A 72,089-nucleotide genomic window follows, 5' to 3' on the forward strand; every position below is an offset into this window, starting at 1 on the left:
CAAACCGATCATTTACCCCTTCACTCAGAAAAACAAACCTAAACATAGAGTCTGCAGATTTCAACTCATTCTAATGAAATTTCCAAATTTACATATTATTTGGACAGAGGGAAAAACCTAGCTCTCCCCGATCTTCTGAGTAGAAAAATTGATGAAGAACATTTTACTAAAACAAGTGATATAACAGTGGAAATACCAGAAAACATAAAGTTTTTCTTCGCGAAAACACCTTTTGCAAATAACCTAGAATGCAAATACAGCAAATGTAACAACACAAATGACGAAACGTCAGAAAAAAACACACTACCCAGTATTAGCAAACATACATAACAACTAATTTGAGATGAACATTGATAAAAACGAATATCATCCATTTTCATTCGAAAAATATAATACCGAAACTAAAACCAATTTAATACCAAAATATAAACCAAAAATAAAAAACTGGCAATCTCCAATAGTAGAAAAAGACGATCTCATTATTGAGAAAACCAAAAAGGACCCTATACAACACATCACGATGATGACTACCTAAGGCTGATCAATAACATAAATATAAAAACAAAACAACAACCAAATTACGAAAACACGAAAATATCAGATATCTTCTGTGACGAAAAAACAAAAGTAACTGAAGATTTAATCGGAGAAACACAAATTTTAGATCCTGTACTTCACAAGGTAAAAGTGTGGAAAAAAGATAACAATTAGCCACACTCAGTAACAATGGAAATACGTGGAAACAAAGGACTATTCGCTTACTTTAGAAAGTTTAAATCAATAATCTTTGATGAACGATCTCGAATAATCAAAATAATCTTGATCATACACAAAAAATCGATACAGAGAATCTGTTTACCATTGACATTGTTACTCTGTACATTCTATGAGAACCATTGCATTGACCTAGTAGGTCACACAGGCCTTGAAAAAACAAAATGTAAAATAACGGACAAATAATATTTTCCATATCTCAATACTTGGCTAAAAATATTAATAGCTGATTGTATACAATGCCAAACAAACAAAGTGTTTGCCAATACGAGAACAAAATGCAAACAAGAACAATAAGCGACAACAAAAACATATTTCAACGAAATGATAACGATCGACACAAAGGGACCAATCCACCCAACTTCTGAAGGAAATAACTATATCTTCGTGATAATTGATGCATTTTCACATTACGTAACGATAATGTGTGCACCAAAAAACAATGCACATTACGCATTCACAGCAGTATTCGAACATTGGTTCATGAAATTTGGACTACCCGAAGAAATTAGATCGGATAACGGATCAGAATACATTAACACAGAACTAACACACCTTTGTAACTATTTTGAAATCAAATTCGAACCCAGTACAACCTATGCACCCTGGACCAACGGTCCAGTTGAAGGAACAAATAGAATAATTGGACAATTTATTCGACCATTATTACAGGAAAAATACAATAATTGGTCACGGAAAGCAAAATTTTCCCCCTACGCATATAATACATAATACCAAACAAGATTAGGTATGTCACCATATGAAGTTGTTTTTAACCAAAAACCACGAAAGCCAACAAAGATAAAACTTGGAACAACAAGAGATGAGATGGGAAACTGCAACCCAACTGAAACAATTGCATGTAACACACAAGCAACACACGCCCATTTAGAAAAACAATTTAGTCACCCGAAAATTGCAAAACTTCAGAAAGGAACATTTGCCAAATGGTTCCTTGACAAAGAAAAACACTACAATGAAAAATATAAAACGATTACCAAAATTCTACAAAACAGAAAAAATTAACGGATGAAATGAATCTTAGATTCAGAACAGCAAAACCACTCAAGAAAAATACTTTCGTATTAGTATCAAATCAACAACAAAAAACTGTTACCTTTAAAAACAGGAACTTATCTTATCATCGATAAGCCCACAGAAACAACATACATACTAAAAGATAACAATACACAAAATGATGATCCACCTGGAATAGATGAGTACGAGTACTCATCAGAATCATCTAATGAAGACCAAGAAATATTAGATAAATTTTACAACGCAAAGGAAGACACATGCAGTGCCGTAATAAATACACTAGAAAGCAACCATACCTGGATATTACCGATGTACCAATATAACAAACTAGAACAAGATTTTACAAAGCAGAAACCAATACTCGAAATTGATTTCCTATTAGATTCTGAGGCAACAATAAACCTCTTGAATGAAGATACATGGAACGAAATAAAATACAACAACCCAGAAATACAACTCGAAAAGCTAACAAAACACTTACAGCAGCAATTAATACCACCATAGAAACATTCGGGACAGTTACACTTAATTTAACACCAGAACGAACGTCGAACAGCAGAAATAAACTTCTACAAAACTTTAATATCTATTTCTATATAACACAATGCAATCATAACATTCTTGGAACCCCGTTCTTCAAAGAATATATAGAAACCATTAATGTGAACACAAATAAATTAAGAATAAATACTAACACATTTATAGATAACGATATTACGTTCTGTTTGAACAGCACAAAAGGATATCCCTACTATTCTAGATTATACCCATTCTTCAATAGAGAACCAATGTACTTTGAGGAAAACCAGCACAAATGCATTTCCTTTTCAATACTAATTTTCAAAGAAATGGAAACATCAAGTGGAAAAACAATTAAAAAATCATTCTACTTTTTTGAACCAATAAACAAATACCAAAACTTATCATTCACAGATATAAAAGATCTGTCACTAGAAAAAGAACACTTTATCAACATATTTCTACTCAGGAGAAACAAAGATCAACATAAAACAACCATCAACATTGGATTACTCTGCTTTAAATATCAAAACATCTTTTTTATAGTAAACACAACGAAGAAATGTACCAAACAAACTCAATAGACTTATTTGCTGCATTATACCATTTAACATACGAAAACGAAAACGATATCAATGAAATATTAAATATACAAGACAATGAAACAATTGAACAAGTCGCAACATTTGAAAGAAAACCTAATTTCAAATGCAAATTCAATATTAACAAATACACGGAAACAGAGAAAGAATTCATCCAAATGTTTGATTTCCAGCACTCATACTTAACACAAGAAGAATTTGAAAAAGTAGTATCGATCATATTAGAATACAAACAAGTTTACGCAACAACGAAAATTGACGTCGGAAGAACTAAAGTAAAACTGAACCTACCGATGAAAAAAGATGCAATCTTTAAAAAACAAAGAATCAGTAAAGTACCAATACACCTTCGAGAACGAATTCAAAAGATACTCGATGTATTTAAAAAATACGACATAATTACACCTGTCAATAAAGAACAACTATCAACGGGGAATACCTTTACAAACCCCGTAACAATACTACGAAAAGGAGAATCCTTAAAGATCGTATTGGACGCCCGATACTTGAATAGCATGATAGATGAATCCAAATGCAATTGGCCCATTGAACTTGTTGACGTGGCACTAACACGAATAAACGGAACAATATTCACAACAGTTGATCTCAATAGTGCGTACAACCAGATACCACTAGATGAACAATCAATGAGATACACTCATTTCACAATTGCAATGAACAATATTGCTTTTAACGATTATTTTATGGAATATCAATAGGACCCGCAGCCTTTGCATCAATACTAACACACTTTCTTTACCCCTTAATCAGAAAGGAACAGTAATCACCTATGTTGATGACATTTTTATCCAAACCAACTCGTACGAACAGATGTATGAAACACTGATAGAATATCACAAAATACTATTGAAACAAAAGCTTAAAGCAGCACCTGATAAAACAAATTTCATGCTAAAAAAGTCAAATTTCTAGGACACAATATAGAAGACAAGAAAGTAAAACCCCTAACTTCAAGAATTGATGGTTTCCAAAAACTGGAACCACAAACAAGTATGAAAGCACTCCAAAGATACCTCTGAACATTAAACTTTCTTGCAAAATATTTCCACGGCATGCAACCAATACTACAACCATTGTATAATCTTCTACACAAAGAAAGTGATTTCAAATGGACAAAAGAACAGCAAACAATTTTCGAACAAATGAAAAGAACAATAACACATAATTTAGAGTTAACAATGCCAGCTACTACGAAACCATTCTACATAGTAACAGATGTTTCGAATACAGGCATAGGAGCAGAATTACTACAACAACACCCAACTGAGAAGAAAATGAGATTAGTCTCAGCGAATTCAAGACTCTTCACACCTATTGAAATGCGACTATCCACACTAATTCCAGAATGTTAAGCAATAATTTTCGCTCTAACAGAACATGAATTCTTGCTACCAGGCTCAAACTATCCAATTGTTTTGTTTACTGATCACAAACCGATCATTTACCCCTTCACTCAGAAAAACAAACCTAAACATAGAGTCTGCAGATTTCAACTCACTCTAATGAAATTTCCAAATTTACACATTATTTGGACATAGGGAAAAACCTAGCTCTCCCCGATCTTCTGAGTAGAAAAATTGATGAAGAACATTTTATTAAAACACGTGATATAACAGTGGAAATACCAGAAAACATAAAGTTTTTCTTCGCGAAAACACCTTTTGCAAATAACCTAGAATGCAAATACAGCAAATGTAACAACACAAATGACGAAACGTCAGAAAAAAACACACTACCCAGTATTAGCAAACATACATAACAACTAATTTGAGATGAACATTGATAAAAACGAATATCATCCATTTTCATTCGAAAAATATAATACCGAAACTAAAACCAATTTAATACCAAAATATAAACCAAAAATAAAAAACTGGCAATCTCCAATAGTAGAAAAAGACGATCTCATTATTGAGAAAACCAAAAAGGACCCTATACAACACATCACGATGATGACTACCTAAGGCTGATCAATAACATAAATATAAAAACAAAACAACAACCAAATTACGAAAACACGAAAATATCAGATATCTTCTATGACGAAAAAACAAAAGTAACTGAAGATTTAATCGGAGAAACACAAATTTTAGATCCTGTACTTCACAAGGTAAAAGTGTGGAAAAAAGATAACAATTAGCCACACTCAGTAACAATGGAAATACGTGGAAACAAAGGACTATTCGCTTACTTTAGAAAGTTTAAATCAATAATCTTTGATGAACGATCTCGAATAATCAAAATAATCTTGATCATACACAAAAAATCGATACAGAGAATCTGTTTACCATTGACATTGTTACTCTGTACATTCTATGAGAACCATTGCATTGACCTAGTAGGTCACACAGGCCTTGAAAAAACAAAATGTAAAATAACGGACAAATAGTATTTTCCATATCTCAATACTTGGCTAAAAATATTAATAGCTGATTGTATACAATGCCAAACAAACAAAGTGTTTGCCAATACGAGAACAAAATGCAAACAAGAACAATTAGCAACAACAAAAACATATTTCAACGAAATGATAACGATCGACACAAAGGGACCAATCCACCCAACTTCTGAAGGAAATAACTATATCTTCGTGATAATTGATGCATTTTCACATTACGTAACGATAATGTGTGCACCAAAAAACAATGCACATTACGCATTCACAGCAGTATTCGAACATTGGTTCATGAAATTTGGACTACCCGAAGAAATTAGATCGGATAACGGATCAGAATACATTAACACAGAACTAACACACCTTTGTAACTATTTTGAAATCAAATTCGAACCCAGTACAACCTATGCACCCTGGACCAACGGTCCAGTTGAAGGAACAAATAGAATAATTGGACAATTTATTCGATCATTATTACAGGAAAAATACAATAATTGGTCACGGAAAGCAAAATTTTCCCCCTACGCATATAATACATAATACCAAACAAGATTAGGTATGTCACCATATGAAGTTGTTTTTAACCAAAAACCACGAAAGCCAACAAAGATAAAACTTGGAACAACAAGAGATGAGATGGGAAACTGCAACCCAACTGAAACAATTGCATGTAACACACAAGCAACACACGCCCATTTAGAAAAACAATTTAGTCACCCGAAAATTGCAAAACTTCAGAAAGGAACATTTGCCAAATGGTTCCTTGACAAAGAAAAACACTACAATGAAAAATATGAAACGATTACCAAAATTCTACAAAACAGAAAAAAATTAACGGATGAAATGAATCTTAGATTCAGAACAGCAAAACCACTCAAGAAAAATACTTTCGTATTAGTATCAAATCAACAACAAAAAACTGTTACCTTTAAAAACAGGACCTTATCTTATCATCGATAAGCCCACAGAAACAACATGCATACTAAAAGATAACAATAAAGAACAAATAACAATACACAGAAATCACATTTTACCATACTACCCTAAATAAAAACATATAATTTGGAACTACAAAATTATCTTCTCACATAAGAAAAACCAATATGGAAACAACCACACGATAAAGTTAAAGAAGAACGAGGAATACAACAATCAGATGATCCGAAATATCATCAATATAATCTTCGCAAAAAGAAAATAACATAATAATAATAATAATAATAATAATAATAATAATATAGATAATAATAATAATAATAATAATAATAATAATAATAATAATAATAATAATAATAATAATAATAATAATAATAATAATAATAATAATAATAATAATAATAATAATAATAATAATAATAATAGTAATAATAATAATAATAATAATAATTATAATAATAATAATAATAATAATAATAATAATAATAATAATAATAATAATAATAATGATAATAATAATAATACTAATAATAATAATAATAATAATAATAATAATAATAATAATAATAATAATAATAATAATAATAATAATAATAATAATAATAATAATAATAGTAATATTAATAATAATAATAATAAAAATAATAATAATAATAACAATAATAATAATAATAATAATAATAATAATAATATTAATAATGATAATAATAATAATAATAATAATAATAATAATATTAATAATAATAATAATAATAAAAATAATAATAATAATAATAATAATAATAATAATAATAATAATAATAATAATAATAATAATATTAATAACAATAATGATAATAATAATAATAATAATAATAATAATATAATAATAATAATAATAATAATAATAATAATAATAATAATAATAATAATAATAATAATAATAATAATAATAATAATAATAATAATAATAATAATAATAATAATAATAATAATAATAATAATAATAATAATAATAATAATAATAATAATAATAATAATAATAATAATAATAATAATAATAATAATAATGATAATAATAATAAAAATAAAAATAATAATAATAATAATAATAATAATAATAATAATATTAATAATAATAATAATAATAATAGTAATAATAATAATAATAATTGTTATGACTAATTCAAAACGCAAGTTTCAAGTCGTTAATTTCTTCTCTTCTTTACCGAGGGATTCGGTTGAATATCAATATCAAACTATGTCAGAATAAGTTCAGTTAACACAATGACGCGATTTACAGTTGACAGTCAGACGGTACCTGTTGGTACCAGTTAAAGTAGTTCAAGTAACAATAGCTAACAGAAATGATTACGTACTACAGCTGAACAGTTTAAGAAACACAATGAACTAGAATGAAAGTTGTACGAGAGTTTTATAGTTTTATCAGTTTAATCCCTAGGGAAGGTGCCATCCGCACCACACACCCCCGTGGACAAGAATTTTGGGGTACTCAAAATTCTTCTGGGTTGAAGAAGTCGCTTGCGTGTAGGCTCGAGATAGAGCTCTTGGCTGGAGACGTAGATGGAGACTTGTGCTCCTCGTCGTTAGCGGGCGTTGTGGTTGGGATATCGTTCGTATCGTTCGTGTCGTTTGAACTTTGTATCTGATGGTCGTTTGGATGATCGTTCACAGGTGCCTGTTCATCCAAAACGTTTTCAGAGTTGTCCTCACTAATTGTTATTATAGTGGTGTCCGCCGTGTTTGCTATTTCGGAAGTTGTCGAGTCCAGGTATACAACTTCTACTTTTTTGATAGGCGGTTGGATTGGGAAGTCCTCCGTGGAGCTCATTTCCAGGCCAGTACTCTCGTGGTTGGGTTGGCTCCATATTTTCTCGACGAGTTTGTCCCATTTTGGAGTGGACTTCATGATGCCCTGGGGAAGTTTTCTTGATGGGGGAGAATACGAACTGGAAGTTTGTTGTTGGTTGGTGAGGTCGTTTGACTCCAACATAAAGTCCTGTGGGTCGGATGATGTGAAGATTTCAAAGTTCTTTGTCCCTGGGGACTCGGACTGGATGTTATGAATTTTGACTGTTGGTGAGAACTTGAGTTTGTTTTTATTGACAGATATGAAGCTTTTGCTTTCTGACGAGCTCGAATACAGTAGTTTTCGTTCGGGCTTTGACTTCGCTTCTCGGGATTGCTGTAGCGCGGCGGCTTTTGATTTGAGTTCGAACGTGGAAGCCAGTGATGGTTTCGTCAATCTTGTTTTTGCATTTTTCAGCCATTGTGGCCTTTGGGGATTCCAGGGCGATTTGTTTCTTGGTGCTTGTTGGCGTTGCTGTTTCTGTGATGGCTTCGACGTGGCTTTCTTTGTGGCTCGTTGACGTTTTTGGGCCAGTTGATTTTTCTTGGCCATGGCAACTATGTCTTCGTGTCCCATTGGTTGGGTGTCTATTGTGCTGCGGCTGGGGCCCGGTTGGTTCTGTTGTGTCGCAGTTTGTTGCAATGGGGCTTTTCGCTGTTGTTTCGCGATGAGCTCTTGTTGTTTGGCGAGGGCTGTTTTTTCTTCTAAACAGAACTTTCTTATTTTTTCTTGATTGCGTTTATATTCGCCAACTGTCTTACATGCTACCATATGTATTAGTCTAGGTTTAGGCTCAGGTTCGGGTTCGCGGGGTTTTGTTTCGGTTACTATGGCTAAGTCGTTCCTCCTTATTACAGTATTTTTTCGATTATCAGTATCTAATGTTATTGTGTGAGGAGAGTAGTTAGTAATGGTACCGTCCGGGATGATATTCCATTGAGGTTTTAACGTTCCCCGGGGCTCCGGTACTTTTCGTGCCAGTGTTTTTCTTGCAATGTTTTTTCTATTGTAAATTACGGTGGATGTTTTATCGCCGAATGTAATTTCTAATCTGTCAGGTATGATCTTACCATGAACGCGCTTGTGGCTAAGCAGCGGCGCGTTCTCTGAGTCATCTCTGTCGCTGTTGGCCGGGAGTGGTTGTGAGCGCGTCCTGTATTGGATATCAAGTTCGGGCTCGCTATCATGGTCCCAGTCCCACATTATTTCCCTGGGGAGCGCTGGGTGTTGTAGCGTTGCTTGATCTGAAGCATATTTATTTATTTGTTTATATGACAGATTTTTGTTTGAGGGTTTTGTGATTAGGTTAGAAAGCTCTGTATTTGGCGGTCTGCCGAAGTGTGCTACAAAAGGTTTTATTTTTGTTGTTGCGTTCGGAATTAGTCTTATCGATTCTATGATTTTAGCTACAATTGTTGCTAAGTCGGCTGATGACCATAGAGGGTCATGTTCCATTACGGCGATGCGCCTTTTTATTGTTTGAATTAATCTTTCTACCATTCCCGTGGCCCTGTGATCTCCCGCGGGGGCTAGTATTAGCTTGATGTTTTTGTTTTTGCAGAAAATTTCAAATTCTCTTGCTTTAAATGCTTGGGCTTGGTCGCATCTGATGGAACGTGGTATGCCGTGGAATCGACAATATTCTTCTAAGTAATTTAATGCTGTTTGTGTGTCGCAATCTTTAAATACCTCTGCGTGGGGGTATCTGGTTAATCGATCTACTGAAACTAGTATATAGTAGTTTTGTTTGTGTTCTCTAAATGGAATTGGCCCCGCAAAATCTAATTGTACTTCTTCGTTTGGTTCACTTAGTTTTGGTAGTATCCCTAGGGAATTTTTTGGGGTTAAAGGTTTGAGATTTTTACCTTTTTTAATGCAGTCTCCACATGACTGGGCTTTTGCCGTTACTTCCCTATGTATCCGAGGGAACCATACTAGGTCTGCAAGTCGGAGCATCCCAGCTTGGCCCGGGTGGGTCTGGTGGAGCGAGTTTATCACGAGTTGTTTAAGTGATGACGGAATCATAAGTCTGTTGTCATGTAATACACAACCGGAGGGTGTAATCGATAAATCTCTCTTCAGGGAATAGAAATATGGGCTCACCCTTTTAAGAGTGTCCCAGTCCTTATCCTTAATAAGTTTAATTATTGGGGCCATTTGGCGGTCTTTTGCGGTTGCTTCCGCAACAAATTCTTCCCCAAATACTTGGTTGAGGTTTTTTCTGTATTGGGGCATATCCGTACAATTAGATAGGGGGTAAATTGGGTTTTGGGGGTCGGGAATAATGACTGATCGTCCAAGTCCTTTATTGTTTTCGTTATCAGTTTGGGTGGCAATAGTGATTTTGTTAGGGTTCATTTTGTTTTTGTTTGGCGCTCGTTTTCGTTTGATGATTGTTTGGTCAAATGTATTTACTTGGGGTTTGTTTCTAGTAGTTACGTTGACGGTCTGGTATCCCTGGGGAATTTCAACTGAATTTTTTGGATGTGATAAATGGATTGGAGGTAATTTGTGGATTAATCCCTGGGGATTTTTGGCTAAATTTGAATTGAATTTTTGATTATAATTGAGAGTATTGAAAGTATTTGAATTGTTTGAATTAGGAAGAGGCGAGATAAGCTGCTGAAAGTTTGAACGATTAAGGCAAAAAGCGTTATTGTATTTACGCGCGTGCTTACTATTAATCCTAGTAGCTTGTCTTGTCTGGTATTTGTCTGTGCAATTAGCCGAATTGTACTTCATTGAGTTTTGTGTGAGGACGAATTTAAAGTCATTTATTAAGTTAACTATATACTGTGTGTCGTCTGACGATGGGGGAGGTGGATTATTTTTTTGGATGTCTGCTCAAATAGTCGGCAAATCCCATGCTTTTCCCCGGGATATGTTCAAGATTAAAATTGAAGGGGAGTAGTCTATCCACCCAACGTGTTAATCTACTTTGATACGTTTTATTTCCGCGATTTTCATTGAGGGCTGTTAACAGCGCTCTATGGTCTGTTTGTAAAGTAAATTCGGTTCCGAACAGATAGTGTTTAAAATGTTCGAGAGACCATACTACAGCTAGTAACTCTAGTTCGTTTGTACTATATCGAGATTCATGTTTGTTTAGGAATCGGCTGGCGAATGCAATGGTATGCCATTCGTTATCGTGTTTTTGTTCGATGCATGCCCCTAGTCCTTTTGCGCTCGCGTCGCATTTAACTCGTGTTTGTTTGGTGGTATCGAAGTGTTTGTTTTCGATTATTTGATGTATTTTTGCTTTTATGTTATTAAATGCAATACTGTGTTCATCGTTCCACTCTAGTTTATTGTTTTTGGCGTCGGGATTTTTCTTTAATAATGGGCGCAAGGGTTCTGAGAGTTTAGCGAGATTCGGTATAAATTTTGTGAGGTGGTGGACACTCCCTAGGAACGACCGTAGTTGTTTTAGTGTCTTAGGGTTGTCGAGTTTTGTGATTGCCTCCGTTTTTGTAATTAGTGGTGTTATTCCACTTGGAGTTATTGTGAAACCTAGCCATTCTATTACATTTTTGGCAAATTCGCATTTTTGCAAATTTATGGCTAGTCCTTCGTTGTTTAGTCGGCTCAAGATTTTGTCTAATTCGAGTTCGTGTTCTCGGATTGATCCCTTGGTGATTACTAGTATGTCGTCAAGGAATGCAAATTTGGAGTTTATTCCATCTAATGTTTTATCTATTGTTTTCTGAAAAGTTGCTGGCATATCGGTTAGGCCATAGAAACCATTTAGGAATCTATATGTGCCAGTTGCTTGTCCCCCGAGGATGCTGAAATTGCAATGTTTGGCTATGGAGTTGTCTAATGGAATTTGGCTGTAGGCATATTTGAGATCTATTTTTGAGAACCAGAAATTCCCTGGGGATTTCCTTCTTTGAGAGATATAAAGTGCTACAGCGTCTACTAGATGGTCAATACTTTGCATTTGGTATTTGTTTTTGTGTATTGCTTTGTTTAATTTTTTCGAGTCAAGTGCTATTTTGACTGATTTGTCCTTTTTTACTGTTATTACTACAGGGCTAACGAACAGATCGTCGGGACATTTTTCTAATTTAGTGATTTGTTTATCTTGTATTAGTTTGTCTAATTCGCGTTCTACTTTTTCGAGTAAGTGGAGGGGAACTCGTCGTCCTTTCTGTTGTATTGGGCTGTGGTTTTGTTTGAATATTGATTTTGCTATGTGGTTTTTTGATTTTCCTAATCTGGTACATAAGTGTGGATATTTTTTGTATATCCATTTGATTATATTTTTCTCTGTTTGGATAGTAGATATTGAATAAATGTTGTTACCTGGGGAATTGTTGGGTTTTTGTTGGAGTGTAATTCCCAGTTTCTGAAGAACGTCTCTGCCCATTAAGTTGTTAGTCTTATGTCCTACTACTAAGATTCTGCAGTTCTTTGCTGTCCAGGAGCCGGATTGCAGAGTGATGTTGATTTCTCCATCGATCTTTATGTTGTTGTTGTTGAAACATTTATATTTTGTTGGGCTGGAATATTGTTGTAGCTTTACCGCGGGGTTATATTTCATGATTTTGGTTGCCTGTTCCGCCGTGATGAAGCTCCTTGGGGATCCTGTATCCGCCAACCATTGTACTTTTAGATTGTTTGTAGTTGTCTGCACCCAGACTTCTTTTGTCGAGTTTGCTTGGAGGTGAATGTTCTTTACTTCCGAGAATGATTCTGGTGCGATGTGGTTTATGTCCGCCCAGTCCTCGGATAATTCTTTGATGTATAGAGCGGACTCTGGGTCAACCGATTCTGTTTCTTCTTGTTCGGGTTCTTCCTCCTCGATTAACTGTTCCTGTATCTGTCTTACTCTGAGTTGATTGTTTTGTCCCTGGGGACGTTGTTGTTGAGATCTCTGATTGGGCTTTCTGGTTGGAAGTGGGGGTATCTTAGACCTGCACATCTTGGCGAAGTGTCCCGTTTTCTTGCATATGTTGCAGGTAGCTTGTTTGGCTGTGCACTGGTTCATGTGCCCTGCCATAAATATACCCCCGCATCTCCAACATTGCTCGTTTGGTTTGTTTTGTTGTTGGGGGCTTTGTTGTTGGGGACGTTGCATCGGGCGTGTGTTTTTGTTTGAGATTGCGTTTAATTGATTGGTCCAGTTTGGAGCTGATGATCTGAGGATTTCTTTTTGATTCTCTTGGCCTCTTTCTCTTGATAGGGCAAAGTTAAGTACTTGTGCAGCGGTGCGCACTTCGGAAAGAAGTTCCATTTGGATTGTCGTATTGTTCATCTTAGCGATAAAGAAATCCTTTATTAAGTCTTCCTCTACGTTCCCCAGGGCTGCCTTTGAGCCCAGTTCGCGTAGTCTGCTCCAAAAAGTTTCCAGTGTTTCGTTTGGATTCTGTTGCACTGTGATGAGCTGGAACCTATAGAAGGTTAGGTTTCTAGGCCGAGTAAAGGTTATACCTAACTCGTATACGAGTTCGTTTGTGGAGCAGCGGTCGATGACAGTGTGCGGGTTTCGCTGGTGGAATATTCTTGTGGCTTCGTTCCCCAGGGATAGATATGTTAAGCTTTTCACTTTCAGATCAGCTTCGTCCCACGTGTATTTATCAATCATCGGCCCTCTGCTCCGTATTTGTTTGCACTCGTTTTCCCAGTCTACCTTGCGGCGTTCATTTCTTATCTCTCTCTTTCGATTTTCTTCCTCGCTTGTGTTTTCGATTCTTTCTTCTAGGGTCGGCATTATTGGATAAAATAAGTCGTTTGCTGTGGGTTTGATTCGTAGAAGTAGGTCCACATGCATATTTTCCTTGGCCATTACGGCCATTTTAAACGTGGAAAACCACGTTGGCCATTCGTTTGACGGATTTGCCCCGCTCTCCCAAAAGAGGGGTACACCAATCGGTGATTTCATTGATGGCTGCGCCATGTTGTGACTAATTCAAAACGCAAGTTTCAAGTCGTTAATTTCTTCTCTTCTTTACCGAGGGATTCGGTTGAATATCAATATCAAACTATGTCAGAATAAGTTCAGTTAACACAATGACGCGATTTACAGTTGACAGTCAGACGGTACCTGTTGGTACCAGTTAAAGTAGTTCAAGTAACAATAGCTAACAGAAATGATTACGTACTACAGCTGAACAGTTTAAGAAACACAATGAACTAGAATGAAAGTTGTACGAGAGTTTTATAGTTTTATCAGTTTAATCCCTAGGGAAGGTGCCATCCGCACCACAATAATAATAATAATAATAATAATAATAATAATAATAACACTAATAATAATAACAATAACAATAGTCAGACTGACCTTAAATTGCTACATAATATAACACTATATAAATGCTTCATATTCTGATAATGTTCACACAGTATTATACTATAATACACCTATCCACAATTCGACTACTTTATTCGCTACGAAACTAATTTCGAATAAATCATCCTACTTTTAATCAATACGTTATCCTTTTGAAACATCCAGTACTCTACTACTTTGTTAACATCCAGTATTCTACTACACTTGCACACTTCCCTAACCCGAAACTTGTGTGCATACCTCCAGAATATTAGAAAAAAGTAAAAAGACACATTTCAATTACTGAATGAAAACATTAATATACATATTGGAATACAAATAAAAACAAAAGCACATCAAAACTAAAAGGTGTTAACAACCACCTAACCTCTAACTTCTATAACATATGTCGACTAGCAACTATGTGAATAGGTACCAATAAAACAAAATGTTACTAAACAATGTTACCAAACAATGTTCAATAAATAACAGTTTAAAACAAACAACATTTAATACATTAATGATAAGCATTAACACCTTCTAGTGAAACAAGATTTAAAAACGATATTAATATAAACAAATACTACTCCTTCAACAATCAAACGACAAACTGAACTAACACCATCTTCACCAACAGTGTCCACCATCATCTTCCTCTTCTACTTTCTTCTTTCACCACCTTCACCAACATTGTTCACCATCATCTTACTGTCTATTCACCATCACCATCCATATTGTAAAACAAATAAACAAATAACAACAAATTCAAATAACAAACCGAATATCAAAACAGGATATACTAATACTAATAGGTTTTGATAGTAGCCCTTGGAACCAACACTAATGAATGGAAAAAGGGTTTCATGTAAACAGTGAAATCAAAACACAAAATAATCAAAAAACAAATGGTATCTTGTTGGTCACAAGCTTGGAACTGGAATAGACATCATGGAATTTTCAACATTACAAACAATTAGCAATCAATCAAATAATAAAAACAATCAAATAACAAATAAAACCAAATAACAATATCCCCTCACGTTCGAGGATTCACAGAATGGAATAGATACTTTGTAGACGTTAAAGTTGAAAAAGAACAGTAAAGAATATACACACATGAGTAAAGTTGCAAAATAACAAGAGTTAATTCAATAACAGAGTAAACCCTGTTACAACAGCAATTAGTAAAGAAAAAGGAAACAAATAATAAAACGGAAGTTAACGCGTAAAATATAAGACGAATAACCGTTTACATGTAAATTCCTGTTGATAACTTCCTGTAGATAACAATTAAGTTAACAACGAAGTGTTATAACAGAATCAGTAACAAAGTGCTATAACAGCGAAAATTTATAACAAAGAAAGTGCTATAATTATTACACACACAATAAGTGCAATACACATAACTGTAACATTCTGTCGATTGTGTAACAACTGTAACATATTGTCGTTTGTGTAACGATCATAACGTTCTATGTAGACGTAACGGCATACATGTAACAATTCAAGATACATCGACATCGATCATCAATGTCAATATCCATATATATCCGTTTCTCGTTAACACATACAGCGTTGAACACAGATTCATTACCTATAAAACAACATAAACGTTACATACAGAAAGTAGATACCGATACATACTATATCAGATCAACTCCGCACAAAGATACCCAGTATGATACCTAGTAAACACATAAACACTTAGTATGCGAAACGAATGTAGATTCATCAACTGTAGAATGAACCTACGAACCCAATTCATTAACCCATACACACCTTGGACATTATTTTAAAGAACTGCCCATTTAAGAAGTAATTAGGAGACACATGTGTCTCAGCCAAATAACCTCAGGCTATAAGTATCCAGTATTAAACCAACTAGATTACCAGAATAATTTTGGACTTATATTATTTCGACCGACTAATTTTTGGCCATCTGAACACACTTACACAAATTGCATACCTCATAAAAGGAAAAACGGACGTTATATCCAAAGACGGACGTCATCATAAACCAACGTCATTACACTCATTAGCAAACTAAAATCTCATTAGTACCATCATTAGCATGATCAAAAGTAACAAGGACCCATTAAAAAAAGCAAAAGGAATTGACACCAACAAGAAAAAGACAACTTGACAATCACTTTATACCTTCATAGATGAAGAGATTCAAGAACAAATTATAGGGACTTAACATTTCCCTGCAAACGCAATTAGTAACAAACAGATAATGTCATACCAATTAACAATTTCCACACCATGAACGAGATGGTGAGTACCATGATAGATCTGACGAAGATCAATTAGATCTTGAAGTTACTACTTCGATTGCACAAAAATTAATTTGAAGTTGACAAAACTATCGAATAACCAATTAACATTAGCACCAAATAACTTGGTAAACAATTAACTTTTGCACCACACTACTTAGTAACAAATTACCTTCTCTATCAAGTTATTGGTAACAATCAAAGTTGATGCCACAAGGCACCTATTGATTAACGGACAACTTGAAACTAAATGTTAACGAGTAAATAGACAACATCATTAGACTAACTACCATAATCATACCATGACGAAAGCACGTCATTATACCATCAGACATACCAATTACAGGAGAAAAACAATAACAACAACAAAGTTAAGGAAACTTCAAACGAATCGTGTAATTCTAAAACTTCGACACTCCAGAAACTAATTAGATCCAGAAAATTGTGAAATTAACAACTTCAATAAACAAACAAGAAAAACGGAAAACATCTAAATGTCAGGAGAATTGTAGAAAGCAACAGAAAGTAAAACAAAAATCACAACTCCGATTTTGTCTCGTACAGATCTCTACCTCAGTAAAACTTGAATATTTTGAACATTTCAGCTAGGCTGAAAACACAAAACAAAAATTATAATACTCAACCAGAAAAATTTCATAACTTCAATTCTAAAATAACATTCTTTCTGACTTGCCTCAGATTTTAATAACTTTCTAAAATTTTGAACCTCAATCTCAGTTCCATTCCCAACCTGTATTGTCACACTACATTCAAACGAATTCAATACATTTTGAAATTTTACTTCAGTAAAAACTCAAGTCATTTCTATAAACCGATAAACCGATAAAATCCAATTTTTCAGACAGTTATAACAAATTTGTTTGTTTTATCATCAACCATTCTCCACAAAACATTTCAACAACAAAAGGTAAACTGAATTATTTCAATTTTATTTCTGAGAGACTAATTTACCATTATAACCTTCACTGTAATGAAATACCACCCATGCTTAGTTTATCAGTGTTTAAGCAATCACTCAAAAGAAATCAACTTTTTATAAAGATAACAGTCCAACGAGACGATTTTGTTAACCACGACTATCCTTTCGGAAGTCGTATACAATTTAACAACGATAGTGTTAGAGTAACCGATTTTAAAGTATCACCCAAAAATTTTTTCTTTATAATAGAAGGTAAAACTGAAACTGGACAAGAAATAAAACTTTTTTGGGGAGAACAACATTTTGAATTACTAAAGAACACAGCTCCTTGCACCGAAACAATTACAGAATTTGAAACGCTGAAACAACATGTTAACACAGATAGGTGTGTTGATATAAACAAACTACATACAATTTTTCTAGTAGTTTGCAAAAAAGAAGCTATAGATTTATTAGACGATAAACTAAAAGAATAGAACCATACATGATACCTATTATAGTCTTAGTTGTGTATCAATAGAAGCACAATAACTTGCTAGTGCGGCACCGTTAAGTGTCAGTTACATGAGTAAATAACTGTCAGTTTGCAGTGGAGCATTGTATTCAATCTCCAGCTATAGTATACAAAATAATTTCACCTTCAGCTAAAGTTACGATATAACATACTATCACACACACACACTTCCTACAAAACAATTAATAAAAAAAACACAGTAATTTCAGTTTCAAAAATTGATTTCCCAGACGCATTAATAGCAACATACATAATATTTTCTAAAATAATATTCTTCTTCACTATCTTTCTAGTAGCCAGCATATTTCTTATTTCTACGTACTTAGCAATAGTAACAATAAACGAAGTTATCAGAAACCGTAGAGTTATCTATGCAAGTCCACCAGTACAATAATACAGTAACAACTAATGAACAAAATTCACTCCGATATATACCATATATGTAAAACCAATACAGATATTATAGAACTAGAAATTTTTAAATTCATTAAAGTTGCACTCCTAATTTATTTCTTCCTACGCACGTGTTTAGGTTTAATAGAATATTTTATAAAACCATAAAAATTGATCCTATTCCAGATATAGAAGAATCAATATATTACACACTACACTCCCAAAAATTTTAAATACAAATAGGATTCCCTAAGAATTCACCATTACACGGCAACGTTATTATTTATCAATTAAATCTTCGCCTAGAAAATAACGAAATTTTGAAATCCAATTTAGGAGCACAAACAGAGCCACCACAACAAGAATTTATACCACTAATAATACTAGCACCACCATACATTCAACTTCCACCACACGGACCTAGTTCAGGTGCATAAATATCATCCGCAAAAGTTGCGTCATCAAACAATAACCATAGTAACAACAATAACAATCAAGAAAGACCACATCATAACGAAGTCACAGATTTAAGAAACATACCAACATCCCCGGAAATTGATGATAATTTAAACCCAGGAAACGAAAACCCATACAGCTCTTAGAGCTCTTAAGAAAACGACGTATATCTTCTTGATCATTTCCAACAGAAGATTCAACATTAGTTTCATATGGTTCAACAGATATTGATTCTAACGTAATTAGATCTATAGAAGCAGGACAGTTGGAGTCAATGTTGACTTCCAACAAAAGACTTGAAGACTTTATTTATTTAAATAAAATAAAGAATGAAATACTCAACCCTGATTGGTTGAAAAAGGGAAAATACCTTTCCTTAAATGTTTATCTGTTTTCCCTTTATCCATTTCTCTTAACCCGTTAGTCGGTACTAGTCACAGACCTGATATAATAATAAAGTATATTTGTCTCTCTCTCTCTACTCCGCTCGTGTTTAGTATTGAGATATACGTTAGACTTTAGCATTGGGGCCCGTGCACTGTCTACTGAAGCTCAGATAGAGGAGTAACAGACTAGAGATCTAGAACTTTAGTTAGTCAGGTAAGCCTTAAGAGTATCCTATATTCTTGAGACAACCATAAGACAATTCCAGAAGTAGCCTATAAAAAGGTAAGCTCAGAACACTTCTTATCTGGTGCGACCAGTTTCGAACTAGACCAAAGAAAATAACAAATCTCAAATCTCCATAACGGAATTAAATTAACAATATTATTTTGTAAACATTAAAATCAAAAGATGGATACCAACCACCAACCACAGTCAAAACAAACCATTTCTTAACACCATTTACAATTGCTAGCGATTGCCCGCAAGAAAACCGCGAAATTATTTACAGAATAATAATAAATTTGAAGAATAACCTCTTCAAAGAAACAAAACATATACAACAAATTAACATCCTTAGAAATCACTTGGCACACTATCTACCAGTAATACTGCTGGATAAAGATCAACTTAATAAACATTATACATTTATCTTAACAGACGAAAAAGGAAATAGAAAAATATTCTATAATTTCCAAAATGAAACAACACTAACTAATATGTTCAAAACATTCTTAAAACGACATAAAGATTCACAAGATAGAACAAAAGTAACAGCAATACCATCTACAACGTACGAAATACTACAAAATACTACCGTATACTTCAACGATCAAAAGAAACCAATACAATTAGTAAACGACAAACTAAGAAATGGCATACTGAATTATAACAATTGGTTAACAAAAATCATGGAACTAAAACAAGAATTAAAAACAGCAACATCAGACATAATAAAAATTATCTCAGAGTTCACATTCCTATTCTATTAGATAATTTTGAACATATTAATGACAAACGAATACAGTTTTGAGAAACATTTCATGAACAAATCGAAAACTTATGTGACGAACTTAAAAACGTTTGGAACAGTGAATACTATTCACAACACTTTGAGAGCACACTAAAAGTTTGCTCAGATAGCATCAACAGCATAGAAGGATTAGAAAACTATGTAAAAATTGAAGAACAAGGACAAGCAGGTTCTTCATCATTTAACTTGTCAAGAAGTCTAACATCAACATCAACTCCAAAAGATTCAAATAAATACAAATTTACAAACAAAACAAAAACAACAATAAAACCAGATAAACAGTTAACATCAAATTTATTTAGAAATCAGCAGAATATAGCAGACGAAATATATTTATCTGATTCAGAAGACAGAGATGGAAGAATCGGAAACTTGCTTCCACCATCAGTAAATCAAAAAATAGACAAAAATATCAGAACCCAACGCAATATAATTATAACAGAAATAACACATATATTAGTTCATTGAACGATAATCGTGAACAACTTGAACTATTCTGGGAACAACAAATATACAATTACCAAGATCTCAAAGAGGAAATAACAGAAAAAGTAACAAATCATACGAATAAGCTTATTGATAATATTGAAAACAAATTTAGACAAATTAACGAGAACATAGAAAGAAAACAAGAAGAAGCACTCGAAATGGTATTCGACAAACTTGAAAGAACATTAGATAACATTAATAGACAAAACAATCCAAGATCAGAGAACGAAAACTCAAACAATAACAGAAACTCAAATAATAATAACATACAAAACACTAATATTCAAAACGATAGACAACACGAAAATCATACAAGAAGATCAAATTCAATCACAACAGATGAAAGAGAAACAACAGTAACGGAACCTCGCTTACCATTTTATAAACAATTAACATCAATGAGTATACACGATGAGCCACAAATAGAACAAAACATTAGTAGTGGTTCAGTACCAACAACAATACGACCATTTGATGGTACAGATCCAGCATATACTGTTGAAGAATATTTAAAAAGTATAGTTGCAGCAGCGATATTTAGTAGCGGCATAGAGCCAGTAAACGAACCAGGACATCATCAATGAAAAGTAAAAAGAGCAGCTTTAATATTACATACACTACAAGGACCAGCTCAAAAGTGGTATTCGACTCTTCCAAGTGAAACCAAATTGGATTGGGAAACCTTCTGTAAAGAATTCTCAGACATGTTCGGTTCAGAGAAATCAAAACAACAAGCAAAAATAGTGTTACAACAACTACAGAAACACACAAATGAATCATTACGATCACTCGCACTAAGAATAGAAACACTTGTAAAAACAGCATGTTCACTACATACAGAAGATTATAGAAATAGCGTAAAGAATTAAACATTCATTAGATGTTTAGATAACGAATTAAAAACAGCAGCCTTGAAAAAACATGCCAATCATAAACAAACGCCAAGAGAACCAGAAATGCCATTCAAAACACTAGTTGACAAAATAGATCAAATGGATTTAACAAGAACAATAACAAACAATCACAAAAGACTATATGAAATCAATCAAACCACAACTAACATTAGTGAAGACCTCAAACAAATGAATGTAGAGTGTAACAACATCAACGATCTTAACCAAAATGATTTAGAACAATTTGAAGGAACAATCTGTAACGTTCCAAACGGAATTAATAACACATACGATAGAAAAAACTTTAAAGGAAGACCAAAGTTTGCACTCTTTTGCAGCTATTTCAGTTCACACGGTCACACAAAAGGAAGATGCTTTAAAAGACCACGAAGAAAAAGCATAGCACGACCAAAAGAAAGATAATTTTATAGCCATATGAGGAACAATCAAAATCTACCAAACAGAAGAATTGACTCGAATAACATCAACAGACGACAATTACCATCAATATCACCAGTATACCACAATTCCCGAAGCACAACACCATACAGATCACAATCAAGAAACAATTCTAACAATAACTCATATATCAGAGACAATCGAAACTATCAAGGACATCGCAATTCGAACAATAATTATAACAATGGAAGCGGAAGTTATAATAGAAACAATTATAACAGAAGTAGAACCAACAGTTACAATAGAAACAATAATCATAACAAATACAACAATAGCAGATCAAGCTCAAGATACACAAACCGCAGTCACTCAAGACAAAATTAATCGTACAACAGAAATAATAATAATTACAATAATAATAATAGACAAAGACAACAGATACAGACAACGATCAGGTAGTAACAATAGACATTATTCTAATAATAATAATAGGGATGACAGAAGAACCTCAACGCAAAGAGAACAAATTGATAGATATCATTCAAAAGATCGAAGAACAGACGGAAATAAGTACAACAATAACAATAAAAACAGAATAAATAACATAGAAATAGTAAGACAAAACGATGACCCAACTGGAATTGAAGATTATGAATACACATCAGAATCAACAAATGAAGACCAAGAAATATTAGATAAATTTTTTAATGCTAACGAAGACACGTGCAATACAGTAATAAATACACTAGAAAGTAACCCAACCTGGATACTACCAATATACCAGTGTAACGAAATTGAACACGACTTTACAAAGCAAAGACCAATATTAGAGATCGATTTTCTATTAAACTCTGGAGCAACATTAAACCTTTTGAACGAAGATACCTGGAACGAAATAAATGCAATCACAAAATACTTGGAACTCCATTCTTCAAAGAATACATAGAAACAATAAATGTAAATACGAACAAACTACCAATAAATACTAACACAATTACAGATAACGACATTACCTTCTTCATGAACAGAACATAGGGATATCCTTACTACTCTCGATTATACCCAATCTTCAACAAAGAACCAATATATTTGGAACGCGACCAATATAAATGCATAATTTTCCTATACCAATATTTAAACAGATGGAAAAATCAAATGGAGAAACAATTTACAAATCAATGTACTATTTTGAACCGATACACAAATACCAAAATTTATCATTTACAGACATAAAAGATCTGTCGATAGAAGAAGAACACTTCGTAGACATATTCTTAATAAATAAAAATCAACATAAAGTGACCATCAACGTAGGTCTAATTGGTTTTATGTATCAAAACATTACATTCAAGCAACATAAAGAAGAATTGTATCAAACGAATTCGATAGACTTATTTTCAGCATTAAATCACCTAACATATGGAAATGAAAACGACATTAACGAAATATTAAATATACAAGAAAACGAAACAATTGAACAAGTAGCAACATTTGAAAGAAAACGTAATTTTAAATGCAAATTTAATATTAACAAATACACAGAATCAGAAAAGGAATTCATTCAAATGTGTGATTTCCAACATTCACATTTAACACAAGAAGAATTCGAAAAAATAGTAACAATCATACTAGAATACAAACAAGTTTACGCAACAACAAAATTCGACGTTGGAAAAACAAAAGTAAAATTGAATGTACCTATGAAAAAAGATGCAATTTTCAAAAAACAGAGAATAAGCAAAGTACCAATACACCTCAGAGAAAGAATCCAAAAATTACTAGATATATTGAAGAAATACGACATAATTGCACCTGTTAATAAAGAACAATTATCTACAGGAAACACATTCACAAATCCAGTAATTATTCTACGAAAAGGAGAATCATTAAAAATAGTATTAGACGCACGATACTTGAATAGCATGATTGACGAATCTAAATGCAACTGGCCAATCGAACAAGTTGATGTAGCCCTAACACGGATAAACGGAACAATATTTACGGCAGCTGATCTCAATAGTGCATATAACCAAATACCTTTAGACGAACAATCAATGAAATACACTCATTCTACGATTGGAAACGAATAATATTGTTTCCAATATTATTCCCGCTATTTTACGGAATATCCATTGGACCCGCAGCGTTTGCATCGATATTAACACATTTTCTCTATCCCTTAATCAGGAAAGGGACGGTAATCACATATGTCGACGACATTTTCATTCAAAACCAATTCATACCCACAAATGTATGAAACATTAATAGATTATCATAAAATACTATTGAAAGAAAATCTCAAAGCAGCACCTGATAAAAGATACTTCATGTTGAAAAAAGTCAAATTTCTCGGACACATCATTGAAGACAAACAAGTAAATCCATTAACTTCAAGTATTGATGATTTCCAAAACTGGAACCACCAACAAGCATGAAAGCATTACAAAGATACCACGGAACCATAAGTTTCCGTGCGAAATACGTCTATGGTATGCAACCAATATTACAACCATTATATAATCTCTTACATAAAGAAAACGATTTCAAATGGACAAAAGAACATCAACAAGTTTCGGAACAAATGAAAAGAACAATAACACACAAATTAGAACTAACAATGCCAGATACTACAAAACCATTCTATATTATCGCAGACGCATCAAACACAGGCATCGGAGCAGCATTATTACAACAACATCCAACTGAAAGAAAAATGAAATTAGTATCAGCAAATTCCAGACTATTTACGCCTATCGAAATGCGATTATCAACATTAATCAGAAAATGCTCAGCGATACTTTTCGCTCTAACAGAGTATGAATTTTTGCTAACAGGTTCAAACCACCCAATAGTATTATTCACAGATCATAAACCTCTCATTTATCTATTTACTCCGAAGATCAAACCAAATCATAGCGTTTATAGATTCCAATACATGAAATTCCCAAATTTACACATAATTTGGACAGAGGGAAAAACCCTAGCCCTACCTGACCTTCAAAGCAGAACAATAGACGAAGAACATTTTACAAAAACACCAAGATATAACAGTAGAAATACCAGAAAATTTTCTCTCGCAAAAACACCATTTACAAACAACCTCGAAAGCAAATACAGCATATGTAACAAAACCAATGACGAAAATACAGAAAAAACACATTATCCAGTATTAGCTAACACACAATAACTACTTCGAAATAAATATCGATAAAAATGAATATCACCCAATCTCATACGAGAAGTACAACACAGAAACAAAAACAAATCTGATCCCAAAGTATAAAACCAAAACAAAAAATTGGCAATCACCGATTGGAGAAAAAGATGACCTCATCATTGAGAAAAATCAAAAAGGACCATACAAAACACACCATGATGATGATTATCTCAGACTGATAAATATCATACGAACAAATCAACACAACAAAAAAAAAATTATGAAAATGCAAAAATATCAGACATTTTTTATGACGAAAAAACCAAAAACAACCAAAAAAATACTTAATCAAAGAAACACAAATTTTAGATCCTGTACTTCAAAAAGTGAAGATAACAATGGAGATACGTGGAAACAAAGGATTATTTGCATACTTTTGCAAATTCAAATCTATTTTAGTTGATGAAACTCTGGTATCATAAACATCGTAATAAACATTCATAAAAAATCAACGAATCTGTCTACCACTAACACTATTACTATGCACCTTTTATAATAACCATTGCATCGACTTAGTAGGTCACACAGGCCTCGAAAAAACAAAAAGAAATATAATGGACAAATATTATTTTCCAAATCTTACAACTTGGATAAAAATACTGATAGCAGATTGCATACAATTTGAAACAAACAAAGTATTTGCAAATACAAAAACGAAAAGTAAACAAGAACAGCTTGCACCAACAAAAACACATTCTAACGAAATGATAATGATTGACACAAAAGGACCTATTCATACAACATCTGAAGGAAACAACTACATCTTTGTCATAGTGGACGCATTCTCACACTACGTAACAAAAATGTGTGCACCAAAAAATAATGCACATTATGCGTTTACAGCACTATTTGAACATTGGTTCGTGAAATTCGGACTACCAGAAGAAATTAGATTAGATAACGGATCGGAATACATCAACACTGTGTTAACACATTTATGTAACTACTTTGAAATCAAATTTAAACCCAGTACAACATATGCACCCTGGACGAACGGTCTAGTAGAAAGAACAAACAGAAGAATTGGACAATTCATTAGAACACTACTAGACGAAAAGTATCATAATTGGTCACGGAAAGCAAAATTCTTCCCATATGCATACAATACACAATACCAAACACGACTAGGCATGTCGCCATATGAAGTTGTTTTCAACCAAAAACCAAGAAAAACAACGAAAATAAAACTCGGATCAACTACAGATGAAATGGGAAATTGTAAGCCAACAGAGAAAAGTGCAAGTAACATACAGCCAGCACACACTTATGTGGAAAAACAATTTAGCCATCCAAAATTTGCAAAATTACAAAAAGGAACATTTGCCAAATGGTTCCTTGATAAAGCAAAACATTATAAGGACACATATCAATCCATAACAAAAATCCTACAGAATAGAAAAAAACTAACAGATGAAATGAATCTCAGATTCAGAACAGCAAAACCACTTGAGAAGAATACTTTTGTATTAGTAACAAATCAACAACAAGTTGACGGAGTATCCAAAAAACTGTTACCCCTGAAAACAGGACCTTATCTAATCATAGATAAACCTACTGAAACAACATACATATTAAAGGACAACAATAAAGAACAGATTACAGTCCACAGAAATCACATTGTACCATATTATCCAAAAGAAAAACATATCAAATTAGAATTACAAAACTACTTACTCACAAATGAGATTCCAACATTAAAACAACCAAATGTAGCAACTGGAACTAAATCAAGCATAAAACAATCAGATAAAGAACATACACATCAATACAATCTTGGCAAGAGGAAAATAACACTCTTAAAATAATAGTAAAAACAACAACAAAAATAATAATAATAGTAATAATAATAATAATAATAATAATAATAATAATAATAATAATAATAATAATAATAATAATAATAATAATAATAATAATAATACTATTATATCTCCAACTCATGTATGTTAACAGTATTCTACTATGTACTTTATTGCTACATGTCATAAAAACATCTACGAATTTTTACTATTATGATCTAGCAAACCAAATACTACTATAAATCTCCAATGAGATCACGGTTACACATTGCAAGTGTCGAACCCTATTACATAAAATATATATATATATATATATATATATATATATATATATATATATATTATACTATTACAAATTACACTTTTGAACTCTAATTACTCTTATACTATATTACAACTTCCTCTATTCTGATACGTATCTAGTTAAATATTCTATTACGTATTCTATTACTTTGATAATGTTAACTTCTTATTAAGTATTTCTACTACTTTTAGCATATTAGGTACTTGTACTACTTTCAGCATATGCAGTATTTCTACTACTTTCAGCATATTCAGTATTTCTAATACTTTGAATAAATATTCAGTATTCCTACTGCATAGAAATAGCACACTCTCCTAACCCGAACCTTGTCTGCATACCACCAGAACAGTAAAAACGCAGAATAAAAAGGCACAACTATATTAACAAATTAAAATACACCAATATTAAAATACAAATGAAAATAAAAATACATCGAAATAAAAAAGTGTTAATAACCAACACCTAACCACTAACCTTTATAATCCATAACCATATAATCCATTATTACTAACAATTATTCCAACCAATATTTAGCGTATGAACTAACCCAATCAGTGATACTGTAGAATATACCTGCAATTTACCTTACCTAAATATTAACACCTTCTAGTGAAATAAGCGATAAAACCAATACGAAAATAAAGGATTCTGACTATTTGAACAAAAAACAAATTAAACTAACATTATTATCAACAAATACTCATGAACAACTTCCTTCTGCACCATCTTCTTTAACTTCCTTCGACAACATCTTCTGCATCATCTTTATTCACCATATTCACAGCTGAAAACAACACTGTCAGATATCTCCACTGCCACTGTCAGCCACTGTCAAAACTCAATCTCACAGATGAAGTAAACAACAAATAACAAACACTCAAAATAACAAATAAAATATCCAAACAGTATATGCTAATACAAATAGGTATTGATAGTAGCCCTTGAACCAATCACCAATGAATGGACAGGATGATTTCATGTAAACAAATAACAAAAAAACAATAAAAACAAAACACAAACGGTTTTTGTTTTTTGATGTTCACAGGCTTGGAACTGGAATATGAAATAGACGTCTCGAGTTTGTTGACGATTAAACAATAAACAAATAAATCAAATAACAAAATAATCAAACCACAAACAGAATCAAATAACAATGTCTGCTATAACACGATAGAGGACTCGAGGAAGGGAATAGACATTCTGTAGATGCCAATAATATAGAATCTTAAAAGTAAAAACAATATAAAACAATTATAATAAAACATTTATAATACTCAAACATCTATAATACTAACACCTAAAAGGACAAATAATAACAACAGGTAATAAAAAGGACAAGTAATAACAACGCAACAAATGACAGATAAAAAATAATAAGGACAAAAATTAATACGGAACACACACAATAGTAACAATGCGGAAGCTAAAAATAACGAAGTACATATAAATATAAACGGTTACAAAAATAGTAACTTTCTTTTTTCAATAACTTCCTCAATTTAGGTAACTTCCTATTTCACGAACAGATAAACTAAACAGAACGAGTAGAAGACGTGTAACAATCCAATAAGCGTAACAATCTAATACGCGTAACACTCCAATACGTGTTACAATCCAGTAACGTGTAACAAACCAGTAAAAAATCCAGCGTACTCTAACCAGGGTATTTCCAATAAGTGAGAAACGGCAATTAAACCGCTCAATACCTAAAACACATGAAATTTAGTTCACAATGATTACTCATCGGTCATACGACCTCTGTCTCATAACACTGGCCACACAACCTCTAACTCGCCCTTCGGCTAAATAGACATTACAGCTAAATAGATATTTCCGCTAAATAGACATTTCGGCTAAATAGACATTTCACAGTGACATTTTACCTGAATAATACGTCACTATCCACCTACGTCATACGAATAAAACGGACGTTAACAACAAGCTATCATTAGCAGGAAAAGACGTCATTAGTATCCTCATTAGAAAAAGTACAAAGATTACCAAAGGTAACAAAGACCTCATTAACACAGAACAAAGAAAGAAAGGAACAAATTACTACTTTCATTTGCAGATAAAAGGAGTTTACAAACAAGCTACAGGGACTTACCGTTCCCTTGCAGACGCAATTAGTAACAAACAAAAAAATGTCAAACCAATTAACATATTCAACACGATGAACGAAATGGTGATTACCAGAATAGATCTACAAAGATCATTTCGCAGTTGAAGTAAACACTTCATCTGCACAACACTTCAGTCATACACACAACACGTTCGACATGACGTCGATACCAAACAACTAATTAACAGTTGCAGTTTGCGACCGACCATCCATTTGTCATATGCACTATTTGCACCAAATAACAACTTGGTAACTCATTAACGATATACACCAAAGGCTTTGGTAATGACAAAGACGTCACCATACACTTCAACCATCTACATCAATCCCACCATTGATTCAAAACCTATTTGAAACTAAAAGCTAACAAGTACCACAAGAACAATCAAGTACCTAATTACTACCTCTAACATACCATGACAAAAGTACGTCACACTACCATCAAACATACCAATTATTTACCAACATACCAATAACAAGGGAGAAACAATCATAACAACAAAGCTGAAGAAACTTCAGAAAGAATCTTATAATTCGCAGACTACCAATCCAAAAGTCTAATTAGACCCAGTAAATTAGTAAAATTGGCAACTTCAAGAACCAGGAAAAGAAAACGGAAGGTATGAAAATACCAAGAATATTATAGAGGCAACAAACAGTTGAGTTAAAAATCACAACTCCGATTTTGTCTCGTACAAATCACAACCTAACTACATTTGAAAAATTTGAAAATTTCAGCTAAGCTGATAAACAAAACAATAATTGAAATATTCAGTGAGAAAAAATTTCTAACTTCTAACCATTCCTTCTATTTCTGAATTTATAGTCTCAAAAACATCAAAATCACATTTCATTTCTAAAGCCAAAAAATAATTCTGAAAATCAAAAATTTCATATTCTCTCGATCAAGACAAATCACTTTGAGAAACCTCGGAATACTCATTGAGAAATTAAAACTAACAGAATATTGCTTCTTCAATCAACTATTTTATAAACAAAATTTCAGTCAGAAACAATCCAACAGTACCAGGTAATCTGAAATATTTTAATTTCATTTCTGACAGACCAATTCATCATTACAGTAAACATTGTAATGAACAACCACCTATGCTATCAGTTTCAGAGTTTATGAAATCATTGAATAGAAATCAACTTTGCATAAAGATAATTGTTCAAATAGACGATTATATTGAACTCGAATAACCACCAAACTGCCATATACATTTTGACAACGACAGTATTAAACTAACAAACTGTAGAATCTCACCTAAAAACTATCTTCTTATAATAGAAGGAGAAACAGAAACCGGACAAGAAGTAAAACTCTTTTGGGGAGAAAAACATTTTGAAATACTAAAGAACACGTCACCGTGTACTGAAACAATTACAGAACTCGAAAAACTAAAACAACAAATTAACACAGATAAATGTGTCAATATAAACGAATTACACACAGTTTTTCAAAATAGTTTGCAAAAAGACGATAAAACATTGTCAGACGACAAGTTGAAAAACTAAATAAGTAATGATACCTGTCATCGTTATCGTTGTATATCAATAAAATATAATACAGACACTTTTGGAACTACAGTACTTTCATAGTGCGACACCGTTAAGTGTCAGTTACACTAGTAAATAAATGTCACTCTTCAGTGAAGCATTATATCTCATTTCCACCGGACAAAGTTTAAAAACATAATATCTAACATTTATATACAAAAAACACTACTAAATTAAGAAAAACCAATAGACAACAAGAAAAATAGTTTCAACAATTGATTTCCCTAACGCACTAATAGCAACCTATTTAATATTGTCTGAAATTATATTTTTCTTAACTATCTTTCTCGTACCGTGTATAGTAGTTATTTCAACGTATCTAGCTATAGTAACAATATACGAAGTTATTAGAAGCCGTAGAGTCATCTACGCCAGTCCACCAGTACAATAATAAAACCAATGCATGAGGTACATTCCGATATATTTCATATATGCAAGTCTAATATAAATATAAAAGAACTGGAGATTTTTAAATTCATTAAAATTGCACTGATAATTTATTTCTTCCTACGCATGTGTTTAATGTTAATAGAATATTTTATAAATCCATAAAAATTGATCCTATACCAGATATAGAAGAATCAATATACTACACACTACACTCCCAAAAATTTTATCTACAAACAGGATTTCCTGAAAATTCTCCATTATACGGTAACATTATAATTTATCAACTACATCTCAGACTTGAAAATAACAAAATTTGGATATCAAATCTAGGAGCACAAACACAACAACCCGAACAAGAATTAACACCACTAGTAATTCTCTCACCACCATTCATCCAAGTTCCACCACACGGACCTGGCTCAGGAGTTTAAAGTATAACCTGCAAAAATTGCGTCGTCTAACAATAATCAAAGTAACAATAATCATCAAGAAAAGCCACATCATAACGAAGTTCCAGATTTAACAAATATACCAACTCCACCAGAAATTGCTGATAATCTCGGAAACGAAAATCCATATACCGTACGGCGAGACCGCCCAGAAAGAAGGGAACTTTTAAGAGCCTGACGTCGATCCTCGCTATCATTCCCAACACAAGATTCAACACTCATTTCATATGGTTCAACAGATATAGAATCTAACATAATAAGACCTATAGAAGGAGGAAACTCAGAACCAACAAGTAGAACGGGAACACCAACATTACACAGCTTTAGTTTAAGCTCACCAAGCGATCATGCAGGTAATAGTACAATCCAAACACCCAGACCATCTGAGTTGAGAGCAAACCCATTTCTACCACCTACAATCCAACAAAGACAAGATTTCAATTTTGCTCAAGAACATTTTAGAGCACAGCCATTACACTCACCTAATTGTTCCCTTTGGTCAGCTACATCACCACAATCCGCAAGTAGTAACACAACACAACAAAGATCAAATCAAACATCATCCTCGAATACTTCTGTAAGCGTACCACACGTTGAACTAACAAACTCCCTACAGCCACCAAGAAACACAGCTTTATCTCCATCATCCTTTATACCAGAAATAAGATTGCCATCAAGCCATCCTGGTAGAACCAGATCAACACCAATACTTAACCCAAATCCACCTACTAAAAGTAGGACTAATGAACATACATGTCTTTTCGCACTAGATCATAAAACTTGGAATCCTCCTCCACCATTATACCGACCCACTAATCGTGGTGATACACTTACTAATTGGTCAAGAAGTAGACTAACAAACACTTCAAATCTTACACACCGGCAACATAACGCAGCACTTAACGTTTTAGCAACACCATCTCTCGAACTTAAATTTAACACAACAATTAAATACGACACTGTCTTTAATCAGCCGTTCCACGCAACTACGCCATCAATAGTAACAACCACACCTCCAGTACCATTCATCTGCATTGATTTTATAAATAAATTTGACAGATATACAAAGCAGACACTAGGATTTGCAACATTCTATAATCCACACACTGGTCTGTCATACACATGTCGATTCAACTAAAAGCTTTTATTTTCATATTATTAATAATAATACTATACATATATATGAAAGCAAACACCAAAATACAATTAGAACAAAGACTAAAAAATGATGCTAGAGAACGCATTAAAGACCGTATAAGTGAAAAAATGGAATTACAAATATAACGTTTTCAAAATAAAAACAAAAAACGAAATGAAAAAAGTATAAATAATGTACACACAACTGATCAACAAAAGTATAACATTCAACACTATGTATTTAACAATAATACTAAAGTCAACACTAATCCACAATATTTCACTAACACCATAATCGAAGAAATCGATGACTTTAAAAACAGTTCAGACTACGAAGCAATGTGGGAAATGGCTATCGATAAATGGACACGAAATTGGAACTTCTACAGAGAACGACTAACAGATATTTGGCATGGAAATTTGGTATATTAGAGAAATTTGGCATGAACAATAAAAGACAAAAGCAACAAACAAAATAAGACTTTGTAGAACTAACAGGACAGAATGTTAATGGCTCCGCAACAGGACCACAAGACATTTTCATTGAACACTACGATTGTGACGCAGAAGAGAAAACTAATGTTAAATATTACGAATTAAACAAAATAAGCACATGTAAATTCAAACCACTAGATTTAGATATGATAAAGACTGAAGTACAACTATTATCGAAAGCACACGTGGTAGAAATAAAAGCATACGCTGTTGCAGGAACAATAAAAGAACTTGTAGAATGGTGCTCACAACACACCGACTATATCAGAGCTAATAGAACAAGTTATTGCGTCTCAGATGCACAAAGAACAAAAATACTAGACGCAGATGAAGTTCGTAACGAACTCGCCAGAATAAACCTTCTTAAAAATACAAGATACAAAACAACACGATATAACATTTCATTCAATTACATAGCTAACCCGCCAATTCAGAAAAAGATCGAAGACATGCAAGGCAGAATACAATTCGATCTTGATACTCCTATGGTACCACCATACGGACGAATAGTTTATGATTATACAAACCCAATGTGGATACCAAACGCAATTAAGAATGCACAATCAAATTGCATGAAGGGACCAAGAATACAAAACAGAATAGACATACTAGACTGGACATTAGAAATACGAGGAATATCACTCATATTAAACTTAGACACTGAAGAAATATCGTATATGGGAACAAAATTACCATGTGACCTCCTCAAAGGAGAATGTCTACCGACACCTTTCACAAAAGCAACAATAATTTGGGAACCCCAAACACATTGTCAATTATTTGAATTAATTAGATTTGACGCATTTATGGTAAAATACCAAGATAGATATTGGATAGAAACAAACGCGGAATGGACAACAGTCCAACAACCCGATATAACACAAAAAGCAAAATTCAATAAAACAGATAATATCGCAACAAGATTTGAAGTACACCCACTCGTAGAACGTGAGTGCGGATCACTACAACCCATACCATAAACAGAATACGATGATGTTTACATATTCTACGAATACGGATTCGATATGCATACAGGACAAAAAGTAACAAAAAGTAAAGACAAATTTGACGATGAAAAATTCATAAAAATTAAACCTAAACAAATAATATCAGAACAAACACGATATGAAGATGAAGATAACAAACAATACTACTATGGTTTCGTAAATGAGAACACACATTTAAAAATGAAAATGGACCTCTACGTGAGTAACCTATACTCAAGAATCAGCCTACAACCAATAGAGTTTTATTCACAAATTTGCGGACAAACTAGATATATTCGACAACTAACACTGACACAAGTACAAAAAAACACACCACTCTTAGGATACATCCTCACTGGAGATAGATCCATCTTTGTAAAACAAGAAGGAGTAAACGTTAAGAAAATGTATAAATGCGCGAAAAAATCATCACCTTTATATGTACCACAAACCCGAGAATGTTATGACAAAATACCAATACTGTATAAGAACAGAGTACAATATGTACATCAACTTACAAACAAACATGCTTATGGGCAAAGAAAGTCCCCTGTTCACACAGCAACTTCGACCAATTAATTTCAATAGACACTGAAGGAACAGCACGATATAGAGTAACACCCTACCCTGTAAAAGTAGAGACAATATTGAACACTATATCACCTGAAGAAATTGTACTTGATAACATGTTTAGTAAAGCAAGATTAATAGAAAGTGATATATACACTAAAGAACAACTAATTCAAGAACGAAAACGAAATTTATTACACGAATACATGAGAGATCGCGAAAAACCATTACAAGAAGCAACGTCAGCAAACGCACAAAAACTGCTGGAACTTGAACAACTAGGACTATTACAAACTTATAAAAACTACGAACAATCACTAAAATAGTTAAAAGACCTGAACATAAATGGATATAACTTCCAAATCGACCAACCCAGTGTTAACTGGAAAGAAATCTTTGACGGAGCATGGCTTAAAGAACAAATTTTAACAAGTTTTGGTTGGCCATGGTACGTCTTAGAAAAATTGGCAATAATCTACGCAATGATAAGCATGATACTATTTATCACAAACTTAATTATAAAATTTTACAACGCTTTTGCAATGCATAAAGCAATTGGCAAACAAGCCAGTATAACAGAAATACTCCTTACAGGAATATTTGGAATCTTTTCTCAAACACTAACACAACTAGTAGCTCAAATACAAGAAGAAGAGGAAAATAGCCACGACAGCGATGAAAATTATACACACTACGGAAATCACAAACCAAGAAAGAAGCATACGTTTTGCAGACATTCCACAGACATAACAAATACAACAGATTATACTCATAATGAAAAACCTGCAGAAATTTATCTAGATACAAACTATAAACATTATAACACAACAATTCGTACAACGGAAAAAGGATAACAGTTAAGAACAAATTCACCTCAAAAGAAACAAAAACCACCATTACCAGAAAGAAAATATAAACAAGAACCATTAAGAGTAGAACCATTGGAAACAATATCAGAAAACAAACTACAAACACTGCCACCACAACTTATTACTCCACCTCCTGCATATCAATGTTTAGGAAATAATATATAATTCCCTAATACGCCCCTAACTCACAACGCACCCCTTCCTAGTGCGCCTATCATACAACAACAACAACAACAACAACCTACATCATTTCAGACACACTCATACGAAAAACCACTCAACCACTCAATATGAACCACTCAACATCTTATGAAATACCATAACCATCTAATAAACCTGCAAATAAACAACATCTGATACCAACAGTAAAACTAATGGATATACAGATTCCACCACCAATAGATTTTGACCAGTTCAAATTAACGGCTAACAAAATGCATAACCGCAGCCATAGTTTAGACATATTAAGAAACGACGATCAACCACATACGAATGAAGTAACATATTTCAAAAATCATTTGGCAGATACATACGAAGTCTAAAAACAACCCTATAGTACACGAACAACTAACATTATACAATTTATCATGTACGACACATTTCTTAGATGTTAATAAAATTTTATGACACTTCTTTCCACTTTACAAATCTCTTTAGCCATTTTCTCTCACAGTTCTTATACCTCATTTTTCGCATTGCACTAATACATGTAGATTTCACATAGTTAATATAGCAGTGACAATATAAATACATGTTTCGTAACGATATGTAACAAAACACTAACCGTTCAATGATGTTCCGTCAATAACCATTCATAGTGATATAACAATACTTCCGTGGTAATGATAGTAACTGGAAAATTCCAATGGAAAATAGTCATAACGACACCAAATAACAATAGACTAATAACAAAATTAATAAAAAATAATAATCGTAACATATGTAGTAATCGAGAATATGTACTAAACACAGTAACAATTTTAGCAAATGGCTTCCAGAATGGACTACAATATTGAATCCCCCTACAAGACAGACTCTCCACTAAGCTATGATGTAGGCAAGCTCAGCCCTGGCTCTGGACGATCAAGCCCAGGGACAATCCGCGACAACGCATCCGATTGTAGTACACAAACGGATGACCATTTTGATCACCCACAGGACCGAGTAACAACCATGTGAATAGAAGTGGAAAATGCGACATCTGAACAACAGACACAGACCAACCAGCGTACACCACAAGAGATAGCGAATCACATATCAGAACAAATTGGTAAAAAGCGAGAGTTGGATACCCGACGAAATCTAGATTCGTTTCGTAACAGAACAAATGAACAAGGTACAAGCACTAATACACATAGCTACCAGAACAATAGCCCGAGTAACAAAACTCCGAATGAAACATATGCCTCTCCTCCCTTACCAAACTATACACCACCAGTACGACCACCCCCACCTGATGATTACACAACAGCAACTAATAGAGTACAGAACAGTGCTCACCAAAGTTGGATTGCTACTAATCCACATCACATTAGACCGAACAACCTCCGGTTTCCGTACGCAGTTACACCTAGAAGTAACAATAGGAAATCGTTCTTCCACCAATCTACCAATGAACAAATCCCCACAACAACTGTTATGGAAACAATTTGGTTTCAAGAAAAGGACCCGAGGACTCTTAACAATCCACACAGTAGTATTATAATCCTTTACTATCGTACCGTAACTGGTCTGAAATGCCATTCGATTCTAGAGATTATAATTTTGTTATAACACCATTACATAACTTAAAAGATCGCGTCTCGGAATATTTCCCGCCTCTCCCATCCGAGAATACTAACACTGTAAAACGTAGGACTAAGAATATGGGGAGAGATAAACTACATCAGTCAACATACCCCATCTGAAAACAATTCCATAGTAAACAGAACGCTTCATATATGATTACGACTACGAGTTTAAGGTACCAGTAATCTGTACCTTTGACTACCTTGTCGCCAAGGCATCCCAAGACCTTTCGGCTTACAGTGTGTTCGAACATCAAATTTTTCAACTAAGCTTTAACTTCTTACATCCAACACCGAAGGATGTTCAAAGCAACAATTATCAGGTACACGAAACAAAGTTGATACACAACTTAATATATTATACATTCGTACGTGATAAGAACATTAATACTACTAAGAGTTACATCCATATTAACGATCAATTAACCTCACCGTATTTCTTAAACTACGGATATAAGCTAAAATGGGACTAAACAATCGGGACTTTACGTAAATTTGACCCCATCAAGAATTATTACATTTTTCAACCCAAAGAAGCACCGGAACGACCACTTATATAATACCAATCAAAGCGCTTGAACAGTGTGAAGAATATCACACTTACCACTTAGAAGGCAGCGTAACGAATTGAGCCTTTATTAATATAATACATTTCAATAACGAATGAAAAGTAACCAATCTCGAAAAAGAGATACGGAACACAGTTAAAGCGTCGATAACTGACGTACCAATTGACGAAATAACTAATCTCCTCGCACACTTTCTGTCAAAAGACGATCATTTTCTTAAGGAATACAAGCATTATAGGGACAGAACAAATCATCCCAAACAAACGGACAAATTGTAATGACACCAACTGAGAACAAGTAACAATGTCAAATTCAAACACTTTAAATTGAATAAATTTGAACATTCTTATCTAACTACGAATCTCTCTCTGCATATATGTTTTCACTTTTTGCAGTAACAATCTATACTTCAACTGTTTGAACAAACTATTTGGTATATTTATAATCTATTTGTCCAAATGACCATTCTTTTAACTTTGTACAATCCTCTACTTTTGTACCATTCTCTACAATTGTACCCCAGTTTATATCCCTCATAACTATTGATAGTTATAACAATTGGTTATAACACTTGATGTGTAATAAAATTTAGATAGAAATCAAATTTTTTACTTTTCTAAAACTCTACCTATCCTACTCTTAGCTGATAGAATATACATGTACATATGCAAAGATTTTCCATAGTTAGATATATGCACTTTTGTAAATAAAGAAAATACCAAAAAGTAACTTATAATTTGTAGTATGAACAATAGGAATAGATATAAACAAGCGTAACAAGCGTAGTATGCACAACACAGTGTATAAAAACACAATATAGGTTATATGTATTATGTAACAGACATGCACAATAAATTCAACATATAACGTGTACATAGTTCTTCAATAGATTGAATCATGACATGACAATTATACTAATTTCAGCAGTAACATTACTATGTAACACTAACTCAATACTTAGTATTCAAAATAACAATATGTATGAAATATATTTCTTAACCAAATCTGATAAAACTAAATAACAAAATATTAACAGTTTTTAACAAATCGAAACATAGGAGTATTCCAAATTCGAAACTTTCAAATAACAAAATTTTGACATATCCATAAACCAGTTTATTACTTTATAGACTGATTATTATAAAACATGACAATAACAGTTAGAACATCATTTTTACACATGTATAAAATAACATGAAATTATCGCATGCATAAACTGGTAATTACCTTTACATGCATACTTCTATATTAACAACTAACAATTGTACATCTATTAACAACTAATATGATATAATTCACAAAGGAAATATGATTAACAAAGGAATTATTTGGAAGGTTGAATATCAATGTGTCGTATCATGCGAACCTTTGAAAAATAAAGCGCGTAGACGGATAACTTACTAAATTTATCCAATGATGAAATAACCGTTAATGGCAATTGGACATTTTTGCACATACCCATTACAACCTATAAGCGAGATCTGCAACCTTTACTAAATTTATAGACATGAAAAACGCGAACAATAACAATGAACACTAATGGTAACAACTAACAAATCCAAAACATGTAGAAGTATGACGAAGCAATTCGTAAGAATTAATTGCATCAGAATAACTCCTGATTTTGGGAGACATCAAAGTACTAATACATGTTCATCTTCAGTAAGAAAATCTAACATGTCCAAAACAGTCACATATCACTAACATTCCTCGTTGTTGTCAACAAGTTTTTCGTCAAACTACCTAACTACCCTCGATTTTTCCACCGAATTTCATATAACAATTCGAAGAAATGATGTTATTTTTTCTTTCCAACCGGATGGGATACTACGTATAACAGAACAATTACAATATCTAACACGATAATCTAATACAGAAAAAAATTTTAAACATTAAACAACTAACATAAACAAATCAGGTAAGTCAGGTAAGTCGCCAGACATCAGGAGCGCCGACGACATCAACACTGGGCCTACCCGAAAGGATCTTCATCCACTGGATGTGGTACTGGAATAGATACTTTTGTGGTTGTTGATGTTCTCTCCTTGCTCTGTGGGCAACCTGTGTCTGGGAACCGACCTACTGGCGAACGAACTACAAAGCAACACATTCAAAAAAAAAGAAAATCCTTCAGAGATAATAAAGAGAAATTGACTTAACGTATTAATCAGAAGACTTTCAAAAAACTCAAAACCCCGGAAAGATGGAGTCAATGTTGACTTCCAACAAAAGACTTGAAGACTTTATTTTAAATACTCAACCCTGATTGGTTGAAAAAGGGAATATACCTTTCCTTAAATGTTTATCTGTTTTCACTTTATCCCTTTTCACTTAACCCGTTAGTCGGTACTAGTCACAGACCTGATATAATAATAAAGTATATTTCTCTCTCTCTACTCCGCTCGTGTTTAGTATTGAGATACACGTTAGACTTTTGCATTCGGGCCCGTGCACTGTCTACTGAAGCTCAGATAGAAGAGTAACAGACTAGAGATCTAGAACTTTAGTTAGTCAGGTAAGCCTTAAGAGTAACCTATATTCTTGAGACAACCATCAGACAGTTCCAGAAGTAACCTATAAAAAGGTAAGCTCAGAATACGTCTTACAGTCAGAACCTCCAATTAGAACTGGAATACTAACATTGCACAATTTTAGTATAGATTCATCAAGTGATAATTCGGCTTATAGTACAATCCGAACACCAACACCATCCGAAATAAGAACAAACATCTTCTTACCACCTACATTCCAACAAAGACAAGACTTTAACTTTGATCAAGAACTTTTCCGAGTACAACCACTACAGTCACGAAATAGCTCACTCTGGTCAGCAACATCACCACAATCCGCAAGTACTAGCACAACACCACAAAGAGCAAATCAAACTTCATCATCAGACACATCAGTAAGCATACCAAGAGTGGATCTGACAGACTCCTTACAACCACCGAGGAATACAGCTTTATCCCCAGCGTCATTTATACCAGAAAAAAGACTACCATCAAGCCATCCCGGTAGAACACGATCAAGACCAATACTAAACCCAAACCCACCTACTCGAAGTAGGATTATTGAACACACATATCTTTTTGCGTTAGATCACAAAACTTGGAATCCACCACCACCACTATACGGACCCACTAACTTAGGAGACACACTAACAAACTGGTCACGAAACAGATTAATTAACACCTTAAATCTAACAGCACGACAGCGTAACACAGCACTTAACGATCTAGCAACACATAGTCTAGAACTCAAATTTAACACTACAATAAAATACGACACTATCTTTAACCATCCATTTCATGCAACTACACCATCGATAATGACAACTACGACCCCAGCACCTTTTATCTGCATTAATTTTATATATTAATTTGACAGATATACAAAACAAACATTAGGATTTGCAACATTCTATAATCCACACACCGGTTTATCATATACATGTCGTTTCAACTAAAAGCCATAATATTAATATTGTTATTAATAATAATATACATTTACATGAAAATAGAAACAAAAACACAATTAGAACACAGACTAAATAACCGTGTTAAACAACGTATCAAGGATCGTATAAATGAAAGAATGGCAGTACACATAAGAAATTTTCAAAACAAAAACAAAACAATAAATACAAATAAATCATACGCATTCAACCGGGAGAAATTCAATAACCTTCAAGAACATGTATTTAACAAGAACACCAAATTTAAAACTATTTCCACAAATTTTCACCTATGACACCAAAATAAAAGAACTAGAAGAGTTTAAAAACAGTTCAGACTACGAAGCAATGTAGGAAATAGCCATCGATAAATGGACACGAAATTCGAATTTCTATAGATAACAATTAACAAACAGTATACTAGAGAAATTCAACATGAACAATAAAAGACAAAAAAGAAAAACAAAAGTAGACTTTGTAGAACTAACAGGACGAAACATTAATGGCTCCGCAACTGGACCACAAGACATCTTCATAGAACATTACGATTGCGATGCAGAAGAAATTACTAATGTTAAATATTATGAGCTAAACAAAATTAGTACATGTAAATTCAAACCACTCGATTAAGATGTGAAAAAAACCGAAGTACAACTACTATCAAAAGCACAAGCAGTAGAAATAAAAGCGTACGCAGTTACAGGAACAATCAAAGACGCGTAGAATGGTGTTCACAACACACTGATTATATTAGAGCTAACAGACCTAGTTATTACGTCTCAGATGCACGAAGAACAAAATTATTAGATGCAGATGAAGTTCGAAACGAACTCGCTAGAATTAACCTCCTAAAAAACACAAAATATAAACCAACCCGATATAATATTCAATTTTATTACATAGCTAACCCACCACTTCAGAAAAAGATCGAAGACATGCAAGGCAGAATACAATTTGAAATTGATACTCCTATGGTACCACCTTACGGAAGAATAGTCTACGATTATACAAACCTCATGTGGATACCAAATGAAATTAAAAATGCTCAGTCAAACTGGATGAAAGGACCAAGAAAACAAAACAGATTAGATATACTAGATTGGACATTAGAAATAAAATATCATTAATACTAAACTTGGACACTGAAGAAATATCATATATGGGAACAAAATTACCATGATCTCCGGAAAGGAGAGTGTCTACCGACACCGTTCACAAAAGCAACAATAGTTTGGGAACCACAAACACATTGTCAATTTTTTTGAACTTATTAGATTTGATGCATTTATGGTAAAATACCAAGACAGATACTGGATAGAAACAAATGCGGAACGGACAACAGTTCAACAGCATGATATAACACAAAAAATAAAAATGAACAAAACAGACGCTATTGCCACCAGATTCGAAGTCTACCCATTAGTAGAACGCGAATGCGGTTCACTCCAACCAATACACAAAACAGAGTACGACGACATTTATATAATATACGAATACGGATTCGATATGCACACAGGACAAAAAGTAACAAGAACGAAAGACGAATTTGAGGAAGCAAAATTTAAAAAAATTAAAAGAAAACAAATAACATCAGAACACACACGGTACGAAGACGACGAAAAAAAACAATATTATTATGGTTTTGTAAACGAAAACACACTCATGAACATGAAATTGGACCTCTACATGAGTAACATATACTCGAGAATAAGTCTACAAGCAATAAAATTTTATTCGAAAATCTGTGAACAAACTAGAAACATTCGACAATTAACACTGACACAAGTACAAAAGAACACACCACTCCTAGGATACATCCTTACTGGAGATAGATCAATATTTGTCAAACAAGAAGGAATAAACGTAATGAAAATGTACAAATGCGCGAAAAAATCATCTCCCTTGTACGTACCACAAACTCGTGAATGTTACAATAAAAATCCAATTCTATACAAAAATAGAGTACAATACGTACATCAATTAACAAGACAAACCTATTTATGGGCAAAGAAAGTACCATGCTCACACAGCAACTTCGATCAATTAATTTCTATAGACACTGAAGGAACAGCACGATATAGAGTAACACCATACCCAGAAAAAGTAGAAACAATATTGATACAATATCAACTGAAGAAATCGTACTTGATAACATGTTTAGTAAAGCAAGTTTAATTGAAAGTGGTATATACAGTAAAGAACAACTAGTACAAGAACGAAAACGAGATTTACTACATGAATTTATGCGAGACCGCGAAAAACCATTACAAGAAGCAACATCAGCGAATTCTCAGAAATTACTAGAACTTGAACAATTAGGATTATTACAAACCTATAAAAACTACGAACAATCACTTAAATGGTTAAGAGATCTCAAAATTAATGGATATAACTTCCAAATTGATCAACCAAGTGTTAACTGGAAAGAGATCTTTGACGGAGCATGGCTGAAAGAACAAATATTAACAATCTTTGGTTGGCCATGGTACGTCTTAGGAAAAATGGCATTAATATACGCCATGATAAGTATGATATTATTAATAACAAATCTTATCATCAAATTTTATAACACTTTCGCAATACATAAAGCAATCGGAAAACAAGCAAGCATAATAAAAATTCTACTTACAGGAATATTTGGAATATTTTCACAACCATTAACTCAACTCGTAGCTCAAATACAAGAAGAAGACAATAGTCACAACAGTCATGAAAACAACACACACTACGGAAATAACAATTCACGAAAGTATAAACAAAAATTTTGTAGACACTCTACAGATTTACCACATATAACAGATCATAATGACAATGATGAACCTACAGAAGTTTATGTAGATACGAATTATAAACATTATAACACAACAATTAGAAGAACAGAAAAAGGACTAAAACTAAGAACAATAGAATCACCTACGAAGAAACAAAAACCACCATTACCAGAACGAAAATATAAACAAGAACCGTTTAGAGTAGAACCGTTTAAGGTAGAACCATTGCAAACAATATCGGAAAATAAAATACCACAACTCCAACCACAACTTATTACTCCATCACCTGCATATCAAAACTTAGGAAATAACGCACCCTTACCCACTGCGCCTCATTTACAGCAACAACCTACATCATTTAACGGACATTCGTATGAAACGCCTTTACCTATTCAACAGTCAACATTTTATGAAATACCTCAACCTTCTAGAACATCAACAAGTAAACAACCTTTAATACCGACAGTAAAACTAATGGACATACAAAATCCACCACCTATCGATTTCGACCAATTAAAATTAACGGCTAACAAAATGCATAACCGCAGTCATAGTTTAGAAATACTAAGAAATGACGATCAACCAAATACAAAGGAAGTAACGTATTGTGATTCGCATTCTGCGGACACTTATGAAGTGTAGCAAAACCATATTACGAAAACAACTAACATTTATTACTTTTTCATATATGTACCTAATACATGTATCTGATACTAATATGTACCTGATACTAATATGATTGATGAACAACAAAGAATAACACTTACCATGTAACTTGTCACAAATTGTAACAAGATCACTAAACAGTGATAGATGAAAACATATAACATCACTAGAATGGTAACAATAAGAAATGATAACAAATATACCAGTAACAATACCTTTCATGTAAACTCATGCATACAAATTCCTGCATGTAACTCATGCATGTAACAATTTGTGCGAACAGACATCTAGTTGAATAACCACATAGTCTACAACCTGATACTCAGAAATAATAATACTGAACAGTTTATAGCAACACTTCTGAAACAATATTCGAATAACATTCCCCCCGTAACAAAATCTCCATTACTTATGTACAACAAACAGTTAACAAATAAATTAGAGATTAGAGAACAATTAGAGATAATGCATCCGACTGTAGCACACAAACAGATGACTACATCTATAACAGTCACCCACAAGAAACAGTCACCACCATGGGGGTGGATGTGGAGAACACAACGTCTGAACAATTCACACAGACAGCACCCAATCGAAAAACACCACAGGAAAAAGCACGTATATTTTCTGAAAAAGTTGTTAAACCAAGACAACCGGATGTAAGACGAATTCAATAGTCTTTCCGTACTAGGAAACCTGATGATACAACAGAACAAAACACTAGTACTAGTACACATAGTTATCAAAACAATAGACCACAGAACCGATCTCAGAACAATAATTCGTATAATACCTCGAAACCGAGTGAAACACATATGTCTCCACCTTTACTGAATTAACCCCCACCAGTGACACCACCTCCTCCTGAAGACTATACAACAGATAGTAAAAAAATGCAACAATGTGGTCAACAACGTTGGTTCGAAGGAAATTCCAGTCATATTCGACCAAACAATCTACGTTTTTCCTACGCAGTAACACCACGTAGTAACAATAGGAAGTCATTTTTCCATCAATCAACTAACGAACCATCTCCAACAGCTACCGTCATGGAAACCATATGGTTCCAAGAAAAGGATCCTAGAACATTGAACAACCCACATAGCAGTAACTACAACCCATTATTGTCTTACCGCAATTGGGCAGAAATGCCATCTGAATCTAAGAACTATAACATTGTCATTGCACCTCTCTTTAACCTGAAAGATGGCATATCCAAATACTTTCCACCGTTGCCATCTGAGAACACTAATACTGTAAAACCCAGTACGAAAAATATATGACGGGATAAATTTCAACAAGCTAATTACCCAACCTTAAACAATTTAATAGCTTAACGGAACGGTTCCTATGCGACTACAATTATGAGTTTAAAGTACCTGTAATATGCACATTCGATCACCTAGTAGAAAAAGCATCTAAGTATCTCTCAGCATATAGCGTAATTAACACGAAATTTTCCAACTTAGTTTCAACTTTCTCCATCCCACTCCAAAAGACGTACAGAACAATAACTTTCGTGTACATGAAACCAAACTGATTCACAATTTGATCTATTACACCTTCTTCAGAGATAGTGAGCATTATACAGATAAAAGCTACATCCATATCAATGATCAACTAACACCCCCCTACTTTCTGAATTATGGATATAAACTAAAATGGGAATACAACATTGGAACACTCCGAAATTTTGATCCCATGAAAAATTACTACATCTTCCAACCTAAAGATTCACCTGAAAGAGCATTGATGGTACCTCTCGAGGCACTTGAACCTTGCGAAGAGTATCATAAATATCATTTAGAAGGAAGCGTAACAAACAGAGCTTTCAGTAACAGAATTCAATATAACAATGAACGAAAAGCCACAGATCTTGAAAAGATCTAAGGAAGACTGTAAAAGCTTCGATTACGGAAACAAACACCAACGAAGTCACTGACCTGTTGGCATAATTTCTCTCACACGATGAACATTTCGTAAAGGAATATAAACATTACAGAGATCGAACTAACCATCCTCAGCAAACAGAGAAATTGTAACAAATGGAAAATTGGAACAAGTAACAAGTCTCGAACTTTAATAACAATGCCATTTCAATCATAACAGCGTCATTTAACAATGAATTTGATTCTCTGAATATATGCTTATCGTTTTCCTGTATTGTACCAATTTGTAACAATACCATCTATAGCCATAAACATTCCAAATATACTACCCAAACCTCTTTGAACATGCTATTTCAATTACAGTTGAAATATTTTAACTGTTACATTTCTGATTTGATTTAAAATATTAGTTTTAAAAACAACACTGTCTTTAGGTATCACTGATACCTGATATAATACCTTGATATAACACTTAAAGAATAATTGACTTTTTCAGAACAACAATTTTTATTCTTTTTATTATTATTGTTTCTTATTCTCCTACCCATTTTCTACCTTCAGATAGTAAATTGTACATGTACATATGCAAAGATTATCTATAGTTAGATATATGCAATTTTGTAAATAAGAAATCAAGAAAATACAAAAAAGTACCTGATAATATTGTGTACAAGGGAACCGGATATAAACAATAGCTTTAAGCACTACAGTGTAGAATAACACACTAAATGTAATGTATAACAGACATGTACAACGAACAGTATACATAACGCTTGCATAACACTACATAACACATTGGGTCATGACATGACAATTCTATCAACTTCTGAGCAAGTGTTTATAGTAACAAACTGTTGATATTTTGTTAATCACACTAACAATACGTCAAATAACTATATTGACACGTAATCTACTAACAGTACATAACAAAATATTCGAAGTCTATAACAACAGAAAAACGAAAATATTACGAATTCGAAAATTTCATATTACTAGGATAGTCTACTACTTTATAACAACGACTTTTCATAGGTAAACCATTAATAGACAAATCATTCATAGGTAAACATTCCACATGTATAAACAACCATGCAATTATAACAACATGAACTTAACAACTATGAACTATCACATGCAAAAGTCTAGCAATAACATCTATTCTACTAACAGTAACAACTAACAAGTTCTTTCTTCCCGAGAGAATTATTTGGAATGTTGAAATACATTATGTCGTATCCGGCGAACATTTAAAAAATAAGCGCGCAGACAGATACTTTTACTAAATTTAAAAGTATGAAATAACCGTTAATAGGAATCAGGCGATGGGACATTTTTGTCCACACCCATTAAACCTATAAGCGTGTTCTGAAACCTTTACTAAATTTAAACAATACAGAAACAGTTAGCAACCTTACTACATTTACAGATTCGATAAACGCTTCGTATAACATAACCGTAACAACTAACAAAACCACAAAACTGTAGAAGTATAATGAAGCAGTCTGTAAGGACTAAATTCATCAGAATAAATCATGACACCGGGAGACATTAATTGAAAAAATACATGTTCATATCCAATAACATAGTCCAACATGACAGAAAAATCACATGTCACTATACCGTTTGTTATGACATATAGCAAATAACTTTTCGTTCTTACCAACAACCTTCTTCTTGTTACTCACCCAACCACACACGATTTTTCCATCAAATTTCATTTAACATTTAGAACAAAGGTTTTATTTTTTTTCCAACCGGAAGGGATAATACGTAATAACAGAACATTAATACCGCCTAACATGATAGGCTAAATCGAAAAAATTTTGAACATCTAACAGCTAACATAAGCAAACAAAAAGAATTCAGTTGAGTCAGGTAAGTCAGGGGACATCAGGATCGCCTTCGACATCAACATCGGGCCTAACCAAAGAGATCTTCATCTACTGGAAGTGGTACTGGAATAGTTACTTTTGTGGTTGTTGATGTTCACTCCTTGCTCCGTGGGCAACCTATGTCTAGGAATTGACCTACTGACGAACCGGCAAAAGCGCAACACACTCAACAAAAAGAAAAGAAAATCCTCCAGAGAGATTAAAGAGAAATTGAAAGTAGTACTCACAAAAACTTCTAAAAAACTTAAACCCCGGAAAGATGGAGTCAATGTTGACTTCCAACAAAGAAGATCTGAAGACTTTACTATTTAAATAAACAAAGACTGAAAATACTCTTTCCTGATTGGTTAAAATAGAAGAAATACCTTTCCTTCGATGTTTAACTATTTTCCCTTTCACTTTACCTTTTAGTTGGTACCGATCAGAGTCATACACAAACCTGATGTAATAATAAAATATATTTTTCTCTCTCTCTACTCCGCTCTTGTTTTGTATTGAGATATACGTTAGACTTTAGCATTGGAGCCCGTGCACAGTCTACTGAAGCTCAGATAGAAGAGTAACAGACTAGAGATTTAGAACTTTAGTTAGTCAGGTAAGTCTCACTAGACCTCAGTAGAGTAACCTCTCAAGGTAGCCCTACTCGAAACACGTCCTGAAGTCATTCTTTAATTTTTTTTTCAAAACAGTACCTCTTCGCTCAAACAATATAAATAATTTCTCAAATTTCTCTAACACTTTGTCTATCCAATGAAAAATTTTGATTAAGATATATCATATCACAATTACTATGTTTACCCCCTACAAAAATATTCACTAACAACCAGGTCTTTAGCTCTTACATCATCAAATATCATTAGTTTCTTTTTATCTTTAGGTTAATGGTCAAGTGGTGGTAAATGTTCTACATTTCTCCTCAAATCTTCATCTGCATTGTCAAAAAAACTTTCAATATCTTCATTTTTTAGTCTAATGATTAAAAATAAAGTTCTTAATAGATTTGTCTACTACCTTCATTAGGACCAGATATTACCCATTTAGAATTTTCTTGGAAAGATACATTATCATTATTACTATCATTGTCATTATCAATTGCCATATCTTTAACACTATTACAGTCATTATCAATATCAATATCATTATCATTAACAGTATTATATTTTAATAATTGTATCAACTTTGCCGCAATTTTATGACTACGCTTATCAAAATACAAGCAATTACACTGCCTATATGATTCCAAATGTTTTGTTTGAAAAACAAAGCTAATTAATGCAGTTTTTGTTCTAATTCTTTGATCAACAAGATAGATAAAAAACAATATGCACCACAAAAGGATCCGCCATATAACTGTATGTTTACATTTGATCCTAGACTATAATAATTTCATAATGTTGGTGGTGTTTCAACCCGAAAACTATTAAAGTAATGAAATTCATCAGCATCGACGGTGTCACAACGTTGTTGATCTCTTATAACTAGAACCAAATGAGTACGATTAGTAGGATGTAGATTGACAATAACATTAAAATCGTTATCATTGAATGTTAATGGAGTCTCATCACTCATTAATATTTCAGTTGATGTTAAACTAATTACCTATTTTTTGTACATCAATATTACTCATCCACGTCCTAAATATTGAATTTGCTAAGAAGCTCCTGAAATGTTAATATACGCATTTTTAGCGGATAAAAACGTGTTGGTTAATTGTCTTGGTATTATTCACTATTGGGGTTTTTTGTTTATTGGATTGCTCCAAGTATATATATTGATCTAGAAAAACAATTTAAAGGATACAAAAAAACATAGGCTTTTTTAATTTTGAGTCGAACTCATTAGACAATTGTTTGTAGTGCTAGTAATGGTAAATGAAATTTAATTAGAGAATATTTAAATAAGAATAATGACAAGAATGTTATTGTGTTTTGTAAACAAAAACTACTAGTAATATGAAACATTTTGAAAACCGTGTAGCAGTACCTGATGCTATGGGTGTAAATTTTAGTGTAAATCGGTGTAAATATATATCTTTCTTTTACAACCGGTAGACATTAGAATATACAAATGATTGTAATGTGTCATAAACCAGCCCTATTAGAAAACATGTCTAGACGTCGCGCTGACACTCTCTATATTACTTGGAACGACAAATCATTCTCCAAGAACTTCGAAGATACATTTCAATACAATCATAAATTCTAAAAAATTTGTTCAGGTTATGAGCATGGTATAGTAATTTTTTTCTGTAGAAGACACATCCATTGTTGCATATCAAGATAGCAATGTCGTAAATGATTCTGATGTAGGCAAAAATTTTTTGAGGTATATAGATTGAAAGAAACATTATCAACTTATGAGATAAAAAAATCTTATAGATTACCTACGATTAAGGTTAATAGATACGATTGATAAAAAACTTATAGGTAAAAATAATTTTGCTCTAATTTTAAAAAAAATTAACAGTTAAAGGAATTGGACTTAAAAATGATATTCTAACTAAAGAGAAGATGGATAGTGAATGGTAAAGGAATTTGGCTAATATGGCATTTGGTGTTGGCGCAGCATTAGGTGCAATTTATTTTGGATGGTCATCCGAGGAAGTAGTAGGAGCAGTAGCTAGAGCAGTTGGAATGGTTGCTACTAAGGCCGCTGATTTACAAGACGCTGTTAGTGGGGCAATGAACCCTCAACAAGGGCGTGCTGTGTACGGAGATGAGGTTGATCTAATGTTGAAAGCGAGTGAAAAAAGTATTAATAAAAAGACGAAACCCTTAACTAAATATGGTAGAGAACAATATGCGAAAGTATTCAGAAATAAGGAATTTGGAAATGCCCCTGTCAAATATGAGAGTAATGAGGTTGGTAACGAGTAATTTTAAGGATAATCTTGATAAAAAGAAGCAGGAAACATCCAAATTAAAGATAACAACAAGGGATGTAGTTGATATTTTTCTAGAAAAATGTTATCTTACACTATAACTGAAGTTTGTTTTGATCATTTGAAATATGTTAATATAATAACAAACTGAATATGTGGGTAAAAGTTATGTAGTTGTGTATGCGTTCAAAATGAATGTAATGGAGACTGTGTTGATTTTTAAAAATTGTCAATGAAGTTAATAATTTTAATAATAATAATAGTAACGATAATAGCAATACTAATACAAAACATAATAATACAGTCGTTCATAATGATATTATCAATAATTTTAATGCTATCAACAACAGTAATACTAATGATAACATTAATGCTTATGGTATAACTAATAATGCTAGTGTTAATCTTAATGTTAATGATAAACATAGCCAGCAGATTGCCGGATAATAGCCGCCATAGACGTATGTAGCCTTTCATGAATCGAAACAACTAAAGAACTAAGATTGAGAGATTGACAACCAGTTCTCCAATGGACAACTAGGTTTTTTGGTTAGATTCAGAATTTCATTTTTATGAGACACATACGCTCTATACCCTCTAAAATCCTAATTGTGCTTTTTCAAAATTAGTATTCGAAATCAAAAACTCAAGAGTCCAATACTCAAGATTTGGGGCATACGCGTTTGGCACTACATAGATGCACATTATTTATCTTTTACTAGTAAATGTTCATAAAAGATAAAGTTCATTAAGCGAAATGAGAAGTCATTTTTTTGAGTTAGGTAAGTCACGCAATTGAACTAAAAGCAGAACGAAATGAGATCACGTAGCAAAATTTTAACGGCAAAGCAGTAGAATAACTGAAAGTGAAAACGTTATTTGCAACAAGTCAGGTCGCAAGAATAATCGATGGAGAGAACGAAAAAAACCACGATAATAGCTCCAATAATAGCCGCTATTGCTTTGGGGCTATTAAAAATGATAGAAAAGTTATTACTATATCAAATGCACCTAGTGGCAGCATAGTTGACATTTTTATTAACAATACTATAAATATGCAAAGCAGTTTCACGGATCCACGGAGTGACAACGTTGTTGATAAAAATCTTAATGCATGTTTTTTTTCATAAACCCATAACACATTTCGAAAAATAATAGATGTATATATATATAAACAGTGTTTAGCAGAGGAAATTCAACGCAAATGTTGTGGGGCATTAGTATAAAAGAAATACATGTCTACACACATTAACAGATCTCATGATTTTCTTATAGTTGTATTCAATGTAAAAATGATTTAAACAGGGTATCAGGTTGTGGTGTTGATATTAATCAATTATTATCTGCAAATAGATTTATATCAGATCATCAAAGCTTCTTCGTAGATTAGCAAAGCTACTGAGTAGATTAACAAAACTACTTCGTAGATTAACAAAATAGTTTAATAAAACTCGCAAGTGTCTATTTATACGTGATATATATGACAACGCTAGCTTAACAATCTAGTTTGTAAGATCGCTTGGTAAACTAGCTTTTGATATTTAATTGTAATTAACAGCTTGATTCTGAGATCAATCCGCGTAGCGGCAACAGTATTGGTTATGGGATTAGTTATATGATAAATTATGCGATTAATTCGCGCAGCGACAACAGTGTTGATTATGAGATTTTTTTCAATTTTTGATCTTTTATTTAATGGCATGTTTTAAACACAGTTTTTTGTATGGTTAAATTAGATATCTATGAAGATGTGCAATTTTCTTTTATTTTTTAAAAAATCTAAAGCATGAAGTATGTTTAGAAACTTAACACATCTTACACGTTACAAATTAGGGTTATTATAATGATCACTCATGTGTTTATGAATATCAGTAACTTTTAACATATGAAAAATGATATATGTATAGAGCTTATTTTTAAAACCATTACAAAGATTAAACAAAATTTTTTACTAACATTTGTTGCACTTAAGATTACCCAATATCATTTGATCATATGCTTTATTGAATTATTAACCATTTTTTATTTCTACGAGAAATGGGATTATTTAGAGGTGACCGAAAAAATTTGCACACTTTGCAACCAAAGTTATTTAAAGAAGAATAAAACTAGAAATGCGCATTCATTAAGTCACATTGAGAATTGTAGAATGTATTACAGAAGAGATGCTATTAATCAATTGAAAATACTTGGTCATGAATCAAAGGAAAATCAATTGAAAGATGTTAGTAATAAAATAGAAAGTAAACTTGATGAAAAGATACCAGACTCAATATGTTTTAGTATTGCGATCATTGTTGTAGATAAAAATAATAACAAAGCATATAATCAATGGGAACTTTAGAGGAGTTATTAGTATAATGAAAAATAGTGGATTCTAAATGTATAATATGTAATTCTATGGTGTGGCGCTAGTGAAAATGGCAGACGTACCAAAATATAGAAATTTTACTGCTGGCCAATCACAATTGAGACAATAGGGATGTTGTTTTCTGATTGGCTGATAGCTCAACAAATTCTCCATGTTTTAAAATAGGATATACGTGTTAATGTAAAATTGTTCAGAAATCGCGATAAGCCGAAATAGAATAATCATAATTTTTTTGGGGGAAACTGGTCTCACGTTCGGTTGTGATAGATTCATCCCCCGGGGGACTTGATGTGATAGATTCATCCCCCGGGCCCGTGGGACTTGATAGATCAAGTCCCACGGGCCGCTGAGGCATGGCCATGGCCCGCGAGGCATGGCCAGATGCGGTAAAAAATTATAATCTAGCATTAGGCTTTGTCCAGTTTAGGCTAATTGAACGCATAAAAGAAAAGTGTTTTAAATTTCTCAACAAATCACATTCGATGAAATTTCTACATTTTGGTACGTCTATTTGTTAAGACGTCACCCTATGATGTATACCAGAAATGATTTAGAACATATAAAGAACATTTAAATAAGTTACATGGCATTAGTAACACAGATAAAACAGTAATAGCAATAGTAATAACAACAATAACAACAAAAGTAATAGAAGTAATTTTAAAGATAAAAAATAATAATATCCATAATGATAATATGAATAAAAACAATGACAAGGATAATCTGCGAACGGACTTTTTCCGTGATGAACCCAGCAGCTTCGCTGATCCACCGAGTAGGGACTCAGTCGATAGCGATGATGCCTCTAGCGCTTTCGATTATAATGCTGCAAGGGACGATCTAATACGAAGACTTGCTAGAACACAAAAAGAATTAAAGTCTGAATCAAAGATATCAACAAAATAATCAACAAACAAACACACAAGGGGCACTGCCCCTGGTAGGTCTCCGACCACCCACCCCGCGGGTTCCTCAGCTGAAGTAACATATGTTACAGATAATGAAACTGCTGAAACATATGCTGTTGAAGAGCCTACTACAACTACAACTACTAGTGAATTTACGGAAGTCAAATCAGGCAACTGAAGAATATGAAAAACTAATTATAATAATAAAGATGGTCAATATAAATCAAATAAACAAAGAAAACGTTGCTCATAAAACAGAAAAGATATAATAATGTTGATATAATGTGATATATAAAAGGAGATATATATTTAAAAGGAGATATGATAAGATAGATAGTAATGATAAGATAGATACTAATGAACTACGAAGTGGCTTCGCCGATTATGAAGGTCCAATACAGCTAAAAGTGATAGAGGATTTCATTTAGATACATCCACATATAATAATCAATACAATAGATGAAGTAAACTACATAAAACCCACTGATGCACTAAAATAAACATTTGCATTTAGAACCAAAATAAGAGTATATAATAAACCAGAAGATCTAGATGAAGTGAAAGAAGAGTTACAAGCTAAAATGCAGGAAAAAGAATTAGATCAATCAGGATGGAGTATCCAAAGACTTCATATAAGAACTATGTTTATAGACAAGTTTAGTCCAATTGGGGATAGTTACGTTGAATTACCATTTAAGTCAAAAGATATAATAAATAAAAAAATTTTAGAAATTGGGATAATAGATGATTACTATAATGTTTGATAGCATATTTACACGCAACTAAGAATCACCCAAAAAGATTTTGTAGTGATAACAAAAGAGAATATAATAATGAGATTAATCTGTGAAGCAGTTTCATTGATTTATCAGAGACCACACCACCTTATGATTATAACCACTTAAAGAAGACATGTGATATCAATAAAGATTTAATACAATTTAATGTGTATAATCTAATTAAAAATAAATCAATTAATCCAGTATTGATTACTCAAAATGATCCTTAAGGATGTAATATATATTAAATATAGAGAACACTATGCATTATAAAAAGATATAGGTTTTCTATTCAGGAAATTACATCATAAATGTTATCCATACTTAAAATGTGGTGTATCGTTTAGTGCAGAAGGTGCACGAAAGAACATCTAGATTTATGTTATGAGATAAGTAGAAGAACACTCCATCATGATGGCTACTACGAGTTTGATAAGTTCCATTATAAGAACAAAGTTCATTTTTTTGGATAATCGGACTTCGAAAGTTTGAATATAAATAATGAACCCGTTCCAGCATTTAGTGGAATAAAAATCATAAGTCACTATCAGGATATTATATCTGATATCTATGAAGATTATTGTGGTGCTCATCCACATGGTGGGGAAGCAGCGAAGTGGTTTTGTGAAAAAGGAGAACATTATAATAAGTTTAGATATTTTAAAAATAAATTTACCATTAGATGAAAGTACAGTTGCACCTATGACTAATGTTTGTTAATATTGCAATAAAGATTTTATCGATCCAAACACAGGCTTACCTGTTATAATAAGGTTATAAATGTTATAAATAATAACAAAAGTATTGATCCTTAGCATGATGGTGACGAGAACTACCTAACGTGTTTTGATTTAGCAATATATTCAGCAGCAATATTGCAATATATTCAGCAGCAATGGTACAAACATAACCTATTGGTTAAATGCATGTGTGGTACAAGTGGTTATACTAGAACTAGTAGCATTGAAATCGATGATGTATATATATATATTTATACATATATATATATAATTATATATATATATATATATATATATATATATATATATATATACTATTGATGCAAATTATACTACAGAGTTGTGTGAAAAAACAAAGAAGTTCCCGTTTTTTTCGTAATAGAAATATACCTAATAAGAATAAATTTACTCTACAGCAGTATATGACAATGGGTAAATAAAAACCTAAGGAGACGTTAATAATTCATGAAGTGTAACAGATTATGTTATTCATTGAGAAATGTTAGATTGGTACATAGATCTTGGGTAAAAGTTAGAAGAAAAAACAATAAAATAGAAAGCAGAATATGAGAAGAATGATTGGTCAAGACCTTATATTGTGTTTAAATTTCAGAAAAGAAAAGGAAAGCTGGAGGTAATAAATTTTGTGATAAGTTCTTTAAGTTGATGAACAATGCGTTCTATGGTAAGTCAATAGAGACCGTGTATAATAGACAAGATGAGGAAATATTAGTGATGATAAAAGATATACTAAGCTAGTTGAACATACTAGTTTTAAATATGCTGTACCATTTAGTGAAGATCGAGTAGCGGTACATAAAACCAGAGGAAATTTAAAGTTAGATATTTTTAATTGTTTTGGATTTGAAATATCAGAGAAAGCTAAGTTGTTTGTACAAAGCAATATAGGATTACTTTGAGAAACACTAATCATCATACAGATACAGGTAGTATATTTGTTTATATAAATACAACAGAAGGTAGTAATTTTGAAGAAAAATTACTTACGATTCGTGGTATATCAAGTAATAGCGAGTTATGTAAGATGAGAGATCAGATACCTAAGGATACAACAACAGAATCATGTTTTCTGAAAGCAAAAGCATACTGATATACAACAGTTAAAGGTGAAGAAAAGAAATTAAAAGGGATAACTAAAACAGCTATCAAAAATCAGATTGATATAGAGGGTTATAAGAAAGCAATGTATAGTAATAAGAGTAAGTATGCAAATTTTTATAGTATTCAAAGTGGTAGACACATTGTAGAAACAAAAGGACATTATAAGATTGTAATAGATGCCTTTGATGATAAAGGTATACGTGATTATAAGGGTAAGTTTAATTTTTATCACCAGTTTTAGGACGCCTTTCAGACCGCATCAGGTCTATTCTTAGCTATTATTTGAATCCTTAGCTGTTCTTACAGGTCTGTTTGAATAAGTCTAGTTGCTTTTCATTGGATGGAGTAAAAGTGGAGGATTGTTTACTTTTGGTATTAAAATTAGTCATCGACAGCGGTAAACTCTTAGGCTTATTATTACTAACAGCAGTAAAAACTGTGTACTATACAACTTGCATTTTAATGTAAAAAAATGTCACAAGTAGCAAAGTTTACAAATAAATAGTTTTATGTTGGTGTTAGACATCACTCTGGTACTACTAATATTCATGTTGCTATATCTTTTAATAAAACTAAATGGTTAAGAGATACTTGTCATAAATGTAAAAGAAATACATCTATGACAGTATCTGATGCTGTCAATGAAGCAGCGGGGTCGAAAGATTTCTATAATAATGTTGGTAATGTTGCTGTTGCTTTTGAAAAGAAAGTTGCTAGTAATTCAGTAGGAGCGATGAAAGTAGCTAGCAAAATTTGAACATCAAAAACTAGTAAGATTCCTATAAAAGTATTATCAGCAACACCTGATTTAATTAAATTTGTTATCACCGAACAACGTATAAAAGTTGCACATAAGGGTAGAGGTTTTTATCTATGTACAAGAAGAAAATAATTTATATAGCTATTCTAACATTAATGTTAGCATTAACATAACATTAACTATCTATTAGTAATAATAGTAGTGCTTTTTCCTAAATAAATTAATATCACTAAACAATTTTATCTTTAGTTTAAAGATCATTTAACTTACTCTTCCTGTTCTTTTTATAGTCTTCATAAACTCTAATTAAATCTCTATGCTCATTTTTATCTATTTCGTTATCCTTCATTGATTTATTATAAAGCTTACTAAACTTATCGCTAAACCCTCTTGCTAGAACATATAGCTGTGAACTTTAAATTATGATTTTTTGTTTTAGTATTAATTGTTCTTGATTGTGATTCACATACTGTTGCAGTTGAAAATGCTGTTGGTACTGAATATGTAATCCTATTCCAGTAAATTCTACTGTTGTTGATGTTCCTGTTGTTGCTATAGATTATAATGATTTCTGTTATACCAGCCTATAGATTATAAAGGTTTCTGTTATCTAAGCTATGTTAATGTTTTATTTATGTTTACATTTTACAATATTTGTTAGTTTCAGCTTGATAGTTATTCTCCATATCATTGACAATAAATACAAAACTTTTTATATTAAATTAGTTGTTTGTTTCATTTTATGGCTAATCGTTCTTTGATAAAAATATAACAATTAATTCAGTATTGATTACTCAAATTGAATCTTAAGAATGTAATATATATTACATTTAGAGAACACTATGTTTTATAAAAAGATATAGGTTTTCTATTCAGGAAATTACATCATAATTGTTAACCATATTTAAAATTCTGTGTATCATTTAGTGCAGAAGGTGCATTAAAGAACATCTAGATTTATGTAACGAGACAAGTAGAAGAAAATTCCATCATGATGACTACTTGGAGTTTGATAAGTTCCATTATAAGAACAAAGTTCCTTTTTTGGATGATCAGATTTTGAAAGTATATAAAAATTGAACACGTTCCAGCATTTAGTCGTTAAAACCGTAAGTCACTATCAGGATATAAAATCTGATGTCTATGAAGATTATTGTGGTGCTGATCCACATGGCGGGTAGCAGCGAAGTGGTTTTGTGAAAGAGGAGAACATTATAATAAGTTTAGATATTTTAAAAATAAATTTACCATTAGATGAAAGTACAGTTACACGATGAAAGTAGTTGCACCTATGACTAATGTTTGTTAATATTGCAATAAAAATTTTATCGATCCAAAAACAGTCTTTCCTGATATAATAAGGTTATAAATTTTAAAAATAATAACAAAAGTATTGATCCTGAGCATGATGGTGACGAGAATTACCTAACGTTTTTTGATTTCAATGCATTACAATCAGCAGCAATGGTACAAACATTACCTATTGGTGAAATGCATGTGTGGTACAAGTGGTTATACTAGAACTAGTAGCATTGAAATCGATGATGTATATATATATATTTATACATATATATATATATATAATTATATATATATATATATATATATATATATACTATTGATGCAAATTATACTACAGAGTTGTGTGAAAAAACAAAGAAGTTCCCGTTTTTTTTCGTAATAGAAATATACCTAATAAGAATAAATTTACTCTACAGCAGTATATGACAATGGGTAAATATAAACCAAAGGAGAAGTTAATAATTCAAAAAGTGTAACAGATTATGTTATTCATTGAGAAATGTTAGATTGGTATTTAGATCTTGGGTAAAAGTTAGAAGATAAAACAATAAAATAGAAATTAGAATATGAAAAGAATGATTGGTCAAGACCTTAAATTGTGCTTAAAATTCAGAAAAGAAAAAAGGAACTCTGGGGGTGATAATTTTTAAGATAATTTCTTCAAGTTGATGAACAATGCGGTCTATGGTAAGACAAAAGAGACCGTGTATAATAGACAAGATAAAGAAATATTAATGATGATGAAAAATATACTAAGCTAGTTGAACATACTTGTTTTAAATATGCTGTACTTTTTTTTGAAGATCTAGTAGCGGTATATAAAACCAGAGGAAATGTAAAGTTAGATAATTTTAATTGTTTTGGATTTGAAATATCAGAGAAAGCTAAGTTGTCTGTATAAAGCAATATAGGATTACTTTGAGAAATACTTATCATCATACAGATACAGATAGTATGTTTAATTGTATAAATACACCAGAAGGTTGTAATTTTGAAGAAAACTTATTTCAGATTTGTGGTACATCACGTAATAGCGAATTATTTAAGATGAGAGATGTGATACCTAATGATACCAGAACAGACGCATGTTTTTGTGAAAGCAAAAGCATACTTTTATACAACAGTTAAAGGTGAAGAAAAGAAATTAAAAGGGATAACTAAAACAGCTATCAAAAATCAGATTGATATAGAGGGTTATAAGAAAGCAATGTATAGTAATAAGAGTAAGTATGCAAATTTTTATAGTATTCAAAATGGTAGACACAATATAGAAACAAAAGAACATTATAAGGTTGTAACAGATGCCTTTGATGATAAAGGTATACGTGATTATAAGGGTAAGTTTAATTTTTATCACCAGTTTTAGGACGCCTTTCAGACCGCATCAGGTCTATTCTTAGCTATTATTTGAATCTTTAGCTGTTCTTACAGGTCTGTTTGAATAAGTCTAGTTGCTTTTCATTGGATGGAGTAAAAGTGGAGGATTGTTTACTTTTGGTATTAAAATTAGTCATCGACAGCGGTAAACTCTTAGGCTTATTATTACTAACAGCAGTAAAAACTGTGTACTATACAACTTGCATTTTAATGTAAAAAAATGTCACAAGTAGCAAAGTTTACAAATAAATAGTTTTATGTTGGTGTTAGACATCACTCTGGTACTACTAATATTCATGTTGCTATATCTTTTAATAAAACTAAATGGTTAAGAGATACTTGTCATAAATGTAAAAGAAATACATCTATGACAGTATCTGATGCTGTTAATGAAGCAGCGGGGTCGGAAGATTTCTATAATAATGTTGGTAATGTTGCTGTTGCTTTTGAAAAGAAAGTTGCTAGTAATTCAGTAAAAGCGATAGAAGTAGCTAGCAAAATTCGAACATCAATAACTAGTAAGATACCAATGAAAGAATTATCATCAACACCTGATTTAATTAAGTTTGCTACCACTGAAGAATGTACAAAAATTGCAGATACGGGTAGAGGTTTATATCTATCTACAAGAAGAAAATAATATATATATATATATAAATATATATACATATATAAATATATATTTATAGCTATTTTAACATTAATTTTAGCGGTAACATAACATTGACTCTATATTATCAATAATAGTAGTGGTTTTTTGTAAATAGGAACATTTTTGTAAAGGAACATTTAACTTATTCTTCTTGTTCTTTTTATAGTCTTCATAAATTTTAATTAAATCTTAGTTCTAATTTTTATCTATTTCGTTATCGTTCATTGGTTTATTATAAAGCTTACTAAACTTATCGCTAAATGCTCTTGCTAAAACATATAGATGTGAACATTAAATTATGTTTGTTTTATTTTGGTATTAGTCGTTCTTGATAGTGATTCACATACTGTTGCTGTTGAAAATGCTGTTGTTACAAAATATGCTAATCCTATTCCAGTAAATGCTACTGTTGTTGATGGTCCTGTTGTTGCTATAGTTTTTAATGATTTCTGTTATCTCAGCTTATCGATTATAATGATTTCTGTAATCTAAGCTATGTTAATGTATTATTTATGTTTACATTTTACAATATTTGTTAGTTTCAGCTTGATTGTAATTCTCCATATCATTGATAATACAAAAATTTTTAAATTAAAATAGTTGTTTGTTTCATTTTATGGCTAATCATTCTTTCTGTTATCTGTGAATCAGTTTCGCTGATTGTAGATATGTTAGGATATTCGTGTTTCATTTGGTGCCTTCATTTTCATTTTTAGTATTAGTTTCAATCTTTTTTATTAGTACTGGTCTTCGAATGTAGTAAAACCTTAGATCTAGCATTAGTACTAAGTTAATGTTTAATAATTGTTTCAGACTTAGTTCTATGAACCGCAGTAAAAAGATTGTACTTTCATTATAAAGTTTATTTGTAAAGTTTCATTTTTTTATATTAAAATGTCTTAACTAGGAAAGTTTACAAATAAATAATATTGTGTTCGTGGTAGACATTAATGTGGTACTACTAATATTCATGGTGCTATATCTATTAATAATAATAAAATGTTAAGAGTTAGTTTTCGTGAATGTACAAAAAATAAATCTATGATAGTATCTGATGTTGTTATTGAAGCACATGTGTTGAAAGGTTTCCTTAAAAAAGTTGGTAACGCTGCTGTTACTTTTGGAAAGAAAGTTGCTATTAATCCGGTAATAGCGATAGATATAGCAAGTAATGTTGGCAACTCAATAACTACCAAGAAGCCATCAAAAGTATTATCATAAACACCTGATTTAATTAGTTTTGCTACCACTGAAGAAGGTATAAAATCTAAACCCGAGGGTAGAGTTTTATAGATGAGTACAAGAAGAAAATAATAGATATAGCTATACTAAAATCAACGTCAACTTCAACTATCCATTAATATTAATAGTTATGTTTTTATTCCTAAGTATATTTAACTTATCCTTGTGTTCTTTTTGTTGTCTTCGTAAACTTTAATTAAATCATTTAACTCATTTTTATCTATTTTTTCATCCTTCGATTTCATCGCTAAACTCGCCTGTTAGAACAAATAGCTGTGAACACTTTTTTTATGTTTCTCTTATTTTTTTATTAAATTTTTTTGAAAGTGATCCATCTACTGTTGCTATTGCAAATGCTGTTGGTGCTGAAATTGGTTATCCTACTGCAGTAAATGCTACTCTTGTTGATGTTGCTTTTATTGCAATAGATTACAATATGACTTCTGCTATCTCAGCTATGTTAAAATAAGCTTTATATTTACTTAAATTTTGCTTTAGTTTTTCCCGCTGATCACTCTTTCTGTTATCTGTCAACCAGTTTCACTGATTGTAGATACGTCAGGACATAAGTTTCATTGGGTGCTGTTAGTTGTATCGTTGTCAATTTCAGTTTAAGTATTAGTGTAGTAATAAGCTTATTTTCAATAAAAGTTTTAGACTTAGTATTACTAACAGCAAAATAATAAGATTGTACTATAAAAATTACATTGTATATATTATTACATTACATTATATAAAAAATCAAAATGTCACAACTGGGAACTAAAAAATAAAATCATATTGTGTTGGTGGTAGACATTACTCTGGTACTATTAAAATTGAAGGTGCTATATCTAGTAAGGGAGCTTAAATTTCAAGAAGTACTCATAGTAAATGTAAAAGAAATAAATCTGGCAGTATCTCATACTGTTAATGAAGCAGAGGGGTTAAAAAATTACTTCAGAAAAGTTGGTAACGCTGCTGTTACTTCTGGAAAGAACGTTGCTATTAATCCAGAAGGAGCTTTAGAGATAGATAATATTTTTGGTTTATCAATAGCTCCTAAGAATCCAGCGAAAGTATTATCATCAATACGTGATTTAATTGAGTTTGCTACTATTGGTGAAGGTATAAAATTGCACAAAAGGGCAGAGGTTTATGTCTAGGTTGAAGAAAATAATATAAATAATTATATTAACATTAACTTTAGCATTAACATTAACATAAACTTTAACGTAAACTATCTACTTTAATTATTACTAATGTTACTATTCTTAAGTATATTCAAATCTTTAAACAACATCATCTTTAGTTTAAAAGAATAATTAAATTATTCTTTTTGATTTTTTTGTAGTCTTCATAGATTTTAATTAAATCCTTATACTCATTTTTATCTCTTTCATTATCCTTCATTAGTTTATTTTAATTCATATTAATTTTATCGCTAAACTGTCTTGTTAAAACATATAACTGCGAAAACTTTTTTATGTTTTTTCTTATTTTAGTTTTAATTATTTTTGATAGTGTTCCACATACTGTTGCTGTTGCAAATGCTATTGGTACTGAACATGGTAATTCTATTCCAGTAAAGGCTACTGTTGTTGATGTTTCTTTTATTGCCATAGATGATAAAATGTGTTCTGCTATCTCAGCTATGCTAAAACAAGCATTTTGTTTACCTAACTATTTTACAATATATGTTTGATTCAGCTTCATATTAATTTTAGTATCTTTGATAACACTAATAATTTTTTAATTAAAATTGGTGTTTGCTTTAATCTTACTGTTGACCATCCTCTCTGTTATCAGTGAAACAGTTTCATTGATTGTAAATATGTCAGTTTATTAGCTTCGTTTAGTGCTGTTGGCTGTATAGTTGTCAATTTTTTAGTATTAATTTTTTTTATAATTAATACCAGTTTTTGTTTGTGGTAGAGCCTTAGATCTAGTATTAGTAGTATACTTATTTTCAAAAATAGTTTTAGACTTAGCATTACCAACAGCAGTAAAAAGAATGTGCTTTATCACTTTCATTTTAATATATTACGATGTTACAACTTGGAAAGTTTTTTAAAAATCATATTGTGTTGTTGGTTGACATAACTCTGGTACTATTAAAATTTAAGGTGCTATATCTAGTAAGGGAACTTAAATGTCAAGAGGTATTCGTAGTAAATCTGAAAGAAAAATCTGACAGTATCTTAGACTGATATTGAAGAAGACGGGTTGAAAAATATCTTCAAAAATGTTGGTAATGGTTCTGTTGCTTTTGGAAAGAAAGCTGCTAATAATCCAGTAAGAGCGTTAGAGATAGCTATAAATATTAGTACATCAATAGCTCCTAAGAATCCAGCAAAACTATTATTATAAGTACCTGATTTATTTAGTTTGCTACTACTGGTGAAGGTATAAATTTTCACAGATCGGCAGAGATTTATATCTATGTTCAAGAACAAAGTAATAGATAAAGTTATCTTAACATTTACTTGAGCATTAACATTAACGTAAACATTAACGTTACCAATCTAATAATATTAAAACTAATGTTACTATTACTAAGTATATCAATATTACTATACAAATATGCAATATTATCTTCATATGCTTTAATTAAATCATTATACTCATTTTTATCTACTTCAAAATCCTTCATTGATTTTTTATAAAACTTATTAAACTTATGGCTATACTCTCTTGTTAGAACATATAGCTGTGAAAATTATATAAAGTTTTTTTATTATTTTTTAAATATTTTTTATTGTGATCCGAATAATGTTGCTGTTACATTTGCTGTTCGTACTGAATATGATAATCCTATTCCAGTAAACGCTACTATTGTAGATGTTGTTTTGTTGCCATAGATGATAACATGACTTCTGTTATCTCAGCTATGCTAATATAAGCTTTATATCTACTTAACTTTTTTTACTATAATTATTAGATTCAGCTTCATAGTAAATTTAATCTATTGATAATATTATTATTCTGTTACTAAAATTGTTGTTTTCTTTGATTTTATCATTGATCATTCTTTCTGTTATCTGTGAAGCAGTTTCACTGATTGTAGATATGTCAGGATAAAAGTTTCATTTGGTCTGTTGGTTGTATAAAAGTCAAATCTATTTTTAGTATTAGCTTTTTTAGTATTAATACCAGTCTTTGGCTGTGGTAAACCCTTAGATCTAATTTTAGTAGTAACCTTCTTTTCAAAAATAGTTTTAGACTTAGTTTTACTAAAAGCAGTAAACGGATTGTACTTTATGATTTTCGTTTTAAAATATTAAAAATTTATAACTAGGAAATTTTAAAAAAAATCATGTTGTGTTGGTGATAGACATTACTAGACATTAGTCTGGTACTATTAAAATTCAAGGTGCTATATCTAGTAAGGGAAGTTAAATGTCAAGAGGTACTCGTAGTAAATGTAAAAGAAAAAAATCTGACAGTTTTTGAGACTGTTTTTGAAGAAGACGGGTTGAAGAATTACTTCAGAAAAGTTGGTAACGCTGCTGTTACTTCTGGAAAGAACGTTGCTAATAATCCAGAAGGAGCTTTAGAGATAGCTAATATTTTTGGTTTATCAATAGCTCCTAGGAATCCACCGAAAATATTATCATCAATAAGTGATTTAATTGAGTTTGCTACTATTGGTGAAGGTATAAAATTGCACAAAAGGGCAGAGGTTTATACATGTGTTTCAAGAAAAAAACGGATAAAATTATATTAACTTTACCTTTAGCATTAACATTAGCATAAAAATTAACTTTAACTGTCTACTAATATGAACAATTAAGTTATTATTCCTAAGTACATTAAGATCGCTAAACAGTATTCTCATTAGTTTAAAAAACATTTAACTTATCTTTTGTTCTGTTTATAGTCTTCATAAATTTTAACAATTAAACAATTATACTCATTTTTATCTATTCCATTATCCTTTATTGATTTTTTATAAAGCTTGTTAAACTTATCGTTAAATTTCCTGTGAAATTTTTCCTATCGTATTTGTTATTTATTCCATTAAGTACATTGCATACTGCGTTTTCAAATTGCTCGAGGTTGTTTCGGTCTAGGTTATCTGTATTATTACGTTTTTCTGTTATCTGGTTAATATCAATCTGTTGATTTGAAGTACTCTGGTTTACTTCGTAAAATAGTTCCTGGTTTTTTGTTACTGTTCTTGTGAGGTCCATTTGGTCTATTTTATCTACTAATGTTTTAAATGGCATTTCTGGCTCTCTAGGTGTCTGTTTATGATTTGCATGTTTTTTCAATGCTGCGGTTTTTATTTCATTATCTAGGCATCTAATAAACATTTGGTTCCTTACGCTATTTTTATAATCTTTTGTGTACATAGTGTATGCAGTTTTAACAAGTGTTTCAATTCGTAATGCTAAAAATCTCAAGGATTCGTTGGTGTGTTTTTGAATCTGTTGTAATACTATTTTAGCTTGTTGTTTTGGTTTCTCGGAATCTAACATATCCGAAAATTCTTTACAGCATAGTTCCCATTCTAGTTTGGTTTCACTAGGTAATGCTGAGTACCATTTTTGTGCTGGTCCTTGTAAGGAGTGTAATATTAGTGCTGCTCGTTTTACTTTCCATTGGTGATGTCCTGGTCGGTTGACAGGTTCAATGCCGTTACTAAAAATCACTACTGCAATTATGCTGTTGAGATATTCTTCAACAGTATATCCGAGGTCTGTGCCATCAAATGTTTATAGTGTTGTCGGTTCTTACTTGTTGTAGGTTCCACTGAAGTTTCTTCGTTTATACACATTGATGTCAATTGTTTTTAAAAGGGTAAAGGTGGTTCTGTTATTGTAGCATTTTTTGTATCATTTGTCTCTGTTCCAGAACGTTTTGATCTGAATTCTGCTATTTGAGTGCTTTTCCGTTGAGAGTCGTTGGTGTTTTCAATTCTCTGGTTTAGTTGTGTGTTGAATTTTATTATTGTTTGGTGAATTTGATCAAAAGTTTGACTCAATTGTGTCTCCTGTTTTCGTTGAAGGTTTTCAGTCATTTGGTAAAATTTTTTCTCCATGTTTTCTAAAATTCTGTTAATTTTTTGATCATCAGAGGTGTTTTCTTTGTGATTTGTGAATCTGTTTGGTGTTGCGGTAATAATTGTGTAATCGTTATCACTGCCGAATTGGAAACAAAGTGTTTTAAGTGGAGCTTATTGTTTCCTTGGTCTTTCTATTATTGGTTGTGCTTTGGAATAATCTTGATCACTTTCGTTATCTGTGTCGTTCGATGGATATTGAGTCTGGTTATTTTTATTACCAAATAGGTTTGTGGTCAAAAATTAATCAGGCACTAGTGTCGATGTATATTTTCCCGGTGGAATGATCTGATTTAAATTATCTTTTGGTGTTGAATTCGATGTTATATTTGTAGGTGTCATCATGGTTACTGATCCAGATTGTTTTAAATCATAAATGCTAACTTTCTGTTGTTGCCCATTTATGTAATTAATACTTAGGGAACCGATTTGTAGGATGTTTTCAAAATATGGTGAATTATATTTTTGATCCCAGAGATGTTTAAGCTCTTGCTTTTCCAAGAATTGTATCTCTTTTTATATTCATTTCTTAATTAAGGTTCGTGCATCATTTATGTATTCAATACTGTTTAACCAATAGAGATAACATATTTGTGAGACTACTTTCAAAACGTCTATATTAGTTTCATCAATAATTTCTTGTCTAATTTCTACTATTCGTTTTAAAAAATTATCAAAATTTTTTATACTCTTTCGAAGTGTTTGGTGTATAGAGTGTCTTGGTGCTTCTTTGATTTCTGTCAAATAAGCTGTACTGTCTTTTATTACCTTATAAACTGATTGAGTTATTGCTGACAGTTTGTTTCTATCTTGCTTTAATTCGTGTCCGCTGATGAAAATACGTACTAATTGTTCTAGTGTACATTCATTATGGTTATTATTCTGCGTAATTGTTTTTCCCGTATTCATCGGTGAATTGAAATAAATAACTTTTTTTTGACTGGTCTGTTGATAAAATTATTGCTGGTATATAGTGTAAAAAATGGTGTTGGGTTACAGGTATGGTTTCTAGAAATAAATTTGTTTATTGGTTTATCATTATTCGGTGAATTATTTGTTGATCTTCTGTAGGACAATTAGAATAGCAAAATTAGTATTAGTTTTTTTTATAATTAATACCAGTTTTTGACTGTGGTAGAGCCTTAGATCTAGTATTAGTAGTATACTTACTTTCAAAAATAGTTTTCGACTTAGCATTACCAACAGCAGTAAAAAGAATGTGCTTTATCACTTTCATTTTAATATGTTACGATGTTACAACTTGGAAAGTTTTTAAAAAATCATATTGTGTTGTTGGTTGACATAACTCTGGTACTATTAAAAATTAAGGTGCTATATCTAGTAAGGGAACTTTAATGTCAAGAGGTATTCGTAGTAAATCTGAAAGAAAAATCTGACAGTATCTGAGACTGATATTGAAGAAGACGGGTTGAAAAATATCTCCAAAAATGTTGGTAATGGTTCTGTTGCTTTTGGAAAGAAAGTTGCTAATAATCCAGTAAGAGCGTTAGAGATAGCTATTAATATTAGTACATCAATAGCTCCTAAGAATCCAGCAAAATTATTATTATAAGTACCTGATTTATTTAGTTTGCTACAACTGGTGAAGGTATAAATTTTCACAGATCGGCAGAGATTTATATCTATGTTCAAGAACAAACTAATAGATAAAGTTATCTTAACATTTCCTTGAGCATTAACATTAACGTAAACATTAACGTTACCAATCTAATAATTTTAAAACTAATGTTACTATTACTAAGTATATCAATATCACTATACAAATATGCAATATTATCTTCATATGCTTTAATTAAATCATTACACTCATTTTTATCTTCTTCAAAATCCTTCATTGATTTTTTATAAAACTTATTAAACGTATGGCTATACTCTCTTGTTAGAACATATAGCTGTGAAAATTATATAATACTTTTTTATTAATTTTTAAATTTTTTTTATTGTGATCCGAATAATGTTGCTGTTGCATTTGCTGTTCATACTGAATATGATAATCCTATTCCAGTAAACGCTACTATTGTAGATGTTGTTTTGTTGCCATAGATGATAATATGACTTCTGTTATCTCAGCTTTGCTAATATAAGCTTTATATCTACTTAACTTTTTTTACTATAATTATTAGATTCAGCTTCATAGTAAATTTAATCTATTGATAATATTATTATTTTGTTACTAAAATTATTGTTTTCTTTGATTTTATCATTGATCATTCTTTCTGTTATCAGTGAAACAGTTTCATTGATTGTAAATATGTCAGTTTATTAGCTTCGTTTAGTGCTGTTGGCTGTATAGTTGTCAATTTTTTAGTATTAGTTTTTTTTATAATTAATACCAGTTTCTGACTGTAGTAGAGCCTTAGATCTAGTATTAGTAGTATACTTATTTTCAAAAATAGTTTTAGACTTTTAAAAAATTTATCAAAATTTTTTATACTCTTTCGAAGTGTTTGGTGTATAGAGTGTCTTGGTGCTTCTTTGATTTCTGTCAAATAAGTTGTACTGTCTTTTATTACTTTATAAACTGATTGAGTTATTGCTGACAGTTTGTTTCTATCTTGCTTTAATTCGTGTCCGCTGATGAAAATACGTACTAATTGGTCTAGTGTACATTCATTATGGTTATTATTCTGCGTAATTGTTTTTCCGTATTCATCGGTGAATTGAAATAAATAACTTCTTTTTGACTGGTCTGTTGATAAAAATATTGCTGGTATATAGTGTAAAAAATGGTGTTGGGTAACAGGTATGGTTTCTAGAAATAAATTTGTTTATAGGTTTATCATTATTCGGTGAATTATTTGTTGATCTTCTGTAGGACAATTAGAATAGCAAAATGTGTTAACAATATATCGTTATCCATTGTAGGTGATTTTAGGTGAGATTGGTGTTGAGCTAAAGGTGATACTATGATATTAGGTGAATTAATTTAAAGATGAAATAGAGTTTTGGTTTAAAATTTGAAAGCTACCAACACTGGTCGCACCAGATAAGACGTTTTCTGAGCTTATCTTTTCCAGGAAACTATCCAGACAGTCTTATGGTCGTCTCAAGAATATAAGTAATCCTAAGGCTAACCTGACTAATTAAAGTTCTATGACTCTGGTCTGTTACTCCTCGATGGGAGTACTAGTAGATAGAGCAGGGGCCCCAAGGCTAATATCTAGACTTAGTCTCAAATGTATTTCATAAGAGGAGTAAAAAGAGGTTCATATACTTTATTGTTACATCAGGTCTGACTGTGAAGGAGCCATTTAAAGAGTGAAAAGGAAGGTTCTACTTAATTTCTAAAGAGAAAGTATAAATATACATTTTTTAACCAATCAGAAGTGAGTATTTCAGTTTCAGTAAATTATTTATTTTCTTTTGATAAATAATTTTTATTTCTGGATGTCAATCAAGATTGACTCCAATGTGGCTACACAAAAAGATTTAGTTGCTGTCTCTCTGGAATGTTTTTTCCCTGTATAACCAACCAGTGATCTATTGACCTCTGACAAACACCTTCTCAGTGGTGTTTCCCTACGCAGTGGTGTCACCGCACGTGTTGCGCTTTAAAAGTTCTACAAACGATTTTATGGTCTTATCCCCATCTAGTAAACATTAGAGAGCAGAATTTGTCTAAGCAAACACTACATGCGCAAAATGGCCGTGCCTTATATATATAAACATATTTATTTATATATGTATAAATATATGTATAAATGCCGTGCCTACATGCGCAAAATGGCCGTGCCTTATATATATAAAACATATTTATTTATATATGTATAAATATATGTATA

Source organism: Convolutriloba macropyga, chromosome 6 (genome assembly GCF_964194025.1).
Source record: "Convolutriloba macropyga chromosome 6, txConMacr16.3, whole genome shotgun sequence".
NCBI classification, from domain to species: domain Eukaryota; kingdom Metazoa; phylum Xenacoelomorpha; order Acoela; family Convolutidae; genus Convolutriloba; species Convolutriloba macropyga.